Source organism: Aplidium turbinatum, chromosome 6 (genome assembly GCF_918807975.1).
Source record: "Aplidium turbinatum chromosome 6, kaAplTurb1.1, whole genome shotgun sequence".
NCBI classification, from domain to species: Eukaryota; Metazoa; Chordata; class Ascidiacea; order Aplousobranchia; family Polyclinidae; genus Aplidium; species Aplidium turbinatum.
In genome coordinates, this window is record NC_137477.1 from 20,545,161 (window position 1) to 20,617,249 (window position 72,089).

At 38.7% G+C, this 72,089-nt stretch overlaps 2 protein-coding genes across 2 annotated transcripts; one reads left to right on the forward strand and one right to left on the reverse strand.

Moving 5' to 3' along the window:
• Positions 1-221: 221 nt before the first annotated feature.
• On the forward strand, positions 222-59,904 carry LOC145772624 (AP-3 complex subunit beta-2-like). The gene is made up of 24 exons (XM_082584489.1): positions 222-348; positions 4,136-4,211; positions 7,487-7,657; positions 12,491-12,651; positions 13,221-13,287; positions 13,924-14,106; positions 14,341-14,511; positions 15,001-15,153; positions 40,687-40,821; positions 41,432-41,564; positions 42,993-43,102; positions 46,928-47,104; positions 47,910-48,102; positions 50,568-50,686; positions 51,848-51,980; positions 52,336-52,515; positions 52,954-53,106; positions 53,390-53,591; positions 53,811-53,916; positions 55,740-55,782; positions 56,168-56,252; positions 56,351-56,448; positions 56,689-56,827; positions 58,778-59,904. Exons 1-24 carry the CDS (start codon positions 257-259, stop codon positions 58,929-58,931), a joined length of 3,234 nt encoding a protein of 1,077 aa, XP_082440615.1. The 5' UTR covers positions 222-256; the 3' UTR covers positions 58,932-59,904.
• Positions 24,109-28,836, reverse strand: LOC145771693 (uncharacterized). The gene is made up of 4 exons (XM_082583426.1): positions 28,828-28,836; positions 27,555-27,770; positions 26,975-27,278; positions 24,109-25,008 (listed from the first exon to the last, which is right to left on the reverse strand). Exons 1-4 carry the CDS (start codon positions 28,834-28,836, stop codon positions 24,824-24,826), a joined length of 714 nt encoding a protein of 237 aa, XP_082439552.1. The 3' UTR covers positions 24,109-24,823.
• Positions 59,905-72,089: the final 12,185 nt, after the last annotated feature.

The following is a 72,089-nucleotide window of genomic DNA, read 5'->3' on the forward strand; positions in this document are numbered from 1 at the left end:
TGCACTATAGATAATAAAGTTAAATTTCAGTTACCGTACTGAAAATTTTTAATAGCTTTGTTGTCAATAACAATCTGTTATTTGGTTCTATATAGCAGCTTGTTTGAGATGAGTGTTTCTACCGTAAAAGTAGCCTATTGCATTTGTGACACTTGTGACTAGCTTCCAGGTAATATTATAAACAACTGTTTACTTTTATGCAGAATGATAAATATTTGCAGGCAAAATTAATTTGCTAATTGTTGCCCAATCCAGTATGTCCTATCATCAAAAACAATCAACCGGAGGAGGAGGAGATGAAGGGAAAGATCCATCGAGTGGAGGCCTCTTCAATGTCAACTATAAGAAGTTTGTGTTTAATTTATTATTGATACATATTACATAGGCTACACTAGTAGAGCAGTAGGCTACTTATGTTGTATAAGTTTTTATCATAAAACACCCAATCTAACAAAGGGACTGTAAAGTGTAAACAATTTGACAATATCGGTATGATGAGTTAACATCTCAAGCTGCATTCATCATTTCATACTTCTACTATTTCCCGGTTTAAGCATGCTATTTCACTTCGGCTTCAGCGAGAAAAAAATATCAGAATTGATGAACATCAACAAAAATGCTTAGACTCTTTGAGTATTATACTGTGTCTTATGCAATTCATTTTGTATTATTTGCTTATATGATATTAAGTAATTCCATTTTTTATTACCCTTTGAAGTTACTGAAATGCATATTTTAGTGGGTGACTGTGTGTGCTTTATATATGTGATATGCAGTTTCTGTTTATCACTAAGTTTCATAATAAAACCTTTTTTCTGAAAGTTTACGTTTTACAACTGAGCAAGACTTACAGAATGGTTTTGTCGTTATTTTTGCTATTAAACCACAGGGTACCTCTAAATACCCATTGTCAGGCATTCTCAGGCATTGTTGGCTGTTTGGGGGGGTTTAGAGCATTTCTAGGGGTTGTCGAGCATTTTCAGGGGTTGTCAGGCATTGTAGAGTAGCTACTTTCAGGCATTGTTGGGAATTTCCAGGGAATGATAATTTGATAGAACGCAAAAACAATGCCTGAAAATGTTGTATAATGACTAAACAATCTGCCAACCACTGATAATGATCGACAATGCCTGGAAATCCTATAAGCCAATGCCTTTAAATTAGACACAATGCCTGAAAGTAGCTACTCTACAATGCCTGGCAACCCCTGAAAATGCTCGACAACCCCTGAAAATGTTCGACAATGCCTGAAAATGATCTATAATGACTAAAGAATATCTATCAACCACTGATAATGATCGACAATGCCTGGAAATCTTAGACAATGCCTTTAAAATATAGACAATGCCTGAAAGTAGCTGCTCTACAATGCCTGACAACCCCTGAAAATGCTCGACAACCCCTGAAAATGTTCGACAATGCCTGAAAATGTTCCATAATGACTAACAAACCTGTCAACCACTGATAATGATCGACAATGCCTGGAAATCCTAGACAATACCTGAAAGTAGCTGCTCTACAATACCTGACAACCCCTGAAAATGCTCGACAACCCCTGAAAATGTTCGACAATGCCTGAAAATTCCCAACAATGCCTGAAAGTAGCTCTTCTACAATGCCTGATAACCCCTGAAAATGCTCGACAACCCCTGAAAATGTTTGACACTGCCTGAAAATGTTCTATAAATCTATAATGACTAAAAAATCTGTCAACCACTGATAATGATCGACAATGCCTGGAAATCCTAGACAATGCCTGAAAGTATAGCTACTCTACAATGCCTGACAACCTCTGAAAATGCTCGACAACCCCTGAAAATGTTCGACAATGCCTGAAAATGTTCTATAATGACTAACAAACCTGTCAACCACTGATAATGATCGACAATGCCTGGAAATCTTAGACAATGCCTAGAAATTGCCAACAATGCCTGAAAGTAGCTGCTCTACAATGCCTGACAACCCCTGAAAATGTTCGACAATGCCTGAAAATGTTCAATAATGCCTAACAAACCCGTCAACCACTGATAATGATCGACAATGCCTGGAAATCCTAGACAATGCTTGGAAATTCCCAACAATGCCTGAAAGTAGCTACTCTACAATGCCTGACAACCCCTGAAAATGCTCGACAAGCCCTGAAAATGTTCGACAATGCCTGAAAATGATCTATAATGACTAAAAAATCTGTCAACCACTGATAATGATCGACAATGCCTGGAAATCCTAGACAATGCCTTTAGATTGTAGACAATACCTGATAGTAGCTACTCTACAATGCCTGACAACACCTGAAAATGCTCGACAACCCCTGAAAATGTTCGACAATGCCTGAAAATGTTCTATAATGACTAACAAACCTGTCAACCACTGATAATGATTGACAATGCCTGGAAATCCTAGGCAATGCCTGGTAATTCCCAACAATGCCTGACAACTCCTGAAAATGCTCGACAACCCCTGAAAATGTTCGACAATGCCTGAAAATGTTCTATAATGCCTAACAAACCCGTCAACCACTGATAATAATCGACAATGCCTGGAAATCCTAGACAATGCCTGGAAATTCCCAACAATGCCTGAAAGTAGCTACGGTACCGTACTCTACAATGCCTGACAACCCCTGAAAATGCTCGACAACCCCTAGAAATGCTCGACATCCCCTAGAAATGCTCCACAACCCCCCAAAAAGCCGACAATGCCTGAAAATGTCCGACAATGCCCGACAATGCCTGACAATGGGTATTTAGAGGTACCGAAACCACACTCTAGTTCAGGGGTTCTTAAACTTTTTTTAGCGCGGACCCCTTAAAAACAATTTTTGTTTGCGTGGACCCCCTTTGTGGTCTAGTCCGAAACTTTTTTGATCAGCATATGCGAGCCATGGCTCTCTTTACCAAAAGAGGATATTTGCTTATTGTCAACCAACTCCAATAATCGCCAATACTTTTCGAACTGAAGGACATTCTTAACGATTCCATTGCCCTTAGTTCAATGAACTCATCTTTTGTAAGGTCCTCATCACTGATAGATTCCAGTTCTACGAGGAAAGGGTAACATATCCATGCTGTATATTTAATATCCTTTGCGTCTAAGCAGTAACCTCTGAAAGAGTTTTACAATGCTTCCAAATGTCTGCACATGTCTGTGTGCAGAGAAGATGGTAGAGCATTACAAACTGCAATTCCATTTTAAAGCATCAATTCTTACAACGTTGAGATATTAGAATAGTTGTTAGTCTCCAATCTCCTTTTCCACAGAGATAACTTGTCCTGAAAAGCTTTAAGCTTTTCAGAAGCGTCCTTACTTGTAACAGCAGGGCCTTGAATAGAACGATCAACGATGTACCGGTACCTCATTCATATGAGTAAAAACATCAGCCAAGTAAGCTAACCCTCGAATAAACTCTTCACTGTTAAACTGCTTTGAGAGTTCAATATTTTTGTCTCTTAGAAAAAAAGAAAAAGCGCTTCAAAACTTGTCCCCTTGACAGCCAGCGAACTTCTGTACCAGTGTTATAGAAGAGAACTTCATGTTCCGCTCCAATTTCTTGACATAACCTCTTGAATATTCAATGGTTCAAAGCACAAGCTCTGATAAAATAAACGATTTTCACATTACCAGACAAAATTTGTTGGGAGAGTTTTCGATGCTATGCATGGCGATGCAAAAAGCAATGACTAACGATGACCTAAGGAAAATCATCAGCGTTGTTTGAACGTAATCTCATTTCTTTTGAAAGATTTATTCCATTTTTGGAATTATAAACTAAGATTTCCATTGGTCCTTCATGGACCCCCTAAAACTAGTCCGTGGACCCCCAAGGGGTCCACGGACCCCAGTTTAAGAACCCCTGCTCTAGTTCATAACTTTTTTGTCAAAACCTGCATTTTGGCTTGTATATATATAAACATTAACAGACCGTTGTCTTTTATGACAAAAGAAATACCCAGCCAGCAAAGTTGCCATTTGTGCATCGTTTTTATGTCGCCGAATGTTGATACACTCTCAAGAATGATGATCTTTATTGGCTCAGAGGCAACTTGTTAGTTTTTATTTGTTTAAGATTAAACTTTTGCTTTGAGAAACATTTGGACATAATCTTAACACAATTGTACTCGTATCGTTTTCAAAGGCATGAAGATTTAAAGGAGATGCTAGACCAGAACAAGGATTCTTTAAAGCTAGAAGCCATGAAACGCATTATTGGGGTAAGAACATAACTTACACAGTATACACACTCTGTTTCTGGAGCATTCATTTGCAATTAGAAGCCAAACAGGAAAATGTGTATTGATTTGGTTTATGCTGTCTGAGACTGAGTTGCATTTTTCCTACACTGCCCAATGCCCATATTCTAAAGGGGTCTGCTACTATTCGATGAGTCCGATTCGGTGAGTTCCTAACCTCTAACTCCTAACCCTTGCATTTTTCCTACACTGCCCAATGCCCATATTCTAAAGGGGTCTGCTACTATTCGATGAGTCCGATTCGGTGAGTTCCTAACCTCTAACTCCTAACCCCATTAAGGGATCGGACTCACCGAAACGGGCCATTCCGATTTTAAAGGTAGTCGCATACTTGATTCAATTGTTGGGTATAAGAATATAAGGTTCTCACTGTACTAAGCCGTCCTTCGGCACTAAGGAGAGTGGGTGGCCAGTTCCTTTCTCTCAGCCGCCTTTCCTGCAACAATTAAGCCCACCCAATTTATTAGGGTCTGCTACTATTCAGCTAGTCCGATTCGGCTATTTCCCTATTCGGCTACAGTCCCATTTGGCTAGTCCCATTTGACTAGTTCTCTATTCGGCTACAGACAGTTTTGAATGAAGGCGCTGACTTTTCAAAAAACTTTAGGGGGCGAGAAAGGTGATGACGTCATAACCATATGGCTATTTTACTCAATTAAAATAGTCTTTGATTAAGCTTAGTGTCTTGTTTGTATTGACACCTAGGTCGCAAACCGAATTTATTAGAACCGCTGCTTGAAACGATTAGTTTTACGCACGCAGTACGCCTAGTCGTAAAAATTTTGATATTGTTAGCTCATAATTGGAACAGTTGGAAAACAAGCCGATTTATTTCCTTTTTGTGCGAGTGAATAACAACGATCAAGACAGTGAAGTTATCGAAATAAAACGCAAAAAATCATGATTTTAAGCAGAGTGGAAACCCGCTATCGGTTTTATTAACCTCGTATCGCACGTTTTGCTAATTACTTACCTTCAAAGCGTTAACAACGGCGAAGTGTTTTTTATCGAAAGTCTTTACAGTCTTTTATCGAATACCGTATATACTCGAGTATAAGTCGAGATGTTCGCAAGTGAATTTCACCTCAAAAATTCAGGTTCAATCTATACGCGGGACAAGCTTACGTCTCCAGCTTGGCAGTTTTCAAAATGAACGCATTTTTACTGCCGTAAAATCATTGTTGACGTAGATTACGGAGTTTGAAACGAAAAGTAAAAGTTTTGAATACGTTTATTTCCAGTGATTGGAACTTAAATTTCAAATTTAATGATTTCTTGTCAATTCTAAACTTTATGCACTTGTTAAGCAATATGCAAAGCTCACGAGACAAAACAGAAAGAGCTGTTTTAAGAGATCAATTTTTTATTTTTGCATGTAGGATATAATCGTTCTTATTACGTAACATTCCATAATCATTGAAGTCGATGTCAAACCTAAGCGGCCGCATAAGACAATGATGTCAGGTTGGCCAGGTGATAATAGCGGTAAGAGACGTCGTTATTGCAGGCAATATTTGCGACCAAGACCATTAAACATCTTTTCTTTTATCGGTTTTCAATTTAATTCTCACACATTGCGAACAAAACAATGCGTTCTGCTGAATCATAATTGATCTCACAGCGGGAAGACCTCGTTGAAAATAGCGCGTCTAATTTAGCTGGTTTACTTAATATTGCAGTGAATAGTTACGTGACTATTCCAGCAGCGTAAGTTACTCTATCATCTAATTTGAAATTTCCATACCGTATGAGAAAGCCATGCGATCAGCTGCTGTTTTGCGGGCAAGAGCAACGTAGGCTATTTTTCGCTTTTGGCACTCTTTAAGTCCGTTTAAATGATCTAAATCTCTTTCGCGAAGTGTTTTATCTTTGAAACACCACTTGTAATAACCATTTTTGTTGCCCCTGGTTAGTGGTTAGGTCTAAACCCCACTCATCTAAAGCTTCGATAATTTCAACTATAAAAGAAACGATATTGTGAAATAAAACGCAATATTCTCTAAATAAACAGAAGGCGTCGTTGGATTTGGAATTTTGTAATAGTTGAGGATTCTAATATATTCTAAGTTAGCATACAGACGGTGACGTAGGATACATGTCGATTTTATGTGAGCAATCATTTCAATTTAATAGTTCAAATATTTTGCGCTAAATTTCATTTCAATTTATTTTTCTTTTGTCGGAATGCAAAAGAAACGATATTGTGGAATAAAATACAAAATACAATTCAAAACTGTATCCGAATAGGGAACTAGCCGAAACGGGCCATTCCGAATTTATTACACCCTGGGTAGAGGTGAGTGGTGTTTTTCAACAACCAGCTGAAGCCAGGTGTCGAACCAGGTTTGCATAATTGGAAAGCCAACGCTTTATCCGTTGCGCCAACCCACCGCCCTGCCCATATTAAGTGACAAAATTTTTAAATTGATGGCTGCTTGAAATTGTGCTAACTGCAATAATGAAAATTGGTAAAAATTACGAATTAAAAAATGCCATCTGCTGATTATAACCAGCAAGTTATATTGTATAAGATTAGCCTACCATACTCAGTTTGCATTGACAATATTTTGTTAGTTTGCAACAACTAGGAAACTGATTTAAATAGATTTTGTACTTAAACAAATAATATGATAGAAAACTCTTTACGTCTCGTATATAATGTTTTAACGGGTCTGCTACTATTCGGTGAGTCCGATTCGGTGAGTCTGATTTGGTGAGTTCCTAACCTCTAACCCCTAACTCCTAACCCCTAACCCTAAAACGGCAATGATAATTAGGCCACGGTACCCAATAATTAAAAAGAAAAATTGAAAAAATCCTCCGTTAAGGGATCGGACTCACCGAATCGGGCCATTCCGGTTTTAACGTAGACAACGTAATTGGCTTACTCAACCCAGTGAACCACTCGTATTATGGATACGTTCAGTGGCGGACGCAGGATTGTTAGTGGGGAGGGGGCATAGTGGTAAAAGATATAATTAACATTTTTGATCAAGAGTAGCTTAATGCTACTTCACAGTCTGAACAAGGTTTAAGGTAGCCTAAGCTATATGTTGATGAAGTATAAACTCTCACGCTCTTTGCGTGTGCGCGCACCTATTTGACAAGCACCTAACTGTATGTACCTAAAAGACGTGGACCCAGTTTTCCAACAATCAATCACATAACTCAGATTTCGCTGCAGTTAAAAAACTGCATAGAAAGTCATTTTTTATATATCTCCATTTTATTTCCAGATGATAGCAAAAGGAAAAAATGCATCCATGCTTTTCCCGGCCGTTGTAAAGAATGTCGCTTGCAAGAACATTGAAGTAAAGAAGCTCGTTTATGTTTATCTGGAACGCTATGCCGAAGAGCAACAAGATTTGGCTTTACTCTCCATATCCACTTTTCAAAGGGGTTTGAAGGTGACTGCTGGTACTTAACAATTCAAGAATTTCAACTGTTTGATGCTATGCTTTGTTTTTTCATTATTAGTGGTTTTAGATGTTTATAAATCTTTAATTTGAAGCAGATGCGACAAATAAATCTTGAAGACTTTGTGAAGAGGAAAAAATCATAATATTTTATTTTTATTCGATCTATGGTATACATATCATATTGCTTTGTTAAACAAATGGGTCATTTCATATCAAAACAGCCAATATGAAGAAATCTTGTATATGGTACCTCTCAGATTTTGCTGAAAAGTTGTCATACTATGCCTTAGGCTACCAAAGGAAAGAATCCTAAGTTTTAGATCAATATCTCAAACGGTTTTCCCATGGCGGCCATTTGAATTTCAGGCACTACTCTCGTTTTTGGCTTGAGGGAGTAGCAAATAGCAATTTCAGCCATTTTCAGAGCCCCATAACTTTTATTGTAATTGTGGTAGAAGACTAAAAATTGCTGTGCTAGTTCATCATAAACTATACTACACAATTCAATAGTAACAAACAACATCTCTTGATGCATAAGTGTTAGGTGGGTCATCAAAATCCTGTTTTTTTGCCCCGTATAAGTGAGTTTTTCAATTTTCAAATGCTTCTACCACCCAAACCAATCAAAATATTTCTCTAAAACCTAATTATTTGTAATTGGAAACATTTCTTCTGCCAACTTGAATTTGGAAGTTGTGGTGCCATTAACAGAGATCTTATGGGGGTCTGAAAACCCTATCAGGCAGAAACGACCCTTTTTTACCCTTATGTTTAGAGCCCCAAATGACCGCGTGGGCATTTTATGGTCATGCTGAAATTTATACCAGACAAACACATACATTTATTCTTTCATTTCATGAAATAAAATCTTTGAGTATCAAACTCCTTCACTATAAATTTTATGTTTTTAAAATGTAACATTTTGGTCATTTTTGACAAATAATCTCAAGTCCTTAATGTAGGTCAGAGAAAATTCAACAGTGATTTATCATGAAAAAAGTGAAAATAAGTAGGTACTATGCTTAGTGATCATAAACATTGGAATCCTGACATTGTTGACTATTAATTTATGTTCAAAATGATGCTTTCACCTCTTCTCACCCATGAAAAAGTACCCACTTGCAATCAATGAGCTATGATATGGAGATAAAATTGTAGGAAAATGATTAAGTCATGTTCAAAAAATTAAATTGCTTTCAGTTTGCACTATAAAACTGCATTATGTAAAATGCATAGCTCAAATCAGCTTAGTTGAGTTTGAATATCATCTATTGTCTAAGACAGTGTTTCTCAAACTTTTTTAGCACATCGCCCTCTTTTCGTTATTGAAATAAAATTTCGCCCCCCTAACTCTGTCAAGTAAAATAAACATTGATAATAGAATGATAAACAAATTTAGTTTTGGGAATTTAATTAACGAAATTGACAGTAACATGATAATTGATAATGTTCAATGGGATGGATGAGCTTGGCTACTTTTACTAAGTTTTGAAATGTTTGGCGACATCTTCGTAAGATAGAGTCGAAGATCACCCCGTTTATGAACTAGCAAGCAATTTCTTTGCTTTGAAAGCATCAATGTCACAGCCGAAAACCCCTTTTCAACGCCATCTTACCGCGGTATGCAAAAAAAGACGTTCAATTTGTTCATCATTTTGGCAACAAAGTGAACGAAATAATCTGTCGTTGAGAGCATGCGCTTTTATCTTGTTGACGCATGTTATCACAATATTCAGTGATTCATGCAGTTCAGGACTGGGATTACGGGCAACCAAATGCTGACGGTAGATTACACAAATATATTGCAATAAGTCCAGGAATTACTCTTTTCATCAGTGCAATGAACCTTCAATGCTTTCCAACCATTGCCGGAGCACCATCAGTTGCGCATTGTAGAATATTCTTCAGTGGAATTCCCTTCTCTTCGTAGAAGTTTTTCACTGCATTAAAGATGCTTGATGCCCAAATATCTGTAGGAAGACTGAGCGCAAAAATCATTTCTTCTTGTTCTCATATTATAAACAAAACGCTCGTATTCAAGCAGCAGCGATGCATTGTCAGTCAAGGTGGATTCACTTTTTGCAATAAATGGTTTGGGCATTGGGCTGTTATTGGTGGTTTGATAAATTCGCCCCCTTTGAGTGTTTTCGCCCTCCGATCGCCCCCTTTGATTTTTTCGCCCCCCTGGCGCTCGAAATCGCCCCCAGAGGGGCAATTTCGCCCACTTTGAGAAACGCTGGTCTAAGAAACTGTGGAAGTAGTGCCAGAACATTTTCATAATCATTTTGGTTAAGTTTGTATTTTCGAGCACTGTGTCCGTAGGTTTCTGGTACACCAACACAACAAACTATATGATGGAATGGCATCCAACAAGACATTTGTCTTTGGTCTGGCAGCCCCATCAAAATGTTGTTTACACGCTTCATGAATTTTACGAAAACATCACCAAACACCATGTTTATCTGAACTTTCAATAATATATCCAATGAACCAATCATCATCATAGATACAGGACAGGCAATGTATATTCCTGGTTGGAACAGAGTTGAGATTTTTGATTGATCTGAAAGCAAGCGTTCTTCATCCAAATGTTTTGCATCACAGATTTGTTCTGCACTGATGTCAGTGAAGATTGAATCTTGTGACATTCTTTTCATTCGTACTATTGATGGAAATTGGAATAAAGCAATGGTGTGAACGTGTTCCCCTAATAGTTTTAGTCGAGGCATAACGTCTCTCCATTCATACTCTTCTCAACCATGCACCAATGGGGAATGGCCTCTTCTTCCTCCTGTGAATGTGGTGCCGAGGAACAGACCGCAGACCACATCATCAATGACTGCTCCATCTTCAAGCCACAACAGAGTGGAAAGTCTGCGTGTCATGGATGATGTAACCAAAGACTGGCTGCTCTCTAGTAGCCTTCCAGTGTAGTCTGGAAACATCGTGAATCTGGGGTGGTAAAAGGATAGACCCTCGGCCCCAGAGGCTCACACGACGACGATACTCTTTTTTATTGTTTAACATCGTCTGCACTAATGAAGAAGAACTGAATGTTTTTGATGTTTGTTGTTGCCCATTCAAACATCTGTAATGGTGTCAAAATATGGTTTGCACTGGGGGCCTGAAGACTTGCATGTGCTGTAAGACGTTTGACAGTGCCTCCCATTCCGTCACATAGGCTTTTCCCATGCAAAGTGGCAAAAAAGTGCCATTCAGCAGAAATACCAAAGTCATGTTTGTGATAGCACAGGTTGGTGAAGTTCTTATAATTTTTATATTGTGAAGCTGCACCATCGCTAAAATAGATTACCTTGTGCAGATTCGAGATAAACTGTTTTAGATGAGGTAGGCCTAACAAGAGTGAGTCACAAAGATGGATCATGCATTCCCTTTTATTTTGTGCTGTAGCCTGTAACATTGGATCAAGTATGACAAACCAAAATTCATAAATATCTTAAAAACAATACAAAATCAGGTGAATAGAAAATTTTGCTAAATTGGAAATCTACCTAAAAATATACTCCTAAATGGACCCATCTACAGGACCCTAAGCATTGTTCACTGCTTGGTGAGTGTGGTGTACCAACAACCGCACAATTGGAATATTGATTTGAGCTAAGCATTTTACATAATGCAGAATTATAGTGCAAACTGAAAACAATTTATTTTTTGAAAACGCATAGATCATTTTCCTCCAATTTATCTCTACATAATAGCTTATTGATTGCAAGTGGGTACTTTTTCATGGGTGAGAAGAGGTGAAAGCATCATTTTGAACATAAATTAATGGTCAACAATGTCAGGATTCCAATGTTTATGATCACTAAGCATAGTACCTACTTATTTTCACTTTTTTCATGATAAATCATTATTGAATTTTTTCTGACTTACATTAAGGACTTGAGATTATTTGTCAAAAATGACCAAAATGTTACATTTTAAAAACATAAAATTTATAGTGAAGGAGTTTGATACTCAAAGATTTTATTTCATGAAATGAAAGAATAAATGTATGTGTTTGTCTGGTATAAATTTCAGCATGACCATAAAATGCCCACGCGGTCATTTGGGGCTCTAAACATAAGGGTAAAAAAGGGTCATTTCTGCCTGATAGGGTTTTCAGATCCCCATAAGATCTCTGTTAATGGCACCACAACTCCCAAATTCAAGTTGGCAGAAGAAATTTTTCCAAATATTACAAATAATTAGGTTTTAGAAAAATATTTTGATTGGTTTGGGTGGTAGAAGCATTTGAAAATTGAAAAACTCACTTATACGGGGCAAAAAAACAGGATTTTGATGACCCACCTAACACTTATGCATCAAGAGATGTTGTTTTTTCTTATTAAATTGTGTAGTATAGTTTATAATGAACTAGCACAGCAATTTTTAGTCTTCTACCACAATTACAGTAAAAGTTATGGGGCTCTGAAAATGGCTGAAATTGCTATTTGCTATCCCCTCAAGTCAAAAACGAGGGTAGCGCCCGAAATTCAAATGGCTGCCATGGGAAAACCGTTTGAGATATTGATCTAAAACTTAGAATTCTTTCGTTTGGTAGCCTAATGTATAGTATGACAACTTTTCAGCAAAATCTGAGAGGTGCCATATACATGGGTGGCTGAGTTGATATGGAATGACCCAAATAGCAAAAACCAAAGAAGCAATTTCTTGGCTGTGTTCCTATTGGAAGAAGAATACTTACGTGAACAATCGTTATCATACTGTATAGTGTGGTCCTGTGCACCTAAAGGTATCTCACATTGACATAATTATCCATTTCTGCTCGTTTATAAAAAGTTTTTTTCACGGTGTTAGGATCCAAATCAGTTGATAAGAGCAAGCGCACTTCGAGTATTGTCGAGCATAAGAATCGAAATGATTGTTCCTATCATGTTGCTCTCGATAAAGGAGGGTGTTAGCGATATGTCTCCGTTTGTGAGGAAAACTGCTGCGTATGCTATTCCCAAGTTATACAGGTATGATCTCAAAGTATGATTCAAGAGTTTTTAAAGAATTCTGTTTAAATGGTGCACCTCTTGATTATCAACACAAAGCTGAATGCTTATTACACCACTTAGCGTTGTATGTTATTCACCAGTAAGTCTCTAATCCAGCCATAAACAGAAGGACTAACTTGAGAATGTTTTTGTTTATCGTCAGTCGTCACATTATGATAAGCTACTGCGATTTTTCTAAGAATGGATCTAACCGCTAAAAAGGTTTGACGTTGTCAGAATAAACGTGGAACTGTTGAGACCCATTTAGCCTAATACAGTGTTTCACTCTTTCCAAGATGATTGTCGATCTTACAAAAATGAACTTAGGATAACAAGCATGGCGACTTTCGCGGCTCTTTATCGCCGAATGCGCTTAAAGTTACAGACGTTGTGTTCCATTATTGTGTCAAAAGATGGCGGTAGAGTATAGTAACAACAGACAGGACAACAACATGACCTACTGCTTCTTAGAAACGTTGCTGGCTATTTTGATTAAATACAATTGTATTCGTTCACTACGCACATTATCTCGTTGTTTGTTTCTTCAGTCTAGATCCAGATCAAAAAGATAGCCTTGTTGAGATTATCGACAAACTTCTCAGAGATCGAACAACGGTATGTGTTGCTTTTATTTAGAAAATCATGAGAATGTTATTAGGTAGTGGTGGTAGTTTTCATTCAATCATCAATGTAATACCAGAAAACCTGACTTTTACTCAATATTGATGGAGGACTTCTTGGTGATGGTGAACACGTTGCTTCATAGGCGGTAACCGCATATTCCACTTAAAGAATACATACATGTGTGAGAAAGGATTCACTGGTTCACATTTGTAGAGAAATAAGAACACGAATGTGTTGTGTTTACATTAGTCCAAAGCGTCCGATACTTAAAACTTTAACGCTTGGGGTCAACAACTGGCAATTACTTGCGAGGATCTAATCTTTGTTGATACAGCAGCTGGAATAAGTTAATTGTATTTTAAAGAAAATGCTTGAAAAATATCTGAAAATATCTGAAAATATCTTGAAAAATATCTTGCTTGAAAAATATCTGAGTGCACGTATTGGACCGAGTATGAATTTGGGTTCTGGATTGTTACTTGTTCGGATTTTTCTTGATAAGCAAGCCAAAGTGACACAAAGACTTCTTTCAAAATAAACTATTATAGTTGTTTTGTGTCCATTACGAAGTCGTATGATTTATAATTGCACTGGTTGGTTATGATGTTTTTTTGTTTGTTTTCACAGCTTGTGGCTGGGAGCGTGGTGATAGCTTTTCAAGAGGTGTGCCCCGAAAGAATTGATCTGGTGCACAAGCATTATCGACATCTTTGCTCCTTGTTGGTGGATGTTGACGAGTGGGGTCAGATAGCGATCTTGTCGATGCTGACCAGATACGCAAGGACGCAGTTTTTGGATCCCAATAAATTTGTAAGAATTTTTAGTTATTTTGCAAGTGGGAGAAGAGATTTTCTTTGAATTTTATCCCAGATCTTTTGAAACTAACTACACAGCAATGATCAATTTAGTCGTTTGGTGTCTACTCTTGCATAATCCATTATATTACACAAGCACCTACAATCCACAGCAATAACGTAACTGTGATAAACGCACTGTATTGTGCAAGAGCGTCGATTGTTATTGAAGATTTGCCAATTTATTCAGGAAACTGATGAAGATGACACCGAAAAGCCATTTTATGAAGAGGATGAGAACAGTGATGAGGAGAATGACAGTTCCAAGGAAACAACAAAGAAGCCTCAGTACATCATGGATCATGATCACCGCTTGCTGCTTAAAAGTTCGAAACCGTTGCTGCAGAGTCGAAATGCTGCTGTAAGTTTTGTCACATGCCACTGACAAGTACAATCGTCGATCCTGTAATAGAAATTTTTATAATAACCCAGAAAAAAGAAACATTCCTAGCATTCACTTGACATTGATTTCTCAAAAATGTCCTGTGACGATGGATATGTCAAGCTTTATTACATTATCAATGCGTGATTTTGTAATAAAGACTGTATTTTTACATTCTGCTAAAGTAATTAGCATTCTTTTCTGTTCATTGGTGGTTGTAATGATACAGTGCAGGTAATTTTGTCAGAAAAATGTCCGTGATACTTGACAATTATAAATACAATAAAGTACATATTGAAATTAAGTTAATTTTAAAACTGACGAAAAGTACAACTGCATACAAATCCAGGCGTCACTTCATAAAATGCCAACCTCCTCCAACAACATGTACTTGTCGTAATTTACCAGGTAAACTATTGACCAATTAAGTAATTATGGCCAACTAACTGACTGACTTTGGTTTTCCAGGTGGTCATGTCTGTTGCTCAACTCTACTACCACCTAGCGCCCCGTCAGGAAGTATCAACGGTGGCCAAGGCCTTAGTGAGGCTCCTGCGCGGGAGACGGGAAGTGCAGGCCATCGTTTTGCAAAACATCGCATCCATGACACTGAAGAGAAAGGTGTGTCCGTGTTTGGTGATACGCCAAACACAAGGTTGTTGTCTGTCAACTAATCCTAGAATACTGTAAGCGGATGATTGTAAACCAAAACAGGCTTTATGAAGGAACCAGGTTTTAAATATATATATTTTTTTGATAAAATTTTTAATATTTAAAAAAATGCATGATACGTAAAAGTATGCGGCTTAACATTTTTTTGGATTGAAAACATGTCACGAATGTTTTAGTTTGTTACCCTTCTATTATTAGAACCTATCAAGAGTCAACTGCAAATAAAATCTTGGTTGTTTGTTTTGTGGTTTGGCCTATGCAGAGGTTTGCTTTTGCTGGTCCGGACTTTAAAATAAGATTATGAGTTTTTTTTATCATATAATTTATTTTAATATTATAGTAATCATATTTTGTAATAATTATATTATGTTTATTTTATCATATAATTACATAATAATCAAAAGTATGTCTCCTTCGAGTTTACTAACCAAAACAGTTAAGTTCTTGTTTATCTACCCAAGATAGAAAGGGCTTGAATGAGATAAGGTGCAAAAATAAAAAAAATACACAGTAAAAAAATACCACTTGAACTTCACACTTTAAAATATTATACACAGTAACGCTACACAGAATATACTGTATTTGATCTAAATTTGTCAAACCAGATGTTTGAAACATCGTATCTGACGTTTGTGTACAGTAATCACCACAGTTGAAACGAAACTACTTGCTTCTATTGATTTAAAATCGTTAGATTTTACGTTTTTCCGGTTTTTTAAAAACATTTATTTTGTTCATGTTTCTTAAGAACATTTATTTTTTTCAAGTTTTTTTTCAAAAGAGCTTTGGCAGGCCTAATTACACCACCGATTAATTGTGAAAGCATTGTGATAGGTGGAGAACTTTGAAGGGTTTTTGGTGAAGTCATGCTCTAATAGGCTAAAATATGGACAAGTCCAAATTTATGTCTCTGCACCGTCAATTACCTCCTTGAAGATGACCACTAAGTGATTACAAATATTTTCATGCAGTGTTGCCATATAAAATAACAGTATTACTTTTAAATCTTTTTTGTCTTACAAAATTAATTAATTTGTAGATATGAAAAGTTTTCTTTAATTAACCAAAACACAAAATTATATTAGAGTTGTTGAATGACATGTGTTATTGAATTTAGCTTAAAATAATGAATTTTTTTGAATGACAACACCTGTTCTGCTTGGAAAAGAGCAAAATTGTAGTTTTTCATTGTTTATACAGTTTGGTGCGAGTGATGATTTAAACCAACTAGGTCATTTTTTGCATGCGTGATAGTTCTTAGTCTAAGTTTTTCTCATAGGCTACAAGTAACTTTTAGCCTATTGGAATCTGAGATACTACCGTACTGTAGTTGCAGCAAAGGTGTTCACTAGCTCATGTTGTCTGGTTGATGTTTTTAATTTGGTATTGCACTTGTGTAAATCCCAAGCGTGTCCGAATATCCATTGGGTAAAAATAAAAGACTGTAAAAGCAAGCGTTGTCCAGGGAAGGAAAAGGAAAAACATGAAGGGACAGTCACTCTGGATGGGGATTGGAGACAAACTGGAAGTGGTTGAAAAGTTCTGCTACCCAGGAGATGTTTTGAGTATGGATGGAAGAGTGCAAGATTCAATGATATTAAGAATAAGAGCTGGTTGGAAAAAAACTCAAGAAAGTGTCCGGGATTCTGTGTGAAGGTAGGCTAGTTTCCCGGAAAATGAGAGGCGCTGAAAGATGGGCTGTGAGGTTCGAAGATTTGAACGGGATAAAAACAACAGAAATGAGAATGGTCTGAATGATGTGTCTATAAATTTTAATCAAGCAAAAATTATCAATATCGAAATTATAAAGACAAATTGTAGCCTACGGAAAATAGCCTAGACGTTACGCCGAGATACATCCTCATCCATAGGCGTCGAAATAGGGTGGGCCGGGTGGGCGACGTGTGAAGCGAGGGTGGGCAAAATATGTTTCGCCCACCCTGTTTTCATGACACTTATGAAGTGATCGTTACAATTATTTCCGTTTTTCTTAAACGCTGGATTATCCAACCAACTGCAGCGCAACTTCTTGTTTTACGCTATGTCTCTCGCCAAGTATCCGACAGAACAAAGCAATTCCCCAACAACGCTGCGTGGAAAAAAGAGGTACTCACTGCATTGTTGTTGTTATGGCGACTGCCACAGCTAGCAATTCCTGGTGAGAGAAAGTCACGTTTGATCTTTTCTCCGAATGGTCTCACTTTTGTTACGTCGCAATCAAACTTCAGTTCCCAGTCAGCGTAAGGGAATGTAAATATGACATCATAATGAACATGACAATAAAATAACCGATACAAACTAAAGACGTACTGAAACAATCGCTTTTACAAATCAAAATGCGGCAAATCCGAAGGCGCCACTTTAAAGATAACAGGTCACGAGTCACGCGCTTTTTAGGTAGCAAAGGAAAACATAAAAGAAGTTTGTTTAGTTTAGCAGCGCTCATGAGATCGCAAGGCGCAGGAAAGAAAACATCCAACCTATTAAGGCTTAATTGCTGCAGCGACGCTAAACGCAGTTTTTGTGAGAAAGACTAACCACACTCTTCGAAATTACCGTGGTGCGTGGCCTACGATATAACACGCGTGGTGATTGTAAGGACCACAAGATTACAAGAAAAAACTAATTTTCTTGGACTACACCAGACTAGGATGTTGATTCAATCTTACTATTGCTGGATGTTTTATTTGGGATACTGCCTACTTCGCCGGCGCTTAGACACACGTGCCCAGCTGGGAGAATCTTTTATAGAAATATCACCCTATTTGCATTGATTTAACTCCAGTAGACGTCAATTTATTGTAAGCATCTACTCCTTATTGCGCCTCGCTTTCCGTTATCTCATCCAGCTGATACAGCATCTGATGATACCGATTCTGACTAGTTCATCAAACAGACTTTGTGTTGCTTGCAGTGTCCCAATTGTGCCGAAATTATGTTGGCTGATAAGCTTACGTAAATCGAGGTAATCTTCTCGCAAGGAGCTCTTGATATGTTACCTGTACCTGGTTGAGCAATTAACGTTATTTTATGATAATTAAACGTCGCTAGATGTCGAATTAATGTAAAACAAACGTGAATTTCTTATTGGGCATTGTTGTTACGCAATATAACCCGCTGGGAAAATTGGGTCTGCTACTATTCGGCTAGTCCGATTCGGCTACAGTCCAATTCGGCTAATCCGATTAGTCCCTATTTTAGATCATAAAATATGACTTCATTTTTACTTAAAAATACAAAGATTGAACCCGAGTAACTTTGTAAATGCAAGATGTAGACATTAAAATTTGATAATTTGTCAATAAGAGAGGTAATGAGAGTTCTCACGCTGAGTGTCACGAAGCATTGGAAGCAACATTTTTATTACTTTCTGTAGCCTAGTAATAGCGCTTGCTGTTTGATGTTAATTTGCATTGTGACATCATCTTGACACATTATTTTGCAACACGCAAACCAACCCAATAGTTTGCGTTGCGTAGTAATCGATTCCTCTGCCATGATAAAGTAACAAGTAACTCCGAAACCCAGGACAGGACTTTATTCCAAACTGCCACTTAGGTTTTAACTTCATCTTTTATGTCAAACGCTATTTGGCAACTGTCTTTTTTTCGTTGACACGTTTTCGCTGAGACTTTATCTCATTAACCTCTACTGTTAATCATGAAAAATGTTGTTTTGATGTAAAACACTTATTTTAAACGAACCCAGACAACAAAACTCGTCATTTTTACATTGATCCCAACGTCTGCAGACGTTGAATCAATGTAAAAATGACAAATTTTGTCGTCTGGGAAGGCACTCAAAGGTAAACATTGGATAAAAAGCAAGAATGCAAAAGAAACGATATTGTGGAATAAAATACAAATTCTCTGAATAAACAGAAGAATCAGACATACATCTCTCTGTTATCATTTTTAATGTAAAAATTCCTTTTATGGTCCCTTTGTCTGGAACAAATCCAAGCTGTGCTGTTGAAATTTCCGATTGTAGTTTTGGTCTCAATCTCATGATCATGATTCGGAGTAAGATCTTTGTTAGATGATTCACAAGGCTAATTGTTCTGTGGAGGGAGCATTTTGTTGCTCCGGTTTTCTTTGGTAAAGTTATGAATATGGAACGTACCATATCACTAGGGATGTTTCCGGTGTCATCAATATGATTTAAGATCTCAGTGGTTAGGTCTAAACCCCACTCATCTAAAGCTTCGATAATTTCAACTACAAAAGAAACGATATTGTGGAATAAAATAAATTCTCTAAATAAACAGAAGGCGTCGTTGGATTTGGAATTTTGTAATAGTTGAGGATTCTAATATATTCTAAGTTTGCATACAGACGGTGACGTAGGATACATGTCGATTTTATGTGAGCAAACATTTCAATTTAATAGTTCAAACATTTTGCGCTAAATTTCATTTCAATTTATTTTTCTTGGTCGGAATGCAAAAAAAAACGATATTGTGGAATAAAATACAATTCAAAACTGTAGCCGAATAGGGAACTAGCCGAAACGGGCCATTCCGGGGAAAATTAAATCGATTTGTGCTGACTTGAACGTTGTATCAACCCAAAATTAACTTACTTTCCCCCTCCCCGTGAGTTTCTTAACGTGAATTAACGTAACAGCGTGCGTATCGCGTTGCTCGCTTTATCGCTACTCTTGGTATTATTACATCACAACAAATCAAACAATGCGTTCGTGATAGACTACTCTAGTATATTTTTCGCTTCTCGTTTTACATGTTTTAGTACAATCTTTTCCCACTAAATGTTCACAGCAATTGCCGTTTGGCCTGGGCAACGTTTTTGCCGAAGTAAAAATATGCTAATTTCAAAGACTGAACCATTGCGAATTTGCAAACATACACATTCAATGAAATCTGTTTGAAAACTCTCGCCCACCCAGAATTCCTCTTTTCCAGGGCTGCGATTTTTTCTTTCTTGTCGAACGACCAAAAATTCTGCGTTTGTTTGTCGAATAGTAATATGATGTCACAAGAGTCAGATTATAAGCGTTTGGCCGCGAGTTACCGCACAAGTTGTGTGGCCACAAGTTGTGTAACTTAAGTTTTTAATCGCACGCTGGTTGAGTGATTGCAAAGGAGTATCAAGCGCTAAGTTATGTACCTGCCGGACATGTATACAGCCCTCGAAATTAGCTTGTATCTACGACGGCAAAAACATTGCCGTCGCCAAATCAACAAACCTTGGATTAGGGCGGCAATTGCCGTATGCTTTAATGTTTAATCAAACGAAATTTTATGCGTTTCTTCGTCGCGTGTCACACGGCGGTAGCCCAGAGCATCACGCAAGCTTTTTTATGCGCTGACAATGCTCTTGTGAACTGTAAAAAGTTTGCAACCTTATAAATACCGGCTTATTGTTACGCAAAAGTTATTTTTTCATCGAATGCTTATTGTTTACCGGTGTCGTTGCGAAGATAAATCATGGTGAAAGAAGATACAGTTAAAAAGTAGAATTTTACCTGCTATAGATTAATTATCAAACAGAAGGAAAAGTTAGTGTGGTATTTTTCAAAATTTGTAAAGAATTTTATGACGGAAACAAATTGGAATTAGAAAAGCTACGGGGTCAAGTTAAAAAAGTAGTACGAAATTCGATAAATGGTTCTTTGGCAGTATAGTCATGCTTCCGATCATATGGCATCGCGCGTTCATGAACGGGCAGTTTTGCGTCTTCAAGTATTCTAGTGACGACGCGACAACCTCATCCTCCGATACAGCATCTGATAATTCCGATTCTGACAGCTAGTTCTTTATCAAACAGACTCGTGTTTGCTCGCAGTATCCCAATTGTGCCGAAATTATGTCAGTGTAAACGTAAATCGAGGCAATCATCTCGCAGTGAGCTATTAATTTGTTACCGGTACCTGGTTGAACAATTAACGTTATTTTATGATAATTCAACGTCGCTAGATGTCGAATTAATGTAAAACAAACCTAAATTTCTTCTTGGTCATTGGTACGCAGGCATTAAAATTCGTTATTTTTGCATTGACTTCACGTCTGTAGACGTTGAATCAATGTAAAATGATGATTCTTGCTGTCTGGGTAGCCTACGCAATATAACCCTCCAGGAAATTTAAATCGATTTGTGCTGTTAACTTACTTTAAAGTTAACTCAAAATTAACTTACTTTTCCCCCTGAGTTATTCAAGGTGAATTAACGTAACAGCGTGCGTATCGCTACTTTTGGTATTATTACATCACAACAAATCAAACAGTGCGGTCGTGATAGACTAGCCTACTCTAGTATATTTTTCGCTTCTCGTTTTTTCGATTCAACGTCTGCAGACGTTGAATCAATGTAAAAACGACGGGTTTTGCTAGCTGGGTTGTGTGCTTTTGTGAATGCAAGTGCAAAATCGCCCATTACGTAATCACAGAAACCCTTTTAGTGGAAGGAAGTCGAGTTGCAAGTTGCAACCCTGTTTATCTGTCTACTATTCTTTATTCACATTGCAAAAAAATTCTCTATTCTTGGAACAACAAGTGCATTAGTCAGACATAAATACAAACTTGCATAGACGTTGACAAGTAAAAGTAGCCTACTTCGAAGAAAGTTAGAAACCCGTTGTGTCGAATAGCACGAAACGTGTGTGGCGAAATATTTGATGCCAGGCGTTAGAACTTCGATCCAAGCATTTTCCCGCAGTGTTCAAAATGTTCCTTTCCATAAAAATAGCGGCTTTTTTCATCTGTATTTCTGAACGTCTGGTCGGAAACCAGGCTGTTTTCTACATGTGAAAAACTTTCATAGCAAGTATCATAACAGTGATTTTACCAGAGCAATATTGTTAATTAGCTCAAACGGCGAAATACAAACTGACATAGACGTTGACAACTCAACGTAGCCTAGGTTATTTCATCTATAAAAGAAACCCGTTGTGTCGAATAGCACGAAACGTGTGTTGCGAAATGTTTGATGCCAGGCGTTGGAACTTCGATCAAAGCATTCTCCCGCAGTGTTCAAAATGGCGGCGCTGACGCCTTGGTAGTTTCTCGTGTGAAGCGTCGCTTTTAGATCTTGCTTTGAAGTAGGCCTACCTGGCGAAGGAAAGTTTACGTAAGTCAGCACTTTTATGATAGCATCACGTGATGCCCCCCCCCTGATTGTTCCTCGACCTGACGATGTTTAGTCCCCTCTCAGTTTTTTTTTTCTTTTTATTTTCCTTTTTTTTTTTTCGTTTTTTTTTTTTCCGTAAGGCACGGCGTTTGTCAAATAGTGATGGCGCGTGTCGAGTGACCTCGTCACCGAAAAAGGCAAAAATCACAACCCTGCTCTCTTCTAAGAAAAAATCGACGCCTATGTCCTCATCCATTCTAAAATCCAGCGATACCTTTAGGTTGAAAAAAAGACACGTTAACACCCAATTTCACATCTACGCAATAACTTTGCACTGCAGGTCTGCCTTGAAAATAAAATGGATCAAAAGCTGATGTGACAGTCACTAGATTAGAAAACTTCAGCGAAGCAATGGGAACTTTTTATTTGGAATTAGAAAAGTGGTCTGTTTAGGTACCACAAACATTAAATATTTTTAAAACGTTGCAAAAATTTTCAACCCTATATTCAAGAGGATAAACGTTATTTTTCAGCGCTAAAAATAAGATTTTTGTTTTTTTTGCACGTATGTATCTCCATATTAAACGCTTGTGTTTTTCTGCTCTCAAAATAGAACGTGACTTCACCCAGTAATTGCATGTCCGTAATGTGTTGGATTTCCAACCACACAACAAACACTGTGCAATACTCCTAATCAACTATCCTGAAGATGAGGTAATTTGTAACAATCTCAATGATAGATTAGGGTTGCCTCTGTTCAGCAACATTTGACAGCACAGCAACCACAATCTAATTAACAAACTATCGCCAGCAATCGTTTTGTGTTAATAATAATGAACGACACCGTAACATACTTACAAGCATAAGTGATTAGAAAGTTACAATTTTCTGCTGACCTCACAAATTACGGTGGAAACCCGATCATCCACATGCTGCAGTAAGCGGCCGTATTAGCAAGGTAATCGCCATAACGGGGTGATCGCGTCAGCAGATTTTTTAACATGCTGATTTAGAAAAAAGTTCATAACCGTGCTGAAAATATTGGTAGGCTTAGATACCGAAGTTGTCGTCAACCAGGGCTTCAGTACAGTTTGTTTTTTTGTTGCGGATGTAAAATCATTTGTGTGGGTGATGAGAAAGTAATCAGATGCCCACACTGCCCACGCTCATAATTAAAATCGTAAAATTACTGTTTCATCTTTTCCTTGTTCTTCATGAGTCAATGTTTTATAAATATTTAGTTTCATTGGCAGTGTAATTACTAGCAGAATATCATTATCAAGTTGTTTCAGGTTTCGTCAAATATCATGTTGCCTTGTTATATTGTATATTGTATTTTATTTATTTTATATTGTATTCAAAAGGATATTTGTTTGTTGCTACTCAGATAATTTGGGTTCTAGAGATGAGATATATGTTCAACTAGCCAAGCTTGTGCCATTGGTTTGAAACTGATATTTTTCACTACTACTCTGGTAACTAAAATTCCCGCAATCTTCAAATAGTATAATAACTCAAATTGTATTGTTTTTTTTTTTTGCTTTTGGAAATATTTTAGCTTTCAAATTCTAATTGATTTCAAATTTGCGTTTCTGTTCAGCGGCTATTCAAATAGTTATAGTTTTCAAAAAGTTGAAACTATTGTAAAGCGATTAACGGTGCTCTTGTGCACGTTGTCCACAGATTAATTTTTGCACATAGTATGGTTTATTGTACGAATCGTTTATTGCTCGTGCTACCTGTCTAAAAGTACAGTATACTGATGGCAGCTGTTGCTTCACAGTACCTTAGAGAAGTGTTTGAATGCGTATTTTTTATTTGCTACTACAAGTCATAAATAAATTGTTAAATCACAGTAATGCATTTTCTGATTTGAAAACACAAAGTGTCAGGCTGCGATAATAATATACCGAGACATTTCGTACAATTAGCTTTTTCAAAAAGCGCCACTCAACGCTTTAATTTATTAATCATTGTACTTGAACGTGAGATGTTAACACGATCTTTAACGCTTCAAGAAAAAAACATATATACATTAAATTTAAGTTCTTGATAATAACTTGGCAAGATGGTAATGGGCCATTCGAAAGAGCAAAATTTAAGCGAACATTTTTCGATCAGGAAAATTACAATTTTATTCCTTTTTTGTAACAAGAAAAACAAACACGCAGCCTTTGATGGCTTTGCGTAGAAATTGTAACAGAAATATGGTCTTCGCTTGGATTGCGATTTCAATAAATATGATGTGCCAACTGCTTATGCTACAAGAAACTGCGTTCACAAAAATGGTTCTAAGTACTGTTGGCATCAATCTTGAGACGTTAGCTGTTACTGTTAGTATAGTATTAGTGAAGTTTGTAAAAATTGTGCAATTAATTGACTAATCCCCTATTTCACAACTCTTCAGGGTGACACTTGGCGCTGCTATGGTGCTGATTACATCTTTGTTTGTTCCGGTATGAAACCAGGGCTATCCGCTATGTTACTAAATGGAATAATTTATTGAAGACGTTTGATTTGTGCCCCACACTGCATCACACTTGACTTAATGCACAGTACCCTTCTGTAAAAACATCAATAACAAAAATTTCGTCAGAACTCGGGTCTATTGACCATACTGCTGCTTTGAAACGAATAGTGTGCATTCTGCATTCGAATCCATTGAAAGGCCCGTATGTTTGACACGTCTCCACAAAGTGAGTTTGATACAAAAAGTTTCCTGAAAGTGTAAAAAAAAATCGTTAGAGGCTGAATGACTAAACTTGTGGCCAAAATGCGTCTCTGTCTGGGAAAGACACTCAAACTCTAGCAAAAATAGAAGCAGTTATATGTATCGCTGCTTCCAGTTGTAGGCTGTTTTGCATCCGCAATAGAATTGTACTCTATGGTTTCACAAAAGGCGCAAAATTTAAAAATGGTTTTGTCGTCATCACAGCTTCAAAAACTTCAACGGCATGTTGTGTTTTTTTCGATACATCACAAGCCTCGAAATTGAAGGCGGCCATCGCGGCCATGGCCGCGATTAACCTACAAAACCCGACATTTTGTCCGCCGGATCTTGCCCTTCCGTCGGCCGCATTTGTCCGCCATGAAGTTCCGAGAAAATTTTACGCAAGCGGCCTTGTGGATAAAGTACATTGCCACTTATAATCACAAAGGATTAGAAAGCAGTCAAAGCACCCGATAAATCACAATACACACTGTCTATGCTTGAATTGTTAACATTATTGATTGACCAAGCAGCTGATGTCTGACATAAGCAGGATGCAAGTGACATCACAATACACTTTATTGATGCGATATATTCAGTCTTCGAAATTAGCGTCGGCAATTGACAATGCAAATGCATGAATGGCGCATTAGCGTCCGCAATAAAAATGCCGAGGCTACACGAGCGCTTGTAAGGTAAGGGTTAGACATTCCTCCCAGTCGTTATGGCATAGCCATATATTTGTTCCTTAGTCAACATCCTGATGGATCTCTATGAAAAAGAAATAGGTGTGTGGATTGGTATCAAAGCCAGAAAGCCGCAAAACGTGGACGCTTCATTGCGAACGGCGAAGCCGGTGTAGATTTACAGCTAAGCGATGAGCCTCTTGATGTTTCGAATTCCAGTGATGACGCGACAACCTCATGCTCCGATACAGCATCTGATGATTCCGATTCTAACAGCTAGTTCTTTATCAAACATACTTTGTGTTGTTCGCAGTATTCCTATTATGCCAAAAGTATGTTAGTGTTTACGTAAATCGAGGCAATCTTCTCGCAGGAAGCTATTAATTTGTTACCGGTACCTGGTGGAGCAATTAACATTATTTTATGATAATTCAACGTAGTTAGATGTCGAATTAATGTAAAACAAACGTAAATTTCTTATTGGGCAATGTTGTTACGCAATATAACCCGCCGAAAAATTAAATCGATTTGTGCTGACTCGAACGTTGAATCAACCCAAAATTAACTTACTTTCCCTCCTATGAGTTATTTAACGTGAATTACTGTAACAGCGTGCGACGTGCGTATCGCGTTGCTCGCTTTATCGCTACTTTTGGTATTATTACATCACAACGAATCAAACAGTGCGGTCGTGATAGACTACTCTAGTATATTTTTCGCTTCTCGTTTTACGTGTTTTGGTACAATTGTTTCGTAATAAACGCTTACAGCAATTGCCGAGGCAATTTCAGCTTTTGTCGTTTGGCCTCGGCAACGTTTCTGCCGAAGTAAAAATGTGCTAATTTTGAAGACTGTATGATGCGTGTCGAAGTTCCGATGGCCGCCATGTGCTTGTGATTGGCCGCCGAACAGCTTGCTTCAGTCGGACACGTTTGGCCGCCGGAAAAAAAAAGTTGTTTCGAGGCCTGCATCAGAAACGACTTCAATTTTGAAAGTGAATCTTTTTCCAAATTGTATTACACCTATTATCCGCCCCATTTTGTTGCTTAAAAGCCATGTTTGCTTTTCTTTAAAGTGGCACCATGTGTAATGCCCTCTGTCATATAAGCTGTCTTAACACGTTTTATCTTTAAGTTTGAAGTATGATGGTTTTATTCACAACATGTTCTATGGTAATTAGCAAATGAAAATGGTCCAACAAGGCGATTCTCGGTTCGGGTGAGTTTGTCTGCGAGTGCCTCGGACAAAAACTTTTGTGTGATAAAAGATATTGAACAACCAAGTCTCACCTGGATCGTGCAATAGTTCTCGTTTTCTGTGAGGACTTTCTGCTTCATACGCCTGAAGAATAACTTTCTTTGTCGGGGTGCCACTGCACTGATTGACCGCACTTGTTCCTACGTGTCTCACAGCTCGCTTGGAAATGCGGCGTCGTTCGATTTGACTTCCGTCTTCTACCCATCTGTCTTTGCGTCCACATAAGTATTTATTGGAAGCATGTGCCATAGCCTTCTCTTCTTTCAGAGCCATTTTGCACGTTCGAAGGTTTCGATAACCTCGTCTTCTGCATAGCTTCAACGTCAGTGGTCGAGACTGTAAAATCATCGATGTATTGTTACTTGAAGTGCATACAAAGTTGTACAAGTGCGTTTTTTTTATAAATAAACACAGAATTGCGACAGAACATATCCAGCACTGGAAAAACTGGAAAAATTACCGTTACGTTTATAAACTAAATGCTCTGTGTGCAATGTCCATTTGCAATATGTTTTACTTTCTTGCGTGTGCGCCAGTCTTTTATAAAACCAAAGTGAAAAGTTTAGTTTGTTGCGAAACAAACTAAGCCGAATAGTTAAATAAAATGCTCACTATTTGCATTGGAATTTGTGATGTTGGCGAAGGACTGTTTTCGTCTAACTCCGTTGGCTGAGACCTTTGTCGGTCCAACCTACTAAAATACGACTGGACGCTATCACTGCGCTGTTGCCCAGGTGGCACTCTGCCGGTGTATGGGCCCCATCCACATGTCACTGTTTTAAATCGAATCACGCCAAATAAAGTGAGAAGGAATATCCTCTTTAGTGCCTGAAACGTAAAATGATTGTGAAATAACAAGAGCATTTTCATTAGGCATTAACACAACATTGTAAATTTCTTTGCATCAAACCTGTGATTGTTCGGCAAATGGGATAACTGCAGAAGTTAATAATTTCCACTTTAATTCTGTATTTTCAAATACAAGCCTGTTATTATGGTACCCGGTCAATTGGTCGAAAGACATTTGGTCGACAGTCATTTGGTCGACAGACATTTGGTCGACAGGACGTTTGGTCGACAGACAGTTGGTCGACAAGACATTTGGTCGACAGGACATTTGGTCGACAGACATTTGGTCGACAAGACATTTGGTCGACAGACATTTGGTCGACAGGACGTTTGGTCGACAAACATTTGGTTGACAGGACATTTGGTCGACAAGACATTTGGTCGACAGGACATTTGGTCAAAAGAACGATTCATTTTAGGGTTAACTAACCCTAACCTAACCCTAATCGTAACCCTAACCCTAACCTTAACCCTAACCTAACCCTAACTCTAACCCAAATGTTCTGTCGACCAAATGTCTTGTCGACCAAATGTCTGTCGACCAAATGTCTTGTCGACCAAATGTCTGTCGACCAAATGTCTTGTCGACCAAATGTCTTGTCGACCAAATGTCCTGTCGACCAAATGTCTGTCGACCAATTGTCTGTCGACGAAACGTCCTGTCGACCAAATGTCTGTCGACCAATTGACTGTCGACCAAATGTCTTTCGACCAATCGACCGGCCACCGTTATTATGGTCTGCTTGACCGCAACTTTGCTTCAAGACTGGCCAGGTTCAATATTGAAAACAACCATTTGTTATCAATACCAGCACCTTACGTTTCAAACTACGAGTTGCAGTTACAGAGCAAAAAAAAACTCCTTCCACCTTTTTTTTTTTCATTACAGACTGCACATCTGATTTTCTCTGTAGTGACCCCAATGAACCACACACATCTTATAATAATAATTGATTATAGCATTGTTTAGCACGACTTCTGCATTCGTACTTTTCGTGTATTTTCCTTACTCAAAATCTACTTTTTCACAACTTACCTGGTTCATCTTGAAGCGTTTTTTTTTAAAGAAGTGTCACTCACTCTTCAAATTGTTACAAGAATTTTTACCATTCTGCAGTATCTCGCTTTATACTACAGAAGACACCCTGAGGCAATCTACATGACCTAAAGTAAAAATTTAAGTTCACATTCAAATCGGTTAATCAATATGAATACTCATAAACATGGCTACTAAACGGTAGTTGTGGAGATGTAAACGCGTGTACCGTAATTGCACACAAATTAAGCGTTCGAAGAATTTCCTATTTGATGCTTTCAGAAGAAAGGGAACATTATGTTGTTCTTGTACTATTGTGCTAATGCGTTGCAATTGCCACCTGACTGTCATTGTGATCATAAGCAGTCAATTACAGATTATCTTATTGCGAATTTCTTTGTAATTGCGAAATCGAATTTGTCACAATCTGCGGAGTAAATGTGAAGTGCCGTGAAAGAAGAAAATGTTAGTGAACCAAATCCTGGAAGCAGACGTCGCTCATGAAACACTTTCTTTCGGACCTTGTGTAGTCTATTTTGAGACTAAGGGCATGCGTGAACATGACCGCTATAATGAACACGAAGACTGCCCCGCGGTGAAAAGCTAACTGTGCCTATTGATTCCCGAAATTAATTTCTAGATTGGTTACTGCTGACTGTGACATGAAATTGATGCCCCATCATAGCTAGCATAAATGCTTGCGCTTCAATGTTGCAAAAAACAACAACATTTTATTTGTTGTACGGTAATGCTAAATTAGAAATCTCTGAATCTTGTCAGAGACTTTTTGCATTTTTACTGCCAATATTTGTTGCGTTTGAGCCTGTTGCATATTTCTCTCGCTTGTAATGATCAAAAATATCTCACAAAAATTGAAAGATGCGGTGAAGAAACTGTTGTTTTTTCTAGGCATTTTATTAGTTTCCAGTTTAATCTTAATGTAGTTTGGGAAATAAAAACTGTTCTATTCAAGTGCAAACAACATGCTGATAACTAGCACTTGCAGATATCCGTGCATCTGCAGCCATCAACCGAACACAAATGGCAAAAAACTTTCTTTTTCAATGAAAAGAAACCGTGTCCCTAATCACATTCAAGCGTGTTCATTTGTTCAAGATAAAATATCCATTATTTGTCGATTAGTTTAAACAGTTTACTGAATAATGAGGCAAAATCGTGTTTGGTTTTGCGCCACGCTCGTTGGAAGGAGCCTTTCAGGTTTTAAGAAGGGATACATACTGTACATATTTACCAAATTTGAATAAGTTTAACAGGATTGTCTTTCGTTATTTTATATTTATAACGTCGCTCTGGCGGTGTTTCTAATTATAAGCCCCTTTCCTAACTAAAAAAAGATAGCAAGTCGCTCTGCTTGGCTTTTTTGCTTGGAATTGAGCATTTTTTTGTAGTATTAATAGTAGGTCTATTTAATTGTTTATAACCAGATGCGTATTTTTGTTCCGTGGAGACGATCCAGCGTTTAAAACATCTGTGTGTTTACTCAATCTTAAGAATGGCGGTTGCATTTTAAAAACTATTTTGAGGAAAATATCAAGAGGTTGGTAAGTAGGTTATGCATCATTTTGAATAATAATGGGCGTGAATCGTTGCTCTCAGCGCTTTAGAAGGCAGACAGTTTCAGCTCAGCATTTCAGATCCTCGCAAGAGTGCTACGACTATTATCCTGAGTGCCAACCAGGAACGAGATTCGGTACAATTCTTACAACGTACTCTGTATGACCTGACAAGGTATCGAATCTTATTATCTGTGTCCACCATCTCCTTGTTCTTCACCCATCTAGGAAATCGATCAATTCATACTGGATTAAATAAAGAATTAATTTCAATGAAGGCAGTAAATCTTTCATTTTATTGGTAATCGTGCATTATCTGCATATTACATAGATGCCAGCAATGAATGTAATTCTGCAATATTGGAATTAATCTAGTTTTGGGGAACTTCAGCCAATATTTGTTCTATAAAAATAACTAAAAGATATGTGTTTGAATGTTCAATTAGGATAAGTAAGAAGTACTTTTTAAATTTATCTTATTGTGGTGCTTCATTGACTGATGTATCTTAATGGCTTTTTTGGCCTAATTTGTATGGAGAGTACTGTGTAGTAATCATAGCGATGTATATAGGCTATGCAGACCTTGCCAGAGCACGAACTTGAGCCAATCATAATGACTAGAGGCTGACATAATTTCGATTTTGAACTCTAGGCCAACTGTACTTTATATCTCTTTGAATTGATAGCTATGAGAAATCAAATTGCCAAAGCGTGATCACAAAATATGAAATCACTGCAAAAGTCCTGGTTTCACTAAAAAGATGGCAAATTATTCCCTTTTGCCAGTGTCGTCTATGCTCTTTAGATTTCCACCACACCTGCCAAAATCTAGTTTAATATTTGTATGGTATGCAGTAGCACACTAGCACAACAGTGGTCCAAGTTCACACAAAATATACACAAAGACTATATTTATCAACCAATACTCAGACTATCAAATCAATCATAGCAGATCAGCCTCCAGTCAAATTCGAAACTTACAGGTTGACATGACCTGTGCATGTAGATCGCCATAGTCGTGGTTGAGTTAATCATACACGATTAAAACATTAGGCAGTACGTTGTTGGTCGTTTTTTAAGAATATTTTATGTTACAGACGAAACACGTAAGACACATATAAAGCTTGTCAAATTTTTAAAAACGTTTTTTAGTAATTTGTCTCCTATTGCATTTGTATATAATTTTAATCAGTTGATTAATTGATTGGTCATGGGAATATTCGTTCTTAGACTGAAAAAGGTTGTCCTGAAAGCCTCGCATGTTTCCTGACAAACACATCGTGAATATACTGCACTTGCTTTTCTGTATTTTTAGGGGCAATTGTTCCAATTGTCGCCCCAGTCTGATTGTCATCTCAGTGGTTATGTAGTTAACCTACTCGCTTCTGCCTGTGATAGACCTCGGCAGGTCGGGTTATATTCTTTTTAATATGAAACATTGAATATAAGTTCTGGTGATACCGGTAATGCAGTTGCACCTTGATTGTGATACAACATTCAAACCCATCTTTTGCAGACTGACTGCAACAAAACATAATTTTATTGAAACCTTTCGTTTCAAATTCAGCTTCGTTGCTTTCCTTGACTTGTTTGATATTGACTAGTTGTCTGCTTTCTGTACAAAAGATGATTTGATGCAGCAATCTCTTTATTCCGTTTACTTGTTGTTAAACCACGATACGTTTCCACTTAATTTAATACAATAGTGACTGATAGTCATGCCACAGGAAAATGCACCGAAAATAATCACAATTTTGAATAGAAAAAAGGGCTCACAGTTTTTAATGCACGGCTGGTACACATACACATTACACAACACTATTAATATAAAATTTTATAGCCTGTGGGATGTGGGTAAGGATTTAGGTTAGGTTGTAATCTATAAAAGAGAGGCGCGAAGGCAGTGCTGACGGTGAGTTGCTACTTTGTTCAGTTTTGTTTTCCTCGATTCAGTTACTTTGTTTTTTGTAAAACAGCTCAAGTAGGCTATCAAATAAAAACCATGGAACACCACCATTGTCCCAAAAGGAGGACTTTTAAGTGGAGATATGTTTTTTACTTGTTTTTGATTATTTATGCGACTAGCCAAGTGAACTTTTCAAACATAGAAAGTTTCCCTCAGAAGGGGAATAAAAAGTATTCAGATTTTCTAGGAACCTTGCGTTTAGCTTACTCTTTTTTGTTAGTCACTTCACGGAGCTGTTTCTGAACAAGAATAGGTTGCAGCAACGATTACAAAAAGCATTCACAAGATCTGTAAAGTTATGGAAAAAAAAAAAAAAAAACACGAGATAGACTGACTAGCGAAATGTTTTGAGAATATGGTTTATGGAACGTAATAATCTTCTATATTGTTTGCAGATCGTGTATCAGTTAGATTTCCAGAAGCCAGAAGTGGGTTCATTAGGCAATGTAGAAATACTTCACCTTCGCAAACTTCAGAAATCGTAGAAAAATATTGCATTCTATGCTTGTAGTAGCACCCCCACCTCAAAGTGTCCGTTCACTTTAATTTTAACTATTGTTCCTTGAAAAACACAAAGCAAAGTTTCCTCACAAATGTGTTTCAATATAAACCCATGAGCTGTTAGAGCATCATCTGCTCAACCACTTTGAACAAATATGTTGCAAGTTGTGGCCAGTTCCACTTGCTCTAAAGCTGTCTCGTACCCGTTGCCAGTGAATACGTTGGCGATATACTCTATACCGGTTGGCTGACACGGAATTTGGAAGAAGTATGGCTGGATGCATGGGTAGATGTAGAACAACTGGTATATTTCATTGACTGAAACAACAGATACATATATGTTTTTCTATGACACATTGCTTATACACATTACGACACACTTGTGATACATTGAATATATAATTCAATGTGTCCCATGCGGGTGGTGGATTATCACTCCAAGTTGCTGGTAGTTTAATAATAATCACAATCGAAACTACTTGTACAGGCTGTAGCATTTTGTGATAATGCTTATCGAATATACGCAACAAACGAAAGTGTGTTTACTAATCCTAGTGCAAGGCATTTTTCTGAAAACAGCAGAGCAAAGGCTATACGCGGTTTCCGTTCACCATTTTCTGCATCGGTTACCTGCATCTTGCACAATTTCCACAATCGTATCGGTCCCTGCCAATTTTCCGTAGTAAAAATATGAACCGATTGAAATGTCTGACGCGCAAGGGTTTCCGGGAATCGCTCGATGTTTGCGACTTTTTGCATCTCGATTATCCGCATATTTCTCAACTTCGCTCCTTTTACCTCGAAGTATTACAGTTGATTGTAGCATTGGATCGGCCTCTGGGAAGTCCAAAGCTTTCTCACAAAACTTTAAATGAAGCGGCTTAAGAACACCACCCGATTCACAATCAACTGGTCGTGGTGGAAACAGCTGAAACATAAAATTTTGACGTAATCTAGCTTGTAGAAGTAGTAAATCTAACTTCCAAAATATATGCACCACACAAGTGAAGTACGTAGATGTACTGTGATTCAAATGGAACATTCAAATTTTTATACATAATTAATGTGTAATTGTATACTACAGTGTCCGTTTATAAGGCAGTTGATGAAGGGTTCTTTTTACAGACACGCACTAAATGTTGTGGTAATTAGGTACTTTTTCATACACTTTTTGATTGGGTAGCTAAGAAACAATACATTAAAAATACCTACGTTTCTTTGTTACTGAGCCTTATTTCTAGTAGAACTGCAGTCTCTGTTGGTACAATGGTGTTTGACATATTAAACTTACTGATCTGTCAAGATAGCTGTTTTTGTAAAATTTGTATTGTTGTATGTTGATTGAATAGTCATAGAATTCGGTTCTCGCTTTCTCTTTACTCTCACAAGCCACTATCACTAAAAGAAGAAACAGTAGCTTCTGAAATAAAAAACAGCGATGTAAATTAATGCGCAAAGTTGTTTTGGGGAACAATGTTACGACAAAGAAGCTATTAACTGAAAAAATTTGGATAACCTACTCTAAGATACAAACTTAATTTCATTACCAGTTTAGCAATGTTTTTCTGCGAAAAGCTATATTCTTGGTCAGTATAACTATAACAAGAAAAAGTTCGATGCAGTTGATGTGTTTTTCTATGAAACTTGTTAGCGCTCAAATCAATATCTTGTAAATATGAAGTTCCGTGTTGATGTTGAACAGACACATGATGATAAAGCGTGTGTAAAGAATGAGTGCGTAAAAAAATTTGCAATAACCATTCATTTCCATTTCTTATTGCAAAAAGTAAAACCAACGTATTAAAAAAATAACATCAACATTCAACAGGCTTACCTTCATGCCTTTAAAATTTTTGTACTTTTTAAACGGTTTTATGCTAAAAAAGCTGTAATAAATTCTTAAAGTAATCTGTTTAAAAGAAAACAACGTATCGTAAGTATTCAACACTGAAAACAAAACGAATCTGGCACTGATCAGATTACTTGAATTGCATCAAATTACAATTAAAAGCTTCCGTTTTATGCTACTGCACTGAAATTAATTTTACAAGTTTTATTAAAAATGCACGGTTCTGTGTTTTTTCATTCATGCACCGCACGTGTGCTGGTATTCATTCCTTGGTTTTGTATTGAAGAAGTTATTTCTGATTGGCGAAACGTCCATACAAACTGCCTTTATCACGGACAATATTTTGTAATGCTGCAATACAGTTAATCGGCACAGGTCATTTGAGTCGCAAATATGATGATAGGTAAGTGCAATGCGACCGACTGCTCTGTAAAGTGCAAAACTATACATAGCACTCATAAATACACACATACACAGTGGAAATAAATGACGTTTTCTCGGAAAGAGCGTGAATAAAACGCAGATATGGTGAATGGTGATTATAGCAGTTCATGATATCAGTTGTGGGTTATCCTAGTTGATCGCGCAGTATCAATCAAATGCCCAAATTAATGACATTAGCCATGTTTTGCAGTGTGTTCTTGATGGCTTTAGAACAATGTCACTGAACTACTTCCATATTAACGGTTCTGTTACTTGCATATCGTGAATCAGTTCAATTGCAATATTTTGAGTCTATATTCTTTTCTGACTGTTTTACTTTTCGCCTTTGGTTTTGCTTTAAAGTAGCATTGTGAGACTGTTCATGAGTTCATTTAAATTGGCATTCAAGGCCAAGGCCTATGAGAGGGGGGTACGGCGTACCCTTGAGGGCCCAGACCTGTGTTTGTTGGGGGGCCCGAAATTGTGGTTTTATAGTTTACGCGCAAAAATGTTTGGTTAAAACCATCCTAAACGACTGATTTCAAGCATAAAAGTTGTTATTCTTTAGTCCTGGGGGGCCCGTAATCTAGCAAAAGGGCCCAGAAAGGTAATCGAGTGCTTTGCGAGCAAATTAGGAGCCCAAAGTGGTAATTTAATGCTTTACGTGCAAAAATGTTCTGTTAAAAGCACCCTAAATTAAATCATAAAAGTTGGTTATTCTCCTGTCCGGGGGAGAGGGGCATAGTGTAGCAAAAGCAGATTTGAGAAAAAGCCTGGGTGTTTTTTTTGTGTTTTTGAAAACTATTTGACAAAGGTAGTTTCACGCTTCTTTCACTTCAAAATGAATTTCGGAGTTAGAGCAGGAGCCGGAGAATACTTTCGGAGCAGGACCGGAGTCGGAGTAAAAAAAAAAGTGACTTCTCTCGTTCACCTCTGCTGCTAGTGCTGGGCATGTGGTGAATGCAAAAGTTAATGAAGAAAGGTTAGGATTGATCAGATGATTAACTTGATTATGCTTTAACAAGATGTTATGTTTGAGCCTTGGTAGAGAGCTTGGCTTGTACCAGATACATATAAAACTCAGTAACGTTAACGGATTTAACATTAAACACACAAAAAAAAAACATGAAAAAACTACTAAATCCGACGTTTTCGACACCACATAGTGTCCTCTTCAGAAATAATTATAAGCTACATCTAAGAGAAATAAAAAAAATGATTTTAAAAATTTTACATTAAAGATGTAGCCTACAAGCGACACCTCTCAACAGCACCATCAACAACTGACACACGAATTCAATGCAGGATACACAAATTGGCGAGGGACAGATCACATGATATGCACAACACAAAATAATAGTTTTATTGCAGCCTGATACTATTATTGCGCACAGATGTCCAATTCTGCAGTAAAATGTTGTGTGGTGTGCAATACGCCTAAGCAAACATCACACTTTTTGCCCAAGACAAAGGGGGCCCGGAGTGAGAGGGGGGGGGCCGGAATGACTCTTTGTACCCCTAGTGAAAATTTCTCTCAGAGGCCCTGTTCAAGGCATGTACCAGTCTATACTGGAGTAGATTTTCATCATGCTGTAAAAGTTAGTCCAGTGTGCGGCAATAATGGTTGAGTGACAATAATGGCAATTAGTCAGGCAACAAATATACCACATGTCGTAGCAACGCGAATCAGAGTCTCTTCTGTATTACTTCCTCCTGGTAAGTAGACTTGAACAATATACTCAGCGTTCTGCGGAACGCACAGTAGTGGTCCGTAGGCATGGACGCTGCACGGATAGGTAAGAAATTGCTGATAGTACCCATTCACTGGAAAATAACGCACCCTATTAGATTGGTAGGAGACTAGGAGTGTTACGTTTTTCCAACTATGGTTATGACCAAAGTAAGCGAATGTTTTCCACTTGCAATTCTGTGGTGAACGATGTACAGTACTATATATTATATTGTTACGTTATTATTTACTTACAGTGTATTACTGCGTCTTTTGGAATATCTTGCAAATTTCGTGACCGTTGCTTTTAAAATTATGTGAAATCAAACATTTTATCTGGAGCATAAAGTTGCATGTTTTGATGAAGTGCCAATTCATTATCATACTAGTCACCGTGCTGATTTACCGTGCCGTTGGAGTTAACGATCAAAAAGTATTTTACTGGTTGCTAGTCCTTTCTAAACTAAATTTAGGATTGTGAATATAAATTACTCGCCATAGTTGTTATCAAAAAGTGTTTAGTGCATACTGAACAGAATGGTTTATAAACAATTGAACATTTCTCTTTCGATTTTAAGTCTGTATACAGTCTTGCTCTTGCAGTTATATCTTCGAATTGAATCAAATGAACATGGTCACTTGGGCTTATACCTGTAATTTATTTCAGTGTAAACACGCTTTTGCCTAATGAAGCAATTGAAAAAAAAATGGTTTTGGTACAATTGTATTACCTGGGTCTTGTACAATTTCCACCACTTCTCCGTTTAAGACTTTTTCACCGTAGTAGAAGTAAAGCGACACAGCTTGTGCTGCAGTGCATGGATTCCCTGGTACAGCGCGCCTTTCACGACCAGAAACTATTGGATTCCTTTTTATTTCTCGTTTTCCCCTGAGCGTCAAACGATGACGTAGTGATGATCTTCGCCAGATCTGTCCCGGGTGGTTGACTGCCGTATCACAGAACCGCAAACCTAAGTCGTGTAGTCTTCCATTGACTTGACAATCACCAATTGTTGGCTTTTCTGTCTGAAATACAACACCAATATGTTCGGTTATTCGCATAAATAATTTACAAAGCATTTAAGGCAAACACGGTAGAAACAAACACAATTAAATATAAAAGAAACTGTGTGAAAGTAAAGATGGTTTAAACCTGGATCCGATAGAGATCTAAAAGTTAATTGAGAGAATATGCTTCAAGAATATGACAAGGAAAAATGGCAATAGTCCCAGTAAATGATCCGATATAACAAAAGAAACACCACAAAGTGTTGTTTTAAATAATAAACAGCTTTTATATATTGCTTCAACGAAAGTAAATCTGCAAAGACTACTCACTCTTACGTAGGTTGCGTTTCATCGTCACTGATGGCCTTAAATCGTGGCCATGACCTGGACACGTGAACAAGTCTTCAAAAGTGAAGACAAAGTTCGATTGCAGATAAACAATAAACATGTACTTCAATCAATCAATCATTTTATTTTTCGTCATTAACGCGTCCGGGACGAAAAAGATACTAACTACAAAAATCGATATAAACCACCAGCACGTTAACGAACGGGAAAAGGTGGCAAAACCTTGAAAGGTTTAAAACGTGCCTGAATGAAAAATTATGTAGTAGGCTATATATCAGTAGTTAGCACGGCCACAAAACCCAAAAAACAAATAGCACAAAATATAACAAAAACAGAGAAGCACACATGTAGCCTACTATTGAATGACAGCCTAATGAAAAGTGTTGTGGATTGAATTTTCCAGTTCCAATATTGATGTGGATGAGCACTTTGAGCAGTCATAATAATAATAATAGGATGGAGAAAGAAAACCGGACATAATAGAAACCCATCCTCAGGCAAAAGCCCGTTTCAATGTGGCCCAGGAGAGCAGGTGTTGAGCTCTTTCTATGGTTAGACTGCACATCACACAGTAGCCTAAGACGATTGAGGTTTGATATCCAGTTTAAGTTATTGTTTGTCCTATATTGAGTCCTATATTTGCCTAAAATATATTTCAAGTGTTTTTATTCAATTGTTTCAGTGTTCAAGTGTTGTTCTATCATGAGAAGCATTAATAGTAGTAGTATGAGAAATAGTTTACATTATCAACCATCAATGTGCTAACATTCAGATTGCAAGATAAAGAAGTACTGAAAACTGAAACAATTTAACACTGAAAACACTCGAAGAAATGTTTTTTGCAAATGTAGAACCCAAGCACACTTTTATCTGCAGTCGACTTTAGCCTTCACTTCTGAAGGGATGTACACGTTGTCTAAGCCATTTATTATTGTAGGCCACTTGTTAAATACAAAAATCGCAGTTTTGATATGAAACTCTCTTGTAATTGTTGTTCAATTTTTTCTTTTATTATTTTGTGTTTTTCTGTAGTTTCAAGATAATAATTCTGGAGTTGCAACTTTTGATTGGAAAGACTTACCGATCGGTCTATTCTGCATTTTTGAAAGTATCTATATTGTAGCTTAGACAGCGCGTGGCCATCTCGCCTTTGCATCTTCAAATAATAAGCTTTGTACATTGGTTCGCATCCTCGTTGGACTGTTGGAGAATAATCAGCATTGATATTTTGGAATTTCAAACACGACATCACAAGGACTAAGATCAAGAGCACCTGCAACGATGCACACGTTATTTTGAACTACTTGTAGCTCATGTCTTGTTTTGTGATTTGAGCATGGAAGGCACCCAACCGCAGCGGTGGCCATGCTTAGCTTGGGACTTCAACTGCTCTTGAAGTCAAAATGAAGATTTTTGGTATTTCCTTAAACTGCATTACTCAAATAGAGAGTGAAAATTTGTAGTGATTGCATTGTTTTTATGCTTCCATCAATAAAACGTACCTTTGTTTTGTGTCTTTCCATAAACATTGCTTTTGCGTAAACAGATCCTAACAGCTAGAACAGACTTATATTGTACATTTAGTATCGACCTAAATAAAATAGCAGCTAATGCACAGTTGATCTATATAGCTACACAAAATGTTTTCGCTCGACTAAACTTATGTAGAATATCAATCTACTTTTGAAACTTGCTCGTGTTTTATCTATCTCCATTAACTGCTCATGTCTTTATTAATCTATTCAACTTTCGCTTTGCCCCAATTTGACCCAACTGGAGCAATGTTCTTTTAACGATTAACTTTTTTTCAAGTTTCTCTGAAATCTAAAATGAGGAAGTGCTCAAGGCGAGGCGAGCAAATTCGTCTTGATATGACCGGGTAAAAATTAAAATTATAGTTTAATTACAACCTGAGAAGGATGGCCGAATGTAGCAGAAGGACCACTTTGCGTTGAATTACACCTGTTGATGTGACAAGATATTTTATAACTTTAATTTTTGTTACAGAATAATTGCTTCCGTCGTCATGGGTTAGAATGGCGAATTAATTATTTTACAAAGTTTCGCTTAGGATATGTTGAAAGGAAATTACACAGAAATAAAATCCACTTACAGCATCGATTTTAGTCACATTTTGTGGCGAGAATTTTCATTTTTTTATGCTATAAAATATAGTATCCAATCATCAGTGAAGTTTTAAGAATGAAAACTTTCAAGAGTCTCATAATTTTACTTTGTTTTGCCGGTCAGCTTTCTAAGACAAGCCTTATACTCTACTATTATCCTCTACTTCAGTTATTTTTGATGAGAAGTTATGTATTTCTCATGCAACCTATTTTACGGTGATTTTCCACAGCAAGTTTGCTCATTTGGTTTTTACTTCCAAGCCAATACGCACCGAAAGCACCTCTGACAACCAGCGACCAAATTTTTCTTAACATTTGGAATATATCTCTTCCAGGGCATATTCGGGCCTCACTTGAAGAGCTTCTACGTTCGTTCCAGCGATCCCACCCATGTTCGTGTACTGAAGCTGGAGGTTCTCACCAATCTTGCCTCGGAAACTAACATTTCTATTATTCTAAGAGAGTTCCAGGTGCTCTTTGTTTCATTCACTTCTTTGGGTTTTTTTTTTTTTTTTTTTGTAGAAAATAAATAAAGCTTCAAATTTATTTAACTTTTTGATTTTTATTCATTTAACTTTTTTGATATCTTTTGTGAAACAACTTTGTTTTGAACGCTATGAACATTTTTGTCACACTTTTAAGAGAAGTTTTTTTTGTTCATTTTTTTTATTGCATGCCTCAGCTCCCGAAGCATTAAATTCAGATTCAAAAGCTTTCTTTTGATGCTCATCCGTGTTATTGACGCTTATTTATTAGAAAGGTTGCGAAATGTAGAAACTTGCAAAACGTAGAAAAACGTTGAAAACTTAGAAATCGGACGTGGCAGCGACAAATGTCATACAGAAGGTTTTCTCCGCTTTTGCAAATTTCTTCCATCACTCCCTGTCTAATGAGATTTTACCAGAAATTTTTTCAAAATATATTGCAGTTTCTGCTAAAATATCTCAGTTTTATGTTTATTGTGGAAACACGAGTCTGTTTGTTTTGTCTCCCTACCTCCCCTCCCTCTCAAATTCAATTGCGTGAACTCATCTTGCATATCATCAACCCCTTTCGTAACAATATTGTTTGGCGTTTCAGACTTATGTTCGTAGTTCTGACAAGCAATTCGTCGCTCATACTATCCAAGCCATTGCAAGATGTGCCACCAACATCACAGAAGTCACTGATACTTGTCTATCTGGCCTTGTATCGCTGTTGTCCAATAGAGACGGTATGTTTATCGACGCTGCTATTTACGTCAAGAGGCTTTGCGGAAATTTTGCTTTGTTGCAACACGTTAGTAATGCTGTATGTTAAAGACTGTCACTTAATACGAGGTTTTGTTACTTGATTGGTGATGAGCATTTTGTATTTTGTCACACACCTTTGCTGGAGTTTGTATTTAAAGGTATGGTTAGAGCACAACTTTTTTAGCAGCAATGTACTTCAAGAATCTCTGAGATGCAATATAGCAGAACGATCTAGGAAAACCTGAAAAACATGTCCTGTCTCGTTTGAATCAAAACGTTTCTTGTAAAATCGAAGCATCGCTTTCAATGTCTAACTGAAATGCAAGAAAACCGCCGTTAAATGTATTGAATTTTACGTTGTTTCAACATTATCTGATGTCGATGTGTAGTTGATACTTCTGGACTTGTTTGTCACTTTTTATGGTTGAACTAGCTACTTCAAATCATGTTCACCAGGCAGGCAATTGCAAGTTATAAGAACAACTGGCCTAATGGTTTCATAAAAGTGTTGTGTTTTGCGACTTAACAAGGTGCATGTTTTGCTTTAAAACTTTTTGGAAAATGGGGCGTTAACAGTTTGTACAATATGCTCGTTTGCTTTAAAAATAAGTAATTAGTCATTAGGAATTTTGCAAAAACTTTTCTGTGCTTGTTATCACTTAGCACTTAACACATTACGAGTTCTTTCGCTATTTCTCTTTTCCTGCTTGCACTGCAAACTGATCAAATTTATGAAAGAGAAATTTCTTACAATCAAGGCTTAAAGATTTTATTTCTGCTTAAAAGTAACTTCGTTTTCTACGAAAAAAACCTTGTCGTCGCCTCCTGTCACCAAAAACTTGTCACGAAAAATAAACTCATAAAAAATCTGAAGAATAACATGGATCATTGCCGCTTTAATTGTAGATGAAACATTGCTTTTGCAAAAGTGGTTAAAAAAGCTCTTCGATCAGCAGCGGTTAAATTATAAGCTTGATGTACAATTAGGTTATCTAATCAGAAGGGATGGTTGTGAGAAACTGGGTGAAGCATAACCTTTGCGCTCGTCAAAGAACAAAGCATTTATCAAATCGGTACTTTCGCTTCATTTCTTTCCTCCAGCTTGTACATTCAGCACAAAGCATAAAGTGTCCACTCGGTCACGACCACAGTAATTGCACCACCTTCGAATTTCAAATTAGTTTCATTGATCTATTTTCTTCAGACACTGGTTAGTTTTCTCATTTTTGCAAACGTACTGACACCAAACCAGCCATACTCGCCATCACGTGATTTTCATTTCACATCACAAGTTCTATTTTTATTATTATCTTTATTTCTTATTTTCCACTCAGAGAAAAATCTCAGAATTTTTGTGTTTTTAGCATAATTTGTGTGGAATAAACCGATGTATCTATTGCACCAAACAGAAGCGGTTGTCGCTGAGAGCATTGTCGTGATCAAGAAGCTTCTTCAGATGAATCCTTCTCAGCATAGTGACATCATAAAGCACATGGCTCGACTTTTGGATAATATTCAGGTGAGAAATGCATCAGAGCGAAAAACGTAAGTTCCTTGTACATTCCACAGCCTGATTACTCAATATTTGTCTGAAGAAATAGTTCATTGTAGAATCGTGACCCAATAGTCGGTTGAACGACATCCTGTTGTACAGTATCTCTATACCTATGCCTGGGCCTCGATTTCTGATAAGCACAGGAGCGATGCTTTCTTGGTTCTGATACTGAGCGGGCGAGGGCACGAGGCACGTCCGTTTTTTTTTTCGGTATCTTATCAATTTTGATAAATATTTCAATTAATAATAATTTTGCCAGAAAACAATCAATTAAAAATAAAGGAAAAGCGATTTGTTTGTTTTTTTTTGATTTGATCATACAAACACCGGAACGCCGGCTTGACAAAATGTCAAGTGAAGCCTCGAACTTTGATTCAATTGCGATTAAACTCGAGTATGCGATCGTCGTGAGCATTGAACATAGTCTGATGACTGTGATTTCGCTCGCATCATCGAAACAATTAAAGTTATTGTTGTGATCGGAAAGTATGTTTGGTACGTCAGGAATACTTGATCTTTGCCAATTGTCGTTGACTCTAGTTGCGTTCTTTGCCGATGGTAGCTACCGATTTTTTTTACTAATTAACTATGGGAGGAGTATGAAGTAAAAATGGGTAAAGATGTGGCCTCATGCGCATGCTTGATTTTGTTGCTTCTGTGATTTTAAAAACTGCATTGACACAACAAACACAAACAGTTGTTGACCATCTGTCAACCAGACTAGAATAGTGCCAGCAACGTATTGTTAGCGTCATGGTTAGAGGACTATTTCATATATGTTTAATACCAACTAACTTACTTTGACTTCCACTGTCATAAAAAATCCTAATAAGTCATCCAAAGCCGACTGGCCACACCTTCTTTGGAAATAGTTTAGTTTATCATACTATTTGCGGTGTACAGTCGATTGGTCGACAGACATTTGGTCGACAGGACGTTTGGTCGACAAGACATTTGGTCGACAGGACGTTAGGTCGACAGAACGGTTCATTTTAGGGTTAGGGTTAGGTTAGGGTTAAGGTTAGTTAACTAACCCTAACCCTAAAATGAATCGTTCTGTCGACCTAACGTCCTGTCGACCAAACTTCCTGTCGACCAAATGTCTGTCGACCAACTGACCGGGTACCACTATTTGCTTAGCGGCCAGTAAAACTGTACTTTGATGCCGATGCTACAAAATTTTACGTCTTCGATAAAGAAATTTTTGTCATGTTTTTTACGACACCAACAGACATTTTGGCGTCGATGAAACTGGCATAGATATTTTTTGTAGAAGGGGTGGGTTGATCTCTTAAGTCACTTGTGTCAAGCGCGTTCAATCAAAGGTTTATATCGTTACAATATCCATTGCTTTCTTCCATATAATTAATTTATAATTAGTCACGTTTCTACTCTTCGTCTCAGAAACTTACGGTATCAGTAGATTTATAACACTAACATTTCTTTTTGTGCAATGGATTGAGTTTCGCTTTTGGCAGCATGATCGCTGCATACTCCGCAATGTGGATTGTAGAATAAATACTAACGACCTGTTTTAACCTTATGCGGCGGGTTCGCTATGGTAGTAGTAGTTTGCGCTAGCTTTCGGAGCATAGTTCGCTCATCATAGCACATGACTAGGGAACTATGCTCCGAAGCTAGCGCAAACCACTATTACCATAGCAAACTCGCAGCATCAGGTTAAAACAGGTCGTTAGTGAAGTAATTTGGACATTGTGAAGCAATCTCTTTTTATCAAGTCAACTTGACTGAAGAGTTGAAGTTATTTTGTTACTTTAAAACATTTTACTTACATAATTTGAATATATCCACAGTATTTCCAAAAAAATCTTTGTATCGCTGGCATTTTTGCATTTTACTCCATCATAGGCTATGTTCACACACCCTCATAAACTTTAGAAGCAACTGCTTGATTCATTTGCATCTTGAAATTGATCGCATTTCATCAATCACGATCTGCCAACGCCAACAATTAGAGAAAGGAAAGTAAAAGCAACGCCAAGAATGACATATCCTCATAAGTATGATGTGTCACGGACGATGAATTGCATAAAACACACTCTTCCTCTTCCATCCTTAGATCTCTTTATCGCTGCTCTTCAACCACAGGCCACGCCCTTCACGTTAGTTTTGTTTATTAGAGTCACGTCCAGACAAAGTGTTGGCTTCATTTCGACTCAAACGTTATTTTTCGCGGCGTCTTACCGACAGTGATAGGTATTTTTAATTAGACTAATCGTGAGTTAAAAAAGTCTAGGCAAATTAAACTGTCTATCGGCCTGGTTAATAAATTTCATTACCTTTTGATAAATAGGTCGAGTGTCACTTTCCCCTCTCAAAAAAGCTGTTATTTAAATTTTGTTTGCTTAGTCATTTGTTTCATAACAATACGTGACTTCTCTCGATCAGTCTTGTGGAAACGAACACTTTCTGATCTAACTGATTTGCGGTAATTTTGCATGAACATTCATTTTTAAATGCAAAGCGTTTAAATCGAGTGTGCTAAGCTAAAGCACCTTAAGTTATTTGTAGGTCTTACATGGCCACATCTTCTCATGCATCCACAATATCTGGGTAGTTTTAAAGCCAATGTAACGTCAAAGGCACAAGCGATAGATATTCAACCATACAAGCGGGATTTAAAAATGTTGAAGTTCTGCGCAATGAAAGAACCGTATGTCGCTGTTCGATTAAGTTTTAAATCTGCATAAAAATACAAGACTCGCTGTGACATTTTGCTCTCACACCTGTACAATGGCATTGCGGGCAGATTCAAAGGTCAGCTACATGAAAATGAGGAGGCAATATGATATTATTTGGAGGATTTTAGTTTTACTTTGACACGTATCGAACCCGCATCAAATGCTTTGAAAGCAGGGCCTTTAACCACGTCGCCAGTGATAGGAAAAATCTGTATTTGCAAGCAAACACGCTTCTCGATGTTTTCCATCGACTCGAAAGCTTATTGCAAGTTGTTGCGAAATGTGTAAAACTATTTTCGTTTTTGTCAATATTTATATTCGGCTTAAAATATACGCTTCTTAAAGCTACAAACTATCTTGTAATGCTCCAAAAAAGCAGCAAAATGTAAACAGTTTCATCAAAAAAACCTTGTTGCTTTATTTGATTTCCCTAGAAATCGGTTAGATGCTTTCAGAGTCAGACCTCACAAGGCAGTTGTGCCTGGGTACCAGTCGCGATCCAGGTACGGGTATGCCGGGTTGTTTTTGTGTTAAACAATCACTTCTCCCACATGGAGAATGCCGTTTCATTCGCAAATCCGATTACAACATAACCGGGCTTTCGATTTAATTTTAGGTACAAAGCACAGCGACTGGGACGAACGCTTCACCGAAAATGCTTTTATCTCTCGTTTGTGCTGCTGTTTGTCGTTCATGATCCCAGTCACTTTGTCGTTCATGATCCCAGTTAATCTTCGATGCATTTCAAAGTTACTTTTAACTCTTGAATGCAACATCACGCAACAACATTATCCAGATCATTTCTATATTTAGTATTATCTCACCTTTATCACGTGATCTTCACAATATTTTTTGATGCAGTGGTATTCAACCGCGTGCAGCGATACACTGCTTGTTGCCTAACGTAAGTAGCACATACGAAATAACAACGTCATCACACCATTGCCCAGAGTTCCTAAATTATGATACCGCTGGAAATGTGCATAACAAGGTTTTAAAACACAATTAACTGTAAAAGCGTCATGGCGAAAACAAAGGTTTTAATCTTCGCTCCTCCTGAAAATTTCACCATCATCTTGTTACTCAGGTTCCCATGGCCCGTGCAAGCATTCTATGGCTGATTGGCGAATACAGCGAGTTTGTTCCGAAGATCGCACCCGATGTTTTGCGAAAAGCTGCGAAGACTTTTACCGCGCAAGAGGACATTGTAAAGCTGCAGATAGTTAACTTGGCGGCAAAGCTGTTTGTGACCAATCAAAAGCAGGTTAGCATTTCATGATTCAATTTCTGAGTTGTTATTTTTGATAAGCATATGGTTGACAATTATGATTATGTAGATTTGCAGGTTCTTGTTGCAATACAGCCACAGCATTTATTAGAGATCATAAAACCATGTTTGGACTAACAACGCAAATGAAGACTTAATTGCTTTCTATTTCAAGATTGCTGCTTGGTTTGGCAAACTATTTTTACTTCGATATATTTACGTTGCGTGTACGCAAAAATGACACGCACAATTGAACGTTCACGCACTGTACGTGACACATGATTATCCGAGTCGAAAATAACAATGAAAGATTAAATTGAGTCTGCTGCTCGATTGTGATAACTCGAAGTGATTGATGAATGTATATTTGTGGGTGTGGTTGGAAGTTTATCGGTATCGGTTCTGCATTGCGATATCACATTTGCTGCTGTTTTGCATAAATCTACCATTTGGAAATATGAAACCTAATTTTGTGGTTTCAGTAAAATCTGTGTTTGTTTTCTGTTAAGATCATGGTCAAGATGATCTTGAGCATTTCTCAGAGTCGAAATGCATGATTTGGCTGATGCTTTTGTTCGCTGTTTATTTTTTACTTTGATATTGTTTTTTATGTCATTTGACTTAAAAGATTTTTCTTTGCCCTAAGGTTTGCAATAAAAAGGAAATTACTGAGAACAATTTTACCACGATTATTTTTGTTCTGACTTTCCTTATATCTTTCTTGGTACTGCTTGTTTCAGGCATTTGATTCTTTAACACTAACACAATGTATTTTGATTGTACCCGACTTTTTTCTTAACAGACAAAGCTACTGACCCAGTACGTGCTCCAGTTGGCGAAGTACGATCAGAACTACGACATCCGGGATCGCTCCAGATTCCTCCGCCACCTTATCTTGCCAAGCGGTGATGCGGTCACTGGCACGATACATAAACACGCCAAAAAGATTCTTCTCGCCCCGAAACCGGCCCCCGTGCTTGAGTCGCCCTTCAAAGGTGAGCGGGGTTTATCTGTGAAGATAACTGGTTTCGTATTCGTAAGGTTTCGTATCCAGAAATTGTTAATCCATAGTATTGACCAACTCTTTGAATTTTTATGCAAAATTTGGCCTAAGTAGACTTTGTACTTTCATAGAGAACTAAAAAGCTAATCAAAAATTTATGGTTCAGCTTCTTTAAAGATGTAATTGTGATGCATTTGAAGGATCCATTTCAATGATCTCAAAGAAACATTTTGCGTTCATGACGTTTAATTTTGTTTATGTAACACCAGCGTACAAGTCCTGTTTTGAGAAAACTATTGCGCACTGCGTGTCTGACCGGCGCTCGAAAGGACGTTGGTTCGACATCCGCTGAGAGGAGGTGGGTGGATGTCTAGACAAGACGTCCAGTGACAAGTTTGAAGCTGGTCGTCAATTGACTTCCCGCTTCTTTTAAACAAGCACCAGGCATGAGCCTGGTCTCGATTATTATTAAAAATAAAACTATTCAAGTTGGCAGTTTTTTCAATGGATACCGGTCAAGAGACAAGAAAGCAAAAATAACTTGTTTCCGAGTTCAGTTTGAAGTGTTGTTGCAACATATGATATGGTGCTGCCCTTTAGTTATCAGTTTGCATAGAAATTACAGTTTATCATCAACATATCATATAGAAATACCTCCGCTCTCGTCAGTTAATAAAATTTTGCGTTTCTTAGAAGCACTGGCTGAGGCTGATGCAACATTTTTGCTTGCTTGGTAAGATGAAATCTTCATTGGTAAACAACTTAAAATATTTCTGCTTTTATAAACATTGATGCTTATCGTTTTAATAATTTTGAAGCCTGTAGAGTGGAATATATCTCTCTCTCTGTAGGTATCATGGCTGATACAGCCCTCGATGTACAATGATGTTCCAGTTAGAACGATCTCGTGCGTCTTGCCAAATTTTAGTAGGGTTTTTGATATGTGGTTGAAAATTGTGCAAAAATATGAATCTTTGAGCTCCTCTTGACCGTTTTCCTAGTATTTTTCCACTTAAAGATAAATCTTCAAGTTCGCCTTTCCTTATGATGTGACCCAAGAACTTCAGCTGCCGCATTTCTATAGATCTCATTATATACTTTTTTAATTCTGTTAAATTTTGAATTAAAAGTTTATTTCGATAAAAGCTTATGTGTGTGTTTGGAAAAATTTCTATTAACAAGCTTTAAATTTGAACAAAAAATTGACCGATACATGAAGTCACATTATACCTGAAAAATTGCTCTTCAGAACAACTCCTTTTCTGACGATGTCTATCTCGTTATGACGCCATAGGGTCACTCAGCGGTAACATATCTATTCGATTGCTTCGCCGACGTTGCGTTCGTCATTGTTAATGATTCTTGTGTGACTCAGCAATGAAAACAAACTGACTTCACTTTGAAATTGTTTTTGCATGTTTTTCCTTGTGACGTTCATTGATGGCGCACTAAAAGTAAATTGTGTAAAAATATCATTAGGAAGTCGGCTGCATAGCCGAGTGGTAAGAGCACTGGTATGGCACTCGAAAGGGCGCTGGTTCGACACCGCTCAAGGGCATGCGGCTGTGTCTGGCAGACACTGAATGGCATGACTGAAGATGGACTCAAAATTGGCTTTCTCAACTTCCCGTCCAAAAGTTTTCGTCCACTTAATCTAAATCTTCAACCACCGAGTGTAAGACTTCACCAAATCAGCGGTTTGTGGTCAATATCTGCTATCTGTTATGAGAGAATCGCAAGGCTAAGATTTTGGTGCATGTAAGCTTATGCCCAGTGGGTAAAAGAGTAAAAGTCACCTTGTATACCTTTAAGCATGTTAGTGTCTTGCTAAAGACGCAACCGAACGCTCTAACATTGTCAAAGCAGCGTCTTCCCTGGAATTCTACAAACGCTCTCACCACTCGGCAGGCAGCATCTTAGATATATAAGTAACAATAATTTAGCAACTTTTTTTATGTAATTTTTTTGTGTGCTGCAGAAGCTAAGTTTGCAAGCTCGTTCCAAAAATACTTATTGCCTGAAGGGAAAATAATTTCTGTGGACTCTATTGTGAGCATACTTTAGCGTTTTAACCTCGAGTTGCCGGTTTATGTGTATTGTGCACTAAATATGTAATTGGCTTTGAGTGTCTTGCCTTATAATCCGACGAAAGGTATCAGTGAGATGGTGGAGATTGCATTTTTTATTTTTGCATTAAAATCAGGTCAGTGGCGGACTCGTTAGTGGCCACCGCTGCTGGTGGTAGGCCTTCGTTTAGTTTCCAGGTTGTATCAAACACCTGCAGTTTTTTTCCGTGAACAGCAATGATAACAATGAGTCGATGTAATTACGTGCATCAGCCATGTATAAGATCAGAAGAATTGGACATATTCTCTCGCTATAAAGCCTTTGCAAGTTTACCACCACATTATTTTATTTAAATCCTATTGAAAAACGTTGAATTATGACGTTGTACAGGTCGTGATGTATATCAGCTTGGCTCCCTATCTCATGCGATCAACTCCGAGGCTAACGGCTACCAGAAACTTCCAGAATTTCCAGAGACTCAGCCTGACGCTTCCGTTCGTGACGTAGAGGTAGTTTTTATTGCCGAAAAAGATTATTTCAATTTGCTGTGTGTGCCATAGAACAATTTCCCTTTTTAGAACTTCTAAATTCATATTTTTTAAAGCGAAGGTTAAATGGTAGTCTTAGATTGATTTTTAAATCATTAATGCATCCAGGAAGCGTACTTTAGAGATAATAGTTAATTGCTCTGCGTTGCATTGAAATCGTTTTATTGTTTTATTGTTTCAATTTCACTAAAAAAAAGCATTCAAAGGAAATATAAAGTTGTTATTTGTTTTTTTTTGGGCTGGGCTACAAAGGTTTTTTTGGCTGAAACTTTCCAGGCCCACCTTTGAAAATTAAGTGTTTCATTGGGCTTGCCGAAGGGCCATTTCCATTCTCTTTTTCGCATCAAGTAACCGCCAAGATGTTAATTGATTGCTTTAGTCGCATTATTTAACATTTATTCCACTTATGTGGAACAAAGGGGTATATGGAAAGTTCAAGAAATAGTGATGAGAGAATTCCAAATACTGTCTCGAAGAAATTAACATTTCTCGCAATGAAATCACTTTTTCAGCTTTTCTGGCGTGTTATAATGACATGTTTTTGTTTTTCCATGTAAACTCAGGATTTAAACTGTTATCCCAAATTAAACTCGCTATCCCAAAATTCAACTAGCAATTATGAGAAATTGCTGCACCTATTCTATGACGTGCTTCCCACCAGTTGCCCATGGAAACATTTGGAAAAGCTGATAGTCCAAAAGGAAATAATCAAAAAAAATTTTTTTGAGGGTGTTAATACCCATCGATTTATTACACAAAGTTTAATATTTTGCTTTAACACTTTGATCGAATGCGTCATCAGGATACGAATTGACATTTTTGACCTTTGGCAAAGTTATTACTAAGCTTCTAATTACATGAATAAATTGACACCTGATGTGGACGAGTTACTTTTATATTAGCACTTTAACTTTATACAATTACACAACCAATTATTGTAACCAATTTTTGTGTTATTGTTAAACCAACTACGAATACAACGAAAAGGTTTTTAGAACGTTTTGAATCTTTGGCGTCGTCTGGTGAACAAAGGTTTTTCAATTTTTCACTTCCGCTTATCACTGCGTAAATATAAATTTATTTGCCTAACAGTTGATTGCATATACATTTTCGTCTCTGCAGCTTCCAGTATCACCGGCTGAAAGCAAGAAGAAGGTACATCGGGGAAGGAAGCCAGTCAAGAAACAGTCTTTCTACTCTGATGAAGAGATATCCAGTGAAGAAGAAGAAAGCTCTTCGGGAACTGAAAATTCAGGTTGTGTTTTCTTTTGTACATCTACTTTGCGAAAGCACGTTAAAGGTTATTCTTGATGGTAGATGACCAAAAGGCCGTCAATTAATCTTACACGATCCTTTCATGATTGCCATGTATCATATATTTTTTCATGCTTATCCTGTTGGTGTGTTTCTATCATGGTTTCTGTACATAGTTGACCTTGCCCATAGATAAATTAATTAGATTTATCAAACAAAACTTATACCAAGCCTCCATAAAGCGAAAAAAGCTGCATCCTTTTCAGCATATAGCATTGGTGTGTCTTGCTCTTTTTATAAAAGATTAATTACTGCATTATTAGCAGCAGGTTAGAATGTAGATTCCATATTTTTAGATTCGGACTCATCCGGCAGTGAGAGTGGAAGTGAAAGCGACTCGGAAGCGAGCAGCAGCTCAGATACTGGAGGTCCGGACTCTCAAAGGAGCGATTCTGATGCAGCTGCTCCTCCAGCAAAGATAAAGATGAAACCGAAACAAGTCGAGTCAGATGAATCTGATACGGAATCTGACAGCGGTTTGTATACCAGTGTTACTTTCCCACAGTTGTATTTGCATGGAAGTGAATTGCAAACTGCTGAAAGAGAGTCGAAGCTTCACAGCTGATTAGGGTAACGCTCTGCTCAGCAATAAAGGAAATCACAACTTTAAGAAATTCTGTTTTAAGCTTGTTTAAGCAATGTTTACAAGCAACAAGTGTAATAGCTCGCAGACAACAACAACACTTCAACGACAACAACAAATACCTAAGGAATAAAAACTCAAACCACAGTGGCATGCATCAACCAACACTTGATGTTGAAACAGTGTTTCTCTATAAAATGTGCAGGAGATCTGTATATGGTCGTTTATCCTAATTAGATGAAGAATTTCACTTGAAAAATCGATCAATGACTGGAAAAAAACCTAATGAGTGATCAACTTGAAGCCTGTTTACAAGTTTGTAATGTTACAGAATCAGACTCGGACAGCGAGTCTGAGAGTTCTTCAGAAGAAAGTTCAGACTCAGAACCTGAACCGCCGAAACCGTCCAAATCCAAGCAACCCAAAACAAAGCTAACGAAAAAGAAGAAGGAAGAAGTTGTCAACCTACTAGATTTGGATGACTGTGAGTTTTTGTGATGTTACTAACAATTTGTTGGATTGTACACAGTGTCTACTTTTTTAATTCTTTACTGACATCCAGCCTTCCAAACGAAGCGGTGGATTTTGGTTACTTTTTATCCTCAGCGCTGCTCAATGCTCATGGTAACATTTGAGTAACAATACTGAGTCCGACCTACTAATGGTTTAAGTACCAACTCTAAAAATGCTAACATCTTTCCGACTCCACAGCCCTTTGCTACTTGCATCGTTGACTAGTTTTTAAACCATTTCTCTCCCTCCTGTAGTTGACATGTCTCCAGCACCAGTGGCAGCAAACAAAGGTGGAGCGCCCTTCATACTCACCCCAATGCTAACTGCCGACCTGCAGGGTCTCTCCCTGAGCGATAGCAACCCCATGATTTCGGAGACTGCTAGCACACTCTCTTCTGCTCAATCCTATGAACTCCTGCACAGGGTCACTGGGGCAGGTCTATCAGCTAAATACAGGTTTGTAAAGTATGAAATAAAAATACACGTGATTATCATCATATGGGTTAGTTTTGTTTTCTGACTAAAAACCTGTTTGGCCACACTTTGACTTACTCAGTCAATCACTCGAATTAGATGATTTTTTTTGCTGTTTGGAAGAGTTTTCATTTCATTGACTCGGCATTGCCACGGAATGACATGGTTTTTTCTTCAAACCTGTTTTTTTTTTTTTTTCAGGTACACTCGCAGCCCCTGCATATACGGAGACAAGATGATCACAGTCGAGATAGAATTTCATAACACTGGAGAATCCCCAGTAGAAGAAATATCAATGGGAGCAAAGGTACGCGATGAAAACTATTACATTTTGTGCTTTTTGCTACTTTAAATGCTCTTTGAGAAGCCAAAAATTGACCATGGCGTCCACGCTATGTTAGTGCTAAATATATTTCAGACTGCAAAATTCGTCATTTTGACATTGATTCAACGTCTGCAGACGTTGAATTAATGTCAAAATGACGAATTTTACTGTCTGGGATAGTATACGTAGAAGAAATACTTTATATGGTTGAAATAGTCTTCTTGCAACGTGTACGAAAGGCAAAGCTCCAGGTCTTCAAGTTAAACAAAGATTTTATATTTTTCAAGTTATTTCAGTAAAACTTTTGAAAACGTTCGTCATGACGTGAAGTGCTGTTATCCACCACAGCAAGTTAAATTTAGATGAAAGGATACACCTTTGGTTTTTGCAATATTTTTCTAAAGATTGCCGGTATATATAAAAAATAAACACAACTATGTTATAGTCTGGTGATTGATATTTGAATCATCTGATTTTGATTGTTTTTGGTTTTCCCCTGGATTCTTCAGAGAATCAGTGTGAGTACGCTTACCGATGTTGATTCACTCGTATTCATGTTTATTTGCTGTTGTTGCTGCATTTGGAATGTTGCTTTTTGTTGTTTCTTTTTGTTGTTTCTTTTTGGTTTAAACATTGTCATCGCTTTTCAGTTTTTGGCAAGCTTGTCATTGGCTGCTGCTTAAGGCTTAATCACCTCATTGCAGGGTGTCCGTAAAATCTGACACATCGGAACAATAAAAAAAAAGTTTTTTAATGCAGTTGAGATTTCAAATATGGCGCTTTTAGTATGATTTTCATCATATTTTAAGACAATATTAATAAAACCATGTCCAATTCATGGGGGAAAATATAGTTAGTGAAATGTTTGATGTGTCCAGATGTTAAGGGCAACATACACAAGCAACGTGCTTCCTCTGGTTCAGTTAACCTGACAGAGGGGATGCAATGCTGTCAGTGTGATTCTGTTGGTTTTCACTGCAGGAAGTTTAAACGGTAGTCGCACCACTCGGCATTTGACATTGTGACAACTCAGCAAGTACGTTTCAACTACTGCCTAAGTCTGCAAATGAAATTTTCATCCAGCATCGTACTTCCTTGGTCGGTTTTACTTGCTTAGGTTCATCATTTACCAACTTTAGCCACTTGCTGAAATGTTGCTAGCTCAGTTGTCACTTGCTCAACTGCAATGTGCTGACGAGTCTACAACTGCTGAGTTGTTGGAGACTCAGTTTAAACAGTAGATTTGGACAACAATTCGTTGATTGGAGGCACGCACAGAATTCTTTGTTTTCTGCTTATGATAGAACATATGTTGTTTATTTTTTGAACTCATAAAACCATCAGCATTCCTAGAGCGAACATGCGTTTCTTCATCAACAGCCACATCTATCATTGCATGAAAAAATAAACTGATTAACCTCTGTATGCCGGTATTTTAACAACAACAAATAAATTCAGATATCATCTTTTTAGGTTCTGTTTGAATAAGAATACTAAAGAAGTCACCTTTACGGTGGCGAAAGCTATATGCATAAATTTCGCCAGTTAGATAATGTAGTAGTTTATTAATAATTGGTTATATCATTCTCTTTACGTTTAGTTGCCCACGACATCTGCAGTGAATATATTTCGCGTTTTCTCTACTGCTTCACAAACTTACAGAAAGACAGGGTTGGATTTAAATGCATATGAAAACATTTGCTTTTTCTGATTTATGTTTTCTCTGCACATAGGTTTTATGTGCAGTTGCTGATGAGTTGATTGATGTAATAAGTTTTACTTTGTTCAATCTTTGCTTTTAACAGAAACTACAAGCGGGTCTCAAAGTTCATGATTTCAAAGAAATTGGTGAGTGGCTAAAATCAATAACATTTAACAACACACTCATCGGCAGTGGAGCACCCAGCCAGCGGCTGTATGTGGTGTGTTAGAAAAATTTTCTTTCACGAGTGATTTTGCGTGTTGGGCGCCATCAGTAGACGCCTTTGTTGGGTTTGTGAAATAAATCCGCAGAATCAATAATAAAAGTAAAAAAGTAACGACTTCTTGTGTAACGGACAAAACTTCCTGTACGTTAAGCATCGTCATCATGAGCTTAACTGTGACACTGACGATGAATGTGTTGACGTAGCAAATGCGATGCGTTTTTCCGTCATGCAGTCACTTTCTGCCCGTCACATCTTTCCTTCCCTTAGTTGTCAAAAATTCTTGAACTTCAGTTGTTGTGTCACAGATCGCTTGGACCCTGGTGCGTACTCGACGTGTACGTTTGGTGTAGATTTCTGCGACACGACCCAACCCTTGGTATTCGACTTGTGGTGAGTGTGGATCTCATACAAGTAGCAAAAGCAGAAATAGCTGCTCTGCTCTAACGTGCATTGCGGTGTGCATGTCTCAATTATTTTCTTTCTTTCAGCACAAAAACAAAGCGATTCAATGTAAGCATCAAGGTACCGGTGGGAGAGTTGGTGAAGCCAGTCACAATGCCACAGACTGAATTCCTGAAGCAACAAGGTGAATATTACATTGCCATCAGCTACATCAGTCCCACTGACATGTTTACGTGTGTAGGTTGATCCCGATAGATTGATTCAAGTAACGTTCCTATCTGCGACTCTTTTACGTGAGACTTCCTCTCAAATGCCTGCGAATGATGTCGTTCAAATTGTCTGGCAATGTTGCTACCCACTAAACTTCAACGCAGGCACAGCGTCAGGTTAAAACATACCATTGTTGTATTCATTTTTTTCGAAGGAATTCTCTCCGGAATGAACGAAAATAAATGCAAGATAAACGTTCCGGCGAGTTCTAAAACGCGGAAGAATATTTGCAGGAAGATCGTTGAAACTGTGAACGTTTCCACTGTGCCATCCACTCAGGACGATGTGTTCAGGTATTGGAGATGTAACAAAATCTTTTTGCCTTGAACAATTATGTAGCATTGTGCATCACATAGGGTTTTCAAGTTTGCCGTATAAATAATAGACGCTCTGGATACTTGTCATACTTCACAAGCGGTCCAAACTAAGGAAAAGAGTAACTAAGCATAGGGAGGGGGGTAATTTTAATTTCAACTTTAGCCTTGGTTTTAGACCTCTGAGACCTCTGGAAAAACATTGAAATTTCCGTCCAAACGAAGCCGCAATTGTGTGGCGAAAGCTTCACAATACACTTGAATTTATCAACTTAGTACGGCAGCCTACTCTACTTCTTTGATTAGTATTGATCGCAGTACGTATCCACTTGGATCATTGGAAATTTAAAAGTTCATTCACGAAGTTTCATTTTCGAATTTTGTAAGATATTGAGCTGGCCAAATTAACAAATAAAATATATAACCATATCCACTTAAAATCCATTTCGAAACTTATACAGGCTTTTTGCTCTTTCGTATACTGCATGAATATTTCTGTAAGCTTATAATATTTTTGTGCGAATAGGCTACATGTAAAAATGTACTCCAGATCGAAGTCCCTGACGGTAACGTGTCCAATGTCCATAATAGGCCTATTATTGACATCGGACCACCTGTGTAGCCCTACAGGTTAACCAAAAACCGTGGTGCCAAAGCTCTCCCGGCTTGTGGTTCAAAAAACAACTGGGGAAACCCGGGAGGTTTTTAAGAAAAAACATTCATTCTTGTTGCCATTTTTTTTGCCTGGAGTGCAATGCCGTGCATTGTAAGGGGATTCAAGGAAAGACCTTCTTAAAGTTCACTTCACAGGGTTAGCGCATTATGCAATGTTCTTTTGATAGAGCATTCTCAACAACCACCTCGTGTCGACAACCATCCATTACAACGACTTGCTGTTGAGAAGCATCTTAAGCAGCAGTGGTCAGTCTAGACGTTAGTTGTTGCAGCAGAAGCATACCGAAGGCAAGCCAATCTATGTTATCAAACTGAAACAAGCAGATACAATAGACAGGTATCTATGAAAAGGGATTGAGCGGAGAATCTCAGAATGAGGGCTTGAATCGAAAATGCAAAGTAAATCTTTGCAGACAGAAGCCGAAAACGTTTTGTCAGTTATCATAACAAAACAAGCTAAAGGCAACTTTATTTTTTCAAAATTAGTTTTTAAAGGTAGGTTTTGGTCAATTTACGGCGGCTTAAATACAACCGCAGCTTCATACAAACTGCTTGCAATAATATCACGCGTTTGCGCATGCGCGTAGACATGCGCACAAAGCGAAATGACCACTTTCCCGTGTTTTGTGATGAAACCAAAACCAGAAAAATGTTTGCGGCACTTTTGCAACATATTTAATGTGTTTTAGTACAGTGGCAAATAATATTTGAAATAAACGCCTTAAACAAAGAGTGATGTCCAAATCATATTAGGCAATGAAATGCGAAATGTAATTTTCAGGGTGGGGTGGGGGTTTTATACAGAAATTTCAAAAAAAATCCAGAGGTCTTAAAATGTTCTGTTGTATTCTAAAACTAGGCTAAAATTGGATTTAAAAAAAACAAAAACGATTAGCCCCCTTACTAAGTCAATGACTTCATAGCTTACTGTCTTCCTCTTCTTGCGTGATAGCTTGGGTACTGGGTAGGCTTGTACAAATGCACAGGCGTCTAATACTATTTTGGTTATATTATGACACTATTCTGCTAACCCTTACATGTGCTTCTTTCAGATTGCGAGCGTTTTGTATGTTTGTTTTGATATGCAATTTTTTATACTTCACCGCTAACATGGACTAATAAGGACTTTGTAAACCTGATTAGAACAATAAACGATCGATCGTTGAGAATCACGGTAGCCGCCATCTTATTTAGGCAGAGCCGATGATGATGATGCCGCATTCTAATTTAATGAAATTGTTCTTTGTACTGCAGATTCGCTGGCAAGACCGCTCACGGTGGGTCCATACTGCTTGTTACCGTTCAATGCGATGATGACGCCGGTGACAGGCTTTGTGTGAACTGTGAGAAGATGGTGATATGCTCCATGGTTTTTAAACAGCTGAAAGAGAAACTCTTAAAAGATTGACAATGATCAACTTCAAAGAGAAACTCAGACCGAAGACTTTCGAATTGTTTGCATTTAGGCTTGTTGATGTCCAATTATGTTGCTATGATGTTCGTCGAATTATAAAACCCATATAAAAAATCTGCTTCGCTTTCATACGTTACTGCATGTGTGGTGATAGGGTAGACTAACTTAACTGTAGTTAATTTATGACTCTCATATGGATCGTTCAGTGCTTTAAAGTGATCTATTTTTCTGCTGCCACAACACAACATCTATAGTCTATACAATAAGTGTACGCACGAAGCGATACGTGAAACTTCCATACATTGCTTGTTTTTCAGCATCGTACTGTGACGCTGCTGGTTGTGCACATACGTCTGAAAAAAGCTTTCTTTAAAAATTGAGGGTTCTCATTATGTGCAATTTTGTGTTTTTAGCAGAGGTGGGCATCCGCTACTTTTATAGTAGCGCGCTACCGCTATTCGGCGAGTCATTTCTTTAAACTTTAAATTAGAAAGTAGCGGGAGTGCGACTGAAAAAAATGTAGTGCCTCTCCTCTATCACTACATTGAAACAAAAGTAGCGTCGCTACTCCAACAAAAGTGGAGCGTTGCTACCGCTGCAACTACAAAAAAGTAGCGCGCTACTGCCCACCTCTGGTTTTTGGCAATGTTTTTGATGTAACACACTCTTCACTTTTCAAGGTTGTTCGAGTTATTTTGCAGGTTACTTCGTGGATAACTAAAACAGAGTGTTGCTTTTTTGTAAAGTGAGCTCTAAATTAAACGTCCAAAAAATAATTTTCGAGATGGTTGGAGACTTTATTTATATTTTATAGCTCCAATTTGGCTCGACGTTAAATTTGAAGTGAATGGATCCACCTGTCATCTGGTTTCTTGTCATGTGATGGATGTTGTTGCTATGAAATGTTCATTCAGCTGCTCCACGCAAATGTGATTTCTTACTATTAAATATATATTGATATTGAACACCTTGTAGTTGCATTGTTGAATATTTAACTGGACATCGGCAGCTCTTTAGTGTCCTGGATACAAGACAACGGGTCTGGCTCCGTCACGCTTGATAAGAAAAGGATCGTCGCCCAAATTCGGTTTTGTCACCACTCGTAGGAGTAACATATTCTCGTTAATACCCTTGCTCAGCAAAAAACATTTCCATGTAGCAAAGCACATCCGTGTAGCATTTCACTTGAAAAAACGTGCTACAAAAATAGACTTGAAGTTTATCTAGAGCAAGGGTCTCAATTTTAAATTGACCTGAGGGCCAAATGAATACTTGTGAATTGCCTCGAGGGCACAATACTTTTTTACATTGCGGAAAGTTAAGCCTGGTTTCCTGGTCTATTCTGCCATTTTAAATTTTTGGGCGGGTGCTGCAGTCCACAAACTTTCGATTCAAACTCTTTTTCCATGAGCACCTTCACTTTTCAACGTGGCCCCCGCAACCTAAGCTGGTGGATCTTCTCCCGGGTGCATCGCCACGCTAAAATCATACCGCTTCCCACCGCCTCCGGTTCTTTGAAGATTCTGACCTGGCTATGTTTATTGTGCTTTTCTCACCGTGTCAATTCTTTTGTACCCCTACGTTGTCGCTGCTGATAGAACGTAAGATCGCAAAAAAAGAAATAGTAGCGGAGTAGCCTACTGTACTGAGAACAAAGAGAAAAAAAATGCAAACGGAACGACTTGGACCTGGAGTGCAAAAATCTAGCAACCGACTCTCAAAAAGCGCGGAAAAAACGAAATTCTTGAAGAACTCACTGCCGCAAATAGGCTACCAAAATTTATTATTGCAATAAAGGCATGTAGAAGTGAATAGGCAATGTGAATCTGTGATACAACAAAACGGTTTCAAACATCGAAGGATAACTCCGTTGTGGCCGAAAAGCAACAGCGAAGCTGAACGCTTCATGAAAACACTTAACAAATCTGTTCGCATTTTAAATGTTCAACACAATTCATGGCAATCTGATTTGAATAACTTTTTGAGAAATTATCGAGCTACGCCACACTGCACGACCTGAACAAGTCCCGCCGAACTCTTGTTTGGGAGGAAAGCTAATATTACTATTCCTCAAGCTCTCACTACATGACATGTAAATGACCAATCGTTGAGAGAGAAAGACACTCGTGCAAAATGAAAAAATATGCAGACAAACGTACACATGCTAAAAATTGTGATATTTCAATTGGTGACTTGGTTTTGTTATAAGTTAAAAGAGAAAGTAAACTATCACTCCCTTATGGATTGCGTCCTTACAAAGTGACCAACATAAATGGTTCGATGATCACTGCAAAAAAAGGATCTCATGTGGTCACAAGAAACTCTTCATTCTTCAAACCAGTCACAAATGACCTTTGTATAGATTGATGACAAGCATATTTGGTTAATTCGTGTTCTGTGAAAAAACTGCAATTCGAGTATGCAACGTTTTAGTACCATCAGACTTGAAAATTGTGACAACTATAATTTATCGTACTCGCTATATAAAAAGCATACCCCTTAATCCAAATCTACAACTTGGGGAGGATTGTAGTATTCATGAGTCCCTTTCATTTACATTCTCATATTGATATTGCATGAACCGTTGTGTATTTATGTTAGTTCCGCACATGTAAACGGATTTCACAATTATTAAAAAAAAACTGTAAGCAAGCAAAGTGTACTAGTGAGTAAAGGCAGAACATTATACTAGTGTGACTATTTTAATTAGAAAACTAGTTTTTTGCGCAAATTTTAATTTTTAAATGATAATTTTTGGTGTATTTTCAAACAAGCTTCGCTATTTTTCTATTGCAAAGTCGTATTTTTCCACAACGTGACGTAATAATGGCTATTTGATGGCCCACAACGTCAGTCACAATATATAGAAATATGATAAATGGGGGACATCGCCCCAAACTTGCCGTCCCATCTCAAAATGAAGAAGAACCTTGCAGAAATCGTGTAGGCCTATCGCCGATGGCCACTAAATTGAGGAAGCGGGATACAGCACAGTGCCGAATAGATTTATCCGACGAAAACACTAAAGAAGAAATAAATGACACCGATAAAGTATACAAGTCTATAGGGGGAAGCCATGAAGATGTGAAAGCACGTCCCTTGAAGTTCCATATAGCCTACCTTAATTTTCACGTATTTTGAAAACCGCTTATCGTAGAGTGACAAAATTAGTGTCAAAATGCGTAGAAGAATTTGTTTCTTATGACCGCTTTTGATTTTCGAAAGATGTGTCGGCAGCAGAAAAAAGTTATTCGAAAGAAAAGTAGTTTTGACTAATTTTCAGTTATGATTTTTAACTAATCGTGTAGCCTATTTCAGAAACTTTGTAAGGCGGTATCACAATAATTGGGGGGGAAGAACAAGCACCTTCTCGTGGTCCCTCCCGTCAGTACCATATCTTTAAGAAAAAAAGATATGCGAAGCGAAGCTTGTCATACTCGAGCAAACCAGGCCCAGGTTCAGCGCAGGGTGGATAGGGAAACGCTCTTCTCAGGGCGCGGCAGCTCTTCTGTCGAAAAGTACCGACGACCCGCCATACTGCAGCTGAACACCGAGGGCATTACGGCCAGCAAGCTCAGCATCATCGAGTATCTGGCCACAAAACATCAGACCCTCGTCATTCTCCTCCAGGAGACCCACTGCACATCTGTGGATAAGTTGGTATTACCCAACTTCACACTCGCAGGCGCAACCATCAGCAGGAAACACGGCCTCGCCACGTTTGTCCATGAGCAACTGAGCTGGACGCCAATAGGCCAGTCCAGTGCCCAATCGGAGATAGAGTGGCTATGCATAGACATATCAGGCTATCACATCATCAATGTCTATAAGCCACCACCCTCACGCTTAACACCAACAGCCATCCCAGTGTTCTCCCAACCCAGCCTCTATGTTGGCGATTTTAATTGCCACCACGTTGACTGGGGCTACAACACCACCAACATCGACGGAGAAAGCCTGGCCTCATGGTCAGCCAATAATAACCTCACCCTACTGCACGATCTCAAGGGTGCAGCGAGCTTCTTCTCCGGACGCTGGAACACTGGTACAAACCCCGATCTGGCTTTCGCAAGTGATGACTCCGATAATTGCCAACCGGACAGACGTGTGCTAGAGAAGTTCCCCAGGTCCCAACATCGACCCTCGATTACCACGGCTCCAACGCTCATAATGCATGTCCCGAGCAAGCCTGTTAAGCGATGGAACTTCAGAATGGCTAACTGGGAGTACTATACATCCTCACAAATGAAGCCACACAGTATCTCCCATCCCCTCACACCAACAACGTGGAAAAAGCCTACCAGGACTTTTGTGATGCAATAACATCAGCGGCAAAACAATCCATCCCCCGCGGCTGACGAAAGACCTACATACCGTGCTGGGATAAGGAGTGCGAAAGCCTCTACTCCAACTTCCTCCACGCCCCTCAGGGCAATGACACCAACAGCTCAGCCACAGCTCTGCTGGCAAGGCTGGACTCAAAGAGGAAGAATCGCTGGACAGAAGCCTTTGAATCAATCGACTTCACGCACTCCAGCCGCATAGCATGGAGTACACTGAACAACCTAACTGGCAGATCACGTGCCTCTCGTCAACAATGTCCCGTTTCAGCAAATTCCATCGCCTCACAACTTGTGGAGAACGGAAATACAAATCGAGAGACCGTGAATCAGATAGATCCGTCTTGCAAGAAATGACGGACCTCTGGAGGGTAACAACCCCAGACGGGGACAACATCTCGGGTGAGTTCACCCCGGAAGAATTTTCCGTCGCCCTCCAGCACATAAAGCCAGGTAAAGCCCCGGGCCCTGACCACCTTTGCCCGGAGCTGATACTCCATGCTGCTGCCTCCTTAAAGTCCTGGTTAAAAGACTTCCTTTCCTGCTGTTTGCGCCTCCTGAGAATTCCCAGAATCTGGAGAAGAGCCCTTGTGGTTGCAGTTCCTAAGCCGAATAAGCCTCCAGGGGACCCGAAGAGCTACCGTCCAATCTCACTGCTTTGCATCCCCTTCAAGATCCTCGAGAGACGCATCTACGCCCGTGTCGAACCAATAATAGATCCGCAGCTCCCCCGTGAACAAGCTGGTTTTCGACACGGACGATCAACCGTAGATCAGGTCACACTTATGACCCAAGACATTGAAGACAGCTTCTCGGCTAAGAAGAAGGCTGGCACCGTGTTTGTTGATCTCACGGCTGCCTATGATACCGTATGGCATAGCGGCCTTACCTGCAAGTTACTCCGTCTGCTCCCTGACAGACACATGGTCAACTCACGTACCGCCGGCACTTGAAGTCACTGCGCAAAAAACTATCTACACGCGTCGCACTTTTGAGGCGATTGGCGGGTTCCGGCTGGGGAGCTGGTGCTAAAACTCTTCGTACAGCTACCCTAGCCCTTGTTCATTCCACCGCTGAGTACTGCGCGCCGGTCTGGTGTCGTAGTTCTCACACCCACCGGATTGATACCGCCATCAACGACGCACTGCGTACTGTGACTGGATGCCTGCGTCCCACTCCAACGCACTGCCTACCAATCCTAGCAGGCATCCAACCCGCTGAGCTACGCCGTAAAGGAGCCACGATTTCTCTCGCTCGCCGCGCGTTGGACCCCGACCATCTCCTCCATGCAACATTCAAGAGACCACCACCTATAAAGCAGCGACTGAAGTCAAGACGCCCCTTTGTGCCTGCCGCACAACAACTACTTACATGTAAGAACGCAGAAGAACTTGATTTAAGTGCGGCACACTGGACGAACCATATGTGGAACACGGAGTGGCAAAGTCGCACCTCCACGCTCCGTGACTTCATACCCGACGTCGATCCCCTTCCACCAGGGATGTCCCTCGCAAGGCTTGCGTGGGTCAGGCTTAACCGCCTGCGAACTGGCGTCGGCCGCTTTCGTTCGGACATGCACAAGTGGGGCCTGGCTCCTTCGTCAGAATGCGAGTGTGGTGCCACTGAACAGACCGCAGACCATGTCATCCACCACTGCCTAACCCACCGGCCTCCACCATGACCATACTAGTAGAGATGACCGGCTATGTCACATTTTGAAGCCTTAAAATACCGGGCCGACTGTTTCGTAGCAGTTCGGCAGACAAAACACATTACTTTTGCCTTAAGAGTATGTTGACATGAATCGCAGGTTTGTGGACGTTGACTCAATGTAAAGAAAGTTTGTAAATTGAGAGCTGAAACATTGCGCAGCTGGACATTTTGCTTGATGGAAGTGAACCATGAAGTAAACTCATACGCAGTTAGTCACAGCATAGGCAAGTCTCGCAGCTAGAGTGAAAAGGAAAATAATATAGTATGTGCATTTGTGCAGTTAGTTTTCATGTGATATTCTCAAGCAACGTAGCACAGAAAAGTAATGCACGTTACCGAAATTATGCAGCTGATTACTGAGCAAATCAAGCTTCTGATATGCAATAGCTACAGACTTAGTTGTATCTTCACTTCAGCATACTTTTTAATTGCTACTGTAGCCTACTTTAACTTTGTAGTCAGTTGACGATGGGCTACAGACTTAGTTGTATCTTCACTTCAGCATACTTTTTAATTGCTACTGTAGCCTACTTTAACTTTGTAGTCAGTTGACGAAAGGAAAGCAGGTTAGCTTCATGTTTGCAAAACTAAACTAGATAAACCAATCGTTTTCTGTCAGCAAAATATTGTAACTCTTTGACCAATGTATGAATCGTAATGCAAGTCTTGGCATGTAGGATAGCCTATACAATTATACATGACCACGAATCGGTCATGATCTGTAGTAGTTCACATGTTCAAGTAGATGATGGACTTGTTGTTTTATTGCATTTTATAGGAATTAAGTGACAAAATGCCTAACAAATGCGTTGCGTTTGGTTGCAAATCAGGCTACTTTACTTCTGCTAGTGCTACCAATATTTCTAAGTTTGCTTTTCCTCTGGATATGGTGTAGTGTTGCTGCCGCAATGGATAAAATTTGTTAAATGATCTAACTGGGAGCCTACACAAAAGTCTGTTTTGTGTATGAAACATTTTGAAGAAATTTATAAGTTATGGTAAAAGAAATAACCTCAAGTGGCATCTAAATCCAGTTCCGACAGTTCACTGAATTCAAGCATTAAAACGCCATCACTCCATCTGCTTTACCAACTCCAGCACCACCTCCACGAAAATCACCCAAAATTCGTATAAAACAACTTGATGAACTGGTAGACTTCTCGCAGAAAAACAAAATATCTTATTTTCAGAGACAAAACTGAGGCACACTGCCCAGATGGTTTCCAGTACTGTACCAGTAATAAACCTTTTTGATTTTTTTACAACATTATTTCTGACAAGTTGTCTGGCTTTCTCAAGGTTGCTGAAGCTGTTAGTAGATCGAAATTTGCATGTGCAAACAGATTTGTTGAAAAGGGATATTCAATTTTGGAAAGGGGATCTAGCTGTAAGTGATCCATGCATTTCAAGCTTTGAAAAGTTTCAGAAAGATGTGAATGAAGTTGCCAATGAAATGTTTGACGCAACATTATCTTCTAATAGTGCAGAAGTTGGCTTTACAATAGCCGGTTATATTGCAAAAACTTGTTAAAGGCTCCAAATGTGCAATGTGCAAAAGTTTACTTACAGCTGATTCCGCAGCTAAAGCTCCTTTGTACTTTCAACTTTTGTCAAGGGGAGCTTCAATGTGCCTTCTCAGCCACTTGTTGATTTTGTTTATAGTGCTTTTGCTGTTTTAGATGTTGTTATGCAAATGCAAAAAAGGTATGCAAATGTGGTTGCCTTGTCGAAAGGCTATGCAGTAGACTATGTTTTAAAAAAATATCTTTTCTTCGGTGTAAAGTTTACATGTAACACACATGTGGTCTGTGGACTGGGGCAACCATTTTTGCATCGAAAATTGTTGTTAATATTTATTATAATCATTACCAAAAGATTATAAATGAGTCAAAAAGAATTGATAACATTGTAGTTTTTAAGCAAAGAAAAAAGTAGTTTAAGATTCTATTGTAGTTATGAGATGTCTTTTTTCCGTCACCATGATCACTATCGTCTTTGTAGTTCCCCCCACTTCATTGAATAAAACATATATCATATCATTATTTTCGCATGTCCTTACACTATTTCTGTTGTAAAAAAATAGTCTGTGCTGTTTGTTATTGTTTATTTTGAGATGTTTGTTCACTTACAAATTATTAATTTGCACCATTCATAATGTAGTTTGGTAATGCAATATGTCTAAATGTAAGGTCAGGCACCTATTAAATGCACATGCATTTATTTTTTGTTATTGCAAATTATTTTGTTATTACGAAACCACAAATTAACTCCACCAAAGCGACCATTTGTGCTCAATTGTTGGGACGCCCGAATGCAATTCACTGTCCACAAATGACCTATTGCACGCCGAAAGCGTCTTTGCGCAAGTTGTCCTCCACCGAAGTCGCGGCATTCGACTCGCTCCACTTTTCCAGGTCAACTTCGCCTTCTGCTCCTTTACCCCTTCCCCTGCAGCCAGCGACTATCACCGGAGCTGAAGCTAAGGAGTCCTTCAGCTTATCCAAGCCGCTCAAGCGGTGTCCTCTCTCCAGATCATCTCAGGCTTTCTTTTTCTGGAGAGGATTATCCAGATCCTCTCCTTTTTCTGATTGTAGTGTCATTTGTCCCACGCAACGCCGAAGATCGACATTGTATGCCGAGGCCAAACCTTTCACTCCCTCCAGCTCTAATCTTTCAACTTCTCTACCTTCTAGACCTACCACTAGCATAACACTGACTTGCTCCTAAAGTGATGCTATGGCATGCAACCAAGCCACCAATGACCTTTTACTACAACAGACTACCTCAGGGATGCCAACACAACTGAATTTTCAACGATTCATTGCCATTTCCATGACCGGTTCAACATTCAATGCCTTGTTGAACCGGTCATGGAAAGTAAGACGAAGAGCTCCAGACGAGCTCTTTGCAGTTTAGTAAACCTTTCCTTTTCGGGTGGAATAAGCTTTGATCAGTTCTGCAGTGAATTGGAAGAGTGGACCCCTGGCGTTTTGCCAGCCAAGAGGACTCGTCCTCGCAAACCACGCTTCAATCGTGGCGCCCGGGCTCGCTCGGCTCGCGTCGTTCGAATGGGGTTCTCTTCGATCTGGTGGCGGGGGTTCACGCGAGAACGGAGCCTGATGTCGTACGGGCGGGGAGTTGGGAGCCGCTTTCTCGCGTGACGCAAAGAGAACGGTCCGCCGAATCATTGAAAGAAAGAACTGCGACAGTCACTGCAAAATTCCGCCTCAAGAAATTGAGGAGAGATTTCGACGTGGCATGACCAATCCTAAAGCTGGGAGTTGCTCGCAGATGCCTGCCTGAGTGAATGAATGCCCACTGTTACGAGCATGGCAATGTAGCCTAAACCTCTCCATCGTCGATGACGGTAAAGGTCCCATTACGGCCCAGGAGGTGGAGGCGGTTCTCCAGTCGCTTGATGTCTGTCCCGCCTCTGGTTCTGACAGATTGTGCCTACGGTTTCTGAAAGACCTTGGAGCCAAGAAAAGGACTCTTGGCAAGCCTTTTCGAGACCTGCCAGATTAACCGCCGCGTACTGGACCAGTGGAGAACCAGCAGAATCACATTCATATGCAAAGACCCTGTGGGTAATCTACATTACATCAGCAACTGGCGTCCCACCTCCATCTGCTGAAGTATTTATCAAATTTATGCTGCTGTATTGACCAAGCGCCTGCAGCGATGGGGGGTGAAGCCGAGAATAAAAAGGATTTATGCCCACAGAAGACGTCTATGAACATAATGTTCATGCTCCACACTTTGTTTTATTATCTTTATCCTGCATTGCCGGAAAGCGGACTTGAGCGCTATGCATCGGTGTACGCCTTCCGACGTACACCTGACCCACGCTGCAGCCGACTGCAATGTCTGTTTCCGATTGTCTACTTTACTTATGACTTAAATTTGGTACTACCCATTACTCGAAATCGATCACTGGGTAGAGGCAATTATCGTAAAGTTTCTTGCCCAGAGAAGCAACAGCAAGTGCGAGTGGCTGGAGTCGAACATGCAGGCTCTCGACTGCGAGCCCAACGCGCTAACCACTCGGCCACTGCTGCCATTCTCTCGGATGCACAGTCGCGCAAAAGGCTTGTGTCCGGTGTGTTTCTGGACATCCGAAACGCCTTTCGCAGTGTCCGCCATGAATGCATAGTCGTAATCCTGAGTCATTTCAAACCCACTACAGATCTTATTGAATGCATCTCCGACATATAGGTCGCCAAAACCTGCATCGTTCTTTGCCGTAACGGTGAAATCGATCGTATCCCTGTGGGGCGGGAAGTCCGTCTGGTATGCCCGTTGTCTGAGCTGCTATTCAATTTGGTCATCGAGGTGCTCTTCAGAGGCCTCCGTGATAAAACGGATTCCGGCTACAATCTTCCTGCCAAAAACGACTTCAAAGTGCGTTGTAGGCCTATCGCCTATGCGGACGACATATGCTTCGTTTTTTCCGATCGCGAACAGATGATCTCCCTCTTTCATACTTCTGATCTCTTCTCTTCCTGGTCCGGGCTACCGTTCAATCCACGCAAGTAAGGCACCCTTCTATGGGAAAGCGTCGGCGTCCCGTCTGTGGGTCGACTCGGAACCTTTCTCCCTAGCCGGAAGGAAATCAGAGTCATCTCCAAAGGCGATAGGCTTACTTTTACGCTCGAACAGGTTATGCCTCGGATGCGTCCCGGTCCCTTACCCAACCTTTCATCTCTCTACCCTGGAGAAACACATTTCCTTTTTGACGAAATCTTTTCTCACTTCAAGCCAAAAACTTCTGGCACTTACTTCCATGATTCGTCCGTCCACGTCATGCCATCTGCAAGTGCGGCGCTTCAGACACTATAAGCTTCTGAAGCTTGATCAACTGGTATTGCAGTGTTCGAAGGTGGCGTGGCGTTTTCCCAAGTGGGCGTGCAGTTTTTTCTTCTACTATAAGCCTGCATTTGGGGGTTTTGGTGTGTTGAATTTGTGTCGTGAAAGCGACACGCTTTCGATAGACCTGGCTTTAAGATACTGACGTCTCCTGACGTCTGACGACCGTAGGCTATTTCTTCCGTCGCTCTTGGGAAGCTTTGGAGCCATGCCAGTCTGAGGCTCGGCACTTCAGATCCTACGTCGAGCCATCTGGCCAGCTACTTGAATGAGGAACCCCTCCTAAAGATGCTCGTTTTCGATCGACCGTGCCCAACAGGCGAAAGCTTTTGGGTCCGCGTCCTGGCGGCCACCCTTTGTGTAAATGTGCGTTGGTCACTTGGTCCGCCAGCCCGGATGGCGGTCTCGACCGCAGAGAGCTTCAAAATCACCCCTCCTCTAATAAAAAAGTGGTGCCGACCCTCCACCAACAAAATAACTTGAAGTAGAGGAGACAGTGGGGATCCAAACCTGACCAAGGCAAGACAGTCAGTGCCCACTGCCTGTCCAGATTTTCAAATTCTTGGACTCGGTACCGGAGCTCCTGGTGGTCACAGCGGTAAACCATAATCTCTTCGTGGGAAAATTGTAACGTAAGATTCCCGAATCCGTTCGTCTGCATGTAATGACCGAAAAAGAAACACTCCTTCGAAACGTCTATTCAAATTTGTATTTCTGTAACATTAGCCACCTGGCTGTCGAAATTGGATGTAACGCCGTACACCACTAAAACTTGTCACTACAGAACAGATTACTTAGATAAAAGACGGAAAATTTGTCCAGCTAGCAAGCACCAAGCAAACAGTTAAATATGCGACTGACTTCCAACAAACAATTTTACGAATGACTAGAATAATTTGCGATATCTCAAATGCACGTAGACAGTAACTGTGACGCAATAATGAAAGACATTGTCACGCAATTCAAACCGGTGTTCAAAGGTAGTGATGCAATATTTCATCAGGTCTTACGACCGATGGTGCAATATTTGGACATTTTCTAGCAATTTCCATGATGTAAGATGCCAGCTAGGTTAAGTAGACCATAACTGGTTTTTATATGACGTTTGATTCGAAAAAACAACATAGAACAAGTTGCCTCAATAAAGTTTTTGGGAATAATTGTAAACGAGCTTTTGTCATGGAAATCTCATATGGAAATCTTACTTCAAAAAATAAGATCAACACTCTGCGTGACAAAAAAAATTAAGCCTTTCCTAAACAAACAAGCACTTCTCTCCATTTACCATTCTCTAGTTGAGAGTCAGATATTATATTGTATCTCAACATGGTGTCATGAAAACAAAACTACATTGCAAAAGCTGCAACGTACATGCAATAACTTTCTTCGTATTGTATTTGACATTAACCGCAGAGAAAGCATAAAAGGACTTATGGAACTCAATAATGTAAAATCAATTAACCACATGAAAAATACAGAGATTGCAACTTTCATGTTTAAATATTCAAAAAAGCTACTTCCCACAACATTCAATGCAGGGATATCTAAAGAAGAGGATGCGAAGGCTCACAGCGATTGCCTTATTCTTATGACACTACCAGGGCGGTAGTTTGTAGTGCGTAAAACATGCAGTTCTTTTCACAATTGCAGAAAGTTTTGTTGTGCAACTGGTACAGTCAGCTACAGATGACAGTTAGTAAATGTTACATAGAGCATATTTAAAGAATACTTGTTTGGAAAGACAGTTGAAAAGTTACAAGTTAGCTGCTTTTCTTAACAAAGTCTTTGCAGTAGGCCAGATTTAAAGCAAATAAACGGGTAGTTGAATTAACAAGTAACCATGAGCGTGTAGTGAGTATCCAGGCTTGATACTGATAGCGCAATGCAGGTTATCATAACAAGAGTTATTAAACTACTAACAGTGCCGATTGTCAGTTTACGGTAAACAGAGATTATTTACGATAAACAGAAGCCCTTCTATTGTCAGACGTATTAAAAGCCTTCATATCCCCTTCTCTAGATATCCCTGATTCAATGATATAATTATGTGTAAACAATCAAGTAGCCTAACAACAAGAAGTAATTCTCCTTATATTCCGATATATTGCAGAATAAACACTTGCAAACAATCAATACGGTACATGGGGCCAACAGTTTGGAACAAGCTTTCCCCTACTATAAGAAATGAATGCAAAACTGTAAAAGGCTTTAAATCAAAAATGAACAAGCTAAA

What these genes read in the sequence shown, in the direction of transcription:
- LOC145772624 (XM_082584489.1), top strand. Translation starts at nt 257, where the DNA reads ATGTCCTATCATCAAAAACAATCAACCGGAGGAGGAGGAGATGAAGGG. An exon ending in CTTTTCAAAGGGGTTTGAAG is followed by an intron (nt 7,658 to 12,490) that starts GTGACTGCTGGT and finishes TCACGGTGTTAG; the next exon opens with GATCCAAATCAGTTGATAAG. An exon ending in ACTCAGGACGATGTGTTCAG is followed by an intron (nt 56,828 to 58,777) that starts GTATTGGAGATG and finishes TTTGTACTGCAG; the next exon opens with ATTCGCTGGCAAGACCGCTC.
- LOC145771693 (XM_082583426.1), bottom strand. An exon ending in CACAAATTCCAATGCAAATA is followed by an intron (nt 27,279 to 27,554) that starts GTGAGCATTTTA and finishes ATGATTTTACAG; the next exon opens with TCTCGACCACTGACGTTGAA. An exon ending in AGAACTATTGCACGATCCAG is followed by an intron (nt 25,009 to 26,974) that starts GTGAGACTTGGT and finishes TTACACTTTCAG; the next exon opens with GAAACTTTTTGTATCAAACT.